Here is a 72,089-nt window from a genome sequence, read left to right on the forward strand (position 1 = left end):
GCCTCTGCTCAACTTTTTCCCAATTTTTCTCCCTCTGTTCTTTTCTCTCTCCAATTTCAGCTGTTCTGTCTTTGGTGTCACTTATTCTTTCTTCTATCCTTTCAAGTTTCCTTGAAATTGTTGTATACCTTTAACGTGTTTTTTATTTCACCTACTGTGTCTTTCTTCCCCATGATCTCTGTTGCTTTTCTATTCCACATTTCAAATTCTCTTTGTGCTTGCTCAGCATCTTCTTTATGTCATTCATCTCTTTAGCCATATTGTCTTTCATCTCACGAATTTAATTTACCCATCTTGTTAATTAGTTCTCTCAAATCTTGCATCTCTTCTGGGGCTTAGAGATATTCCTTTTGCTGGGCTATGTCTTCCATTTTCTTAGTCTGGCTTGTAAATTTTTGGCGATGTCTAGGCATTTGATGAGTATGTAGTTTACTCAGATGCTCAATTTCTTTGTGTTTTGTTTGGGATTTAGTGGCAAGAGGCTGTGTGTTATTGTTGCTCTTTGATTCTTGATTCAACCTGGATCATTAGGGTTGTCCCTGTTAGTTGCTCAAAGTGTGCTCTGCACCCAGTAATGAGTTGCAGACCTACTTCCTAGAGGTGTGGGAGGAAAGCTATAAAGGTCAGAAAAAGACTCATTTATTTTTAATTTTCTCATATGTACTTCCTAGTTCTGCCAGCAGATGGCACTATTTGGCAGTCCTCTCAGATCAATGCCTGTTTAGAGTGTTTTTGCTGTAACACAGCCTGGATCAATGTGAGTGGGTCCTGCCTGGGGCCTAAGAGCCTTGTAATTTGAACTTTCTTATAAAAAATTCTCTAGCCTTCTCTGGCAGTCCCCTCCCATTTCCTGGATAGGAAATAATTCCACTCCCTTCTGCATCCTCCACAGTCAGTTCCAGTTTATAGAGGAGACTGAGAGGGTCAGATTTCTTTACTCCCTTGTAGCCTCCCAAGGCAAACAATGGCAAGGCCTCCCTGGCCTGGAAGGCCCTTGGGACATGACAGACCAAATGTGTGGGTCCAAAGCTGAGTCAGCCTTAGATTGTGTCCCTCTCTCTCCTGTTTCCTGGGAAGGTGCATCCTCAGCAATCAGTCCCACCTATAAGAGAGGGAGATTGAGAGTGTTGGATTTCTCCAGTCCTGCTTAGTGTCCCAAGGTAGACAACAGTGTGGTTCCACTCAGCCTGGAAAGGCTGGTGGGACTCAGCAGACCAGAACTGTGGCTGAGAAGCTGTCAGCCTTAGGCTGTCCCTCTTGCTCCCCTTTCTGGGATGGCAGATCCCTGGATATGCCTTTGTAATCAGATCAGAGGCCTTTGTATCCTTTTTAAAATTATTTTTAAAAGATACTTAGATTACATAAAATGTTACATAAAAAAGTAGATTTTCATAAGCCCCACAACCCACACCTCCTACTGGTTCCCAACATTAACTTCTTTCATTTTGTGCTACATCCATTACAACTGATGAACAGATTTTGGAGCATTGCAACTAAGCATGGTTTTTAGTTTACATTGTAGTTTATACTCTCTCGCACTCAATTCTCTAGGTTATGGCAGAATATATAAAGGTCTGTGTATTGGTCAGCCAAAGGGGTACTGATGCAAAATACCAGAAATTGGTTGGTTTTTTATAAAGGGTGTTTGTTTGCGGTAGGAGCTTACAGATACTAGACCATAAAGCATAAGTTACTTCCCTCATCAAAGTCTATTTTCACATTTGGAGCAAGATGTCTGCTGATTCTGCGAGGTTCAGGCTTCCTGGGTTTCCTCCCTTCCAGGATCTTGCTTCTCTATGGGTTCAGAGTTCCTTGCTTCCCAGGGCTCCAGCTTCAGCATCAAACTCCAACATCAAAACTCCAACATTAAGAACGCTTAACTCTGTCCTTTGCCATGCCTTTTATCTGTGTGTCCCTGCCCACCAAAGGGTGGGGGCTCAATGCCCTTCCGGCACAAGTGGTTAACATAATTACCTAATCAAGTAAATCTAGAATTCAGTATAATCTAATATGCCCAGAGGAAAAGATAAGTTTACAAATATGATCTAATATTTCTTTCTGGAATTCATCAGTAATATCAAACTCCTACAGCCTGTATCTGTCATTGCAATGTCATTCAGGTCTATTCCAAGTCCTGAAAATACCCCCATATTATACTTCTTTTTCCCTCTCCCTGACTTCATCACTTCCAGTGGCTGTTGTGTCCACGTCAATGACAGTTTTTCCATTGATAGAACCATAGTAAATCTATAGTAGAACACCAGTAAATCCACATTGTCTATATTTCATTCCCCAATCCTGAGCATTCTGGAATGATGACGCCTACTCTATTGGAGAGGGGACTTTGATCCTATTTGGCTGATAGATTGGACTTTCTTGCTTGCAGTTGTAGACTTTCTTAGTTCCTTGGTGTGGTGGTTGTCCATTCTGACTTCCTTGTTAGTTGTCCTGGATGAGTAGTTTTGCCATTCATCACTGTAATATGTATTGTCCTATATGTACAGTTGCATTTTCTTCCATTACTTCCCTAATATTTTACTTTTTTCATTTTGTCTTCCAAGAAATTTTAGGTCACAGTAGAGTCACATAGAGAATAAAGGGGACTCCCATATACGCAACATCCTTCCCTTTTCCCCCTTACCCTGTTAATAACCTTCTTACGTGTGGATGGTACAATTGTTAGAACTGATGTACAAATATTACAACATAGGTGCAAATTATGGTCAGTGGTTTATATTATGGCTTACATTTTAGACCATATACTTTTTTTTTTTTTTAAAGATTTATTTTTATTTATTTAATTCCCCTCCCCTCCCCCGGTTGTCTGTTTTCTGTGTCTTTTTGCTGCGTCTTGTTTCTTTGTCCGCTTCTGTTGTCGTCAGCGGCACGGGAAGTGTGGGCAGCGCCATTCCTCGGCAGGCTGCTCCCTTCTTCGCGCTGGGCGGCTCTCCTTACGGGGCGCACTCCTTGCGCGTGGGGCTCCCCTACCCGGGGGACACCCCTGCGTGGCAGGGCACTCCTTGCGCGCATCAGCACTGCGCATGGGCCAGCTCCACACGGGTCAAGGAGGCCCGGGGTTTGAACCGCGGACCTCCCATGTGGTAGACGGACGCCCTAACCACTGGGCCAAAGTCCGTTTCCCAAGACCATATACTTTTATAAATTTTTGATGAAATTTAACATGGCCTATATCCATCATTGCAAGATCATGCAGAACACTTCCTTTGCCCCCTAAATATCCACTCTTGCGTTGATCCCATTCCTTCCTCTCCCTCCCCTCAGGACCCATCATGACCACCAGGCTTCACTCCTTGAAGGGCAAGATTTGTAGATACTTAGAACAATGCTGAAGGCTTGACACACTAGTCTGTCCTCCCCTGTTAGGAACCACCTATACTCTCCGGAGACACCCTCCTCTCTGTTTGAGAACATATCAGGCCTCCCCTGTATGGGAGTTCAACTCCTTTCCACTCATTATGTGGGTCTCCCTCTACTGATACAACACACTATGACAAAACGATCACTTGTACCTTCTCTAGAAGACTGCCCCAGGTATGCCCTGTCCCAAATGTACCCCAGTCCAACACCCTAAACCAGTAGCCCTTCCTTGTCATATTGCCAAAACAATTTTCTCAACTTTGTAGTTTCAACCACATGCCTATCAATCCCCAGTGTTCAGCCGCTACCTCCCCCAACCCTTCCCCTATTTCCATGGACCATGCAGCCCATCCTCCCTACCTTAGGCCCTGTCAAGCTTGCACCACCCAACCCAATAGTATCCCTCCACCCCTGTCATATTCCTTCATTGCACAACTTCTCACACCTAATCATAGATTTCACGCCTATGGGCATTGGCTCACAACCTTCTTCTCCCTTTCTATTTCCCGGAGACCTATCTTCCAGACTCTAGCCCCCTGAGTTGGCTCAATTAGCTTAATTCTTATCAGAGAGGTCATGTAATATTTGTCCTTCAATGCCTGGCTTGCGTCATTCAACATAAGGCCCTTCAGATTCATTGATGTTATCCCATGTGTTGTACTGTATTCCTTCTTACAGTTGAGTAATATTCCATTTTATGTATATACTACATTTTGATTATCCATTCATCTGTTAATGGGCGTTTGGGTTGATTCCAAATTTGGCAATAGTGAATAATGCTGCTATGAACACTGTTGTGCTTAATCAGTTCATGTCCTTGTTTTCAGTTCTTCTGGGTATATACCCAGAAGTGAAATTGATGGGTCATATGACAGAACTATAATTAGTTTTGTGAGGAAATGCCAAACTGTCGTCCACAATGGCTGGGCCTTTCTTCATTCCCACCAGCCATGGATGAGGGTGTCCATTACTGCACATCCTCTCCAACACCTTAGTCCTCTGATTTTTTAATGTCCACCAGTCTAATGGAAGTAAGATGGTATCTTGTTGTACTTTTGATTTGCATTTCCCTAATAGCTAGTGATGGTGAGCATCTTTTCATATCTTCTTTGGAGAAGTGTTTGTTCAAATCACTTGTTCATTTTTTAGATGGGTTGTCTTTTTATTTTTGAGATATAGGATTTCTTTATATATGCTGGGTATTAGGCTCCTGTCAGATATTTGGTTACCAAATATTTTCTACCATTGGTTAGACTGTCTTTTCACTCTCTTCACAAACTCCTTTCAGGTGCAAAAGGTTTTAATTTTGAGGAGGTCCCATTTATCTATTTTTTTTCTTTTGTTTCTCATGCTTTGGGTTTGAAGTTCATGAAGACATTTCCTGTTACAAGGTCCTATAGAAGCTTCTCTACTTATCTTCCAAGGTCTTTATGGTCTTGGCTCTTATAATTAGACCTTTGTTCCATCTTTAGTTAGTTTTTGTATAAGGTGTGAGATGGTATTCCTCTCTAATTCTTTTGGATATTTATATCCAGTCTCTAAGCACCATTCATTGAAGAGGCCATTCTCACCCAGCTGAGTGGGCTTGGTGGCCTTGTTGAATATCAAATGAATGTATATGTGATGATGTTTATCAGAACTCTCAATTCAGTTCCATTGGTTAGTATGTCTGTTCCTGTGACAATACCATGCAGTTTGACCACTGTAGCTTTGTAGTATGCTTTAAGCCAGGTAGTGTGATTGCTCCCATTTCATTTTACTTTTTCAATATGTCTTTGAATATTCAGGGACTCTTGCCCTTCCAAATAAATTTCTTAGTCTTTCCAATTCATTAATAAATGCTGTGTTGAATTTTATTGGGATTGCATTAAATCTGTAAATAGTTTGGGTAGGATAGACATCTTAATGCTATTTAGTCTTTCTGTCCATGAGCAGGGATTATTCTTCCATTTTTCTAAGTCTTAGATTTCCTTTAACAGTGCTTTGTAGTTGTCTGCGTATAAGTCATTTAGTTCTTTAGTTAAATTTTTCCTAGTTATTTGATTTTTTAGTTTCTATTGTAAATGGTATTTTTTTTTTTGCTTGATTTCCTCATCAGATTGCTCATTATTGGTGTCAGGAATGGTACTGATTTTTTGCATTGTTCTTATAACCTGTAACTTAACTGAACTCATTTCTAAGTCCTAGAAGCTTTGTTTGTCAGGGCTATTTATGTATAGGATCATGTTGTCTATAAATAGTGAAACTTTTACTTCTTCCTTTCCACTTTTGATGCCTTTTACATTTTTTTCTGGCCTCAGTGCTCTGCAAGTACTTCTAACATAATGTTAAATAGGAGTGGTGACAGTGGACATCCTTGTCTTGGGTCCGGTCTTAGAGGGAAAGCTTTTAGGATTTCCCTATTGTATATGATTTGGCTGTGGGTTTTTCATATATATCTTGTATTATGTTGAGGAAGTTTCCTACTATTCATATCTTTTGGAATGTTTTTATCAGGAAAATTGCTGTATTTTGTCAGATGCTTTTTCTGCATCTGTAGAGACAATCATGTGTGTTTTTTCCTTTGATTTCATTATATGGTATATTATATTGATTGATTTTCTTATGTTTAACGTTCCTTGCATACCCAGGATGAAACCCGCTTAGTCATGGTGTGTAATTTGCTTGATGTGTTGTTGAATATGATTAGCAAGTATTTTGTTGAGGATTTTAGCATCTAGGTTCATTAGAGCGATTGGTCTCTGTAATTTTCCTTTCTTGTAGCATCTTTGTTTGGGTTTGGTATTGGGGTAATGTTGGCATCATAGAATGAGTAAGGCAGTATTCCTCCTACTTCTATTTTTTCACAGAGTTTAAGCAGGATTGGTATTAGTTCTTTCTGGAATGTTTGGTAGAATTCACATGTGAAGCTGTCTGGTCCGGGGTTCTTCTTAGTTGGGAGGTTTTTGATGACTGATTCTACCTCTTAATTTGTGATTGGTCTGTTGAGTTCATCTTTTTCTTTCATCATTGTGGGCTGCTTGTGTGTTTCTAGGAATTTGCCCATTTTCTCTAAAATATTCTTGTTGGCTTATACTTTTTCAATGGATCCTCTTTTGATACACTTGATTTCTGTGGGGACAGTGGTGATATCCCTTTCCTCATTTCTTATTTTATGCATTTGCTTCTTCTTTCTTTTTTCTTTGTTAGTGTAGCTAAGGGTTTGTCAATTTTATTGATCTCCAAGAACCAACATTTGGTTTTATTTTTTCTAGTCCTATTTTCAATTTCAATTAGTTCTGCACTAATCTCTATTATTTCCTTCTTTCTACTTCCTTTGGGGTTAGTTTGTTGTTCTTTTTCTAGATCCCCCAGGTGTGTGGTTAGGTCTTTGATTTTTAATATCAGCATTTGAGGCTGTGAATTTTCCTCTCAGTTCAGCTTTTGCTGCATCCCATAGGTTATGCTATATTGTGTTGTTTTTTTCATTCATTTCAACGTAGTTACTGATTTCTTTGCAATTTTATCCTTGACCCACTGGTTGTCTAAGCATGTATTGTTTAACTTCCATATCTTTGTGCCTGATCTGCTTCTCTGCCCCTTGCTGATTTCCATCATCAGTCCATTATAGTCAGATAAATTACTTTGTGTAATTCAGTCTTTTTGAATTCATTTGAGGGCTGCTCTGTGGTCTAGCATATGGTCTGTCCTGAAGAATGATCATGTGCTCTCAGGAAGAATGTATATACTGCAGTATTTGAGTGTAATGTTATGTATATGTCTATTAGGTCTTGATCCTCTAATGTATTATTCAGGGTCTTTGCTTTTTTATTGGTTCTTGTTGAGATGTTCTGCCTATTGGTGATAATGATGTATTAAAGTCCCCCAGAGTGATTGTAGAAATATGTTTTTCCCCACTTAGTTTTTTCCCTTGTTTGCCTCATGTATTTTGAGGTGCGCTGGTTTGGTGCATAAATGTTTATGATTGTTCTTTGTTCTTGATAAATTTCTCTTTTTTAAAAATATATAGTGTCATTTTTTGTCTCTTACATTAGATTTGCATTTGAAGTCTGTTGTCTGATTTAGTATAGCACTCTCATCCTCTTCTGATTATTGTTTGCATGTAAAATTGTTTTCTAACCATTCACTTCCATTCCCCTTGAATCCCTGGATCCTCCATGAGTTAATTGTAGGCAGCATATGGATGGGTCATATTTCCTTATCCATTCTGCCAATCTGTGTCTCTTGATTGAAGAGTTTAAGCCTTTAACATTCAATGTTATTACTGTCAGGGAATTACTTATATTAGCCATATATATATATATATTTTAGGCTTATATATGCCATCTGTTGTTTTTATTTCTCTTTTTATCTTTTTATTCTTGCACTATCCTCCACTGCTTTCATCCTGCAGAACTCCTTTTAGTATTTCTTGAAGGGCAGGTTTCTTAGTGACAAACTCTCTTAATTTCTCTTTATCTGTTAATATATTGAATTCTTCATTTTTTAAAATCCAGGTTTGCTGGATGGAGAATTATTGGTTAGAAATTTTTTCTTTTAGCACCTTAACTCTGTCATACCAGTCAGTGCCTTCTTACCTGCATGGTTTCAGATGAGAAGACAGCAGTTAATCTTTTTGAACTTCTCTTGTGTGTGTGATGGATCTCTTTTCTCTTGCTACTTTCAGTATTCTCTGTTTGTCATGAGTATTGGACAATTTGTCAAGTATATGTCAGCTCTCCGAGTATACGGCGCCACTCCTGAGCAGGCTGCAGTTTTTTCTCGCAGGGCTGCTCTCCTTGCAGGCACACACCTGTGTGTGGGGCACCCCTATGCTGGGGCACCTCTGTGTGGCATGGCACTTCTTGTGCATGGCAGCACTGTGCATGGGCCAGCTTACCAGGTAGGTCAGGAGGACTTGGGGATCGAACCCTGGACCCTCTGTATGGTAGATGGACACTCTAACAGTTGAGCCACGTCCGCTTCCCCCAGTGTCTTTTTACTATCCTTAATCTCTTCCTTCTCTTCATTAAGTTGATTCATGCTATTTGGACATCTTTGATTAGTTCCAAGTTCTGTACCTCCTTTTTTTCGATTTGTTCATTAGATTGGGCCATGTCTTCCTGTTTCTTAGTATGGCTTGTAATTTTTTGTTGGTGTTTAGGCATCTGTTTATCTTGATGGGTTTATTCAGTTGGTTAGCTTCTCTTTCTGCTCCAGTGTTTTATTTTATTATTGTTTTTATGTATTGTAAGTTTTCACTTTGACACTTCATTCCTCTTATTCTATTTCCTTGTAGTCTCTTGTTTTGAAAAAAATATGACCAGAGATAAGAGATAAAGAATAATAATAGCAATAATAATAATAAAAGGTAGGAGAGGAGTCATACAAGACCTAGGAAAATAGTCTACATGAGTAAAAAATCTTAAGGACAGAGGAATAGTGGAATTGAAAAAATGAAATGAGAAAAAATAGAGAAAAATAATGAATTAAAAGCCTGAAATGATGAGGAGAGAGATAAAGAGAAAAGAAAAGAAAGAAAAGAAAAAGAAAATGTAAAAAAAAAAGAAAACAGAGAAAAACAGAATGTGAAAAAGAAAGAAAAATGTTTTAAAAATTGAAGACCAAACAAAAATAGGCAGGAGGAATGAGAAACAACAGAAAACAGAAGATAGAAAATGAAGGAAAGAAAAGAAATTATGTAGGCAGAATAAAAGGTAAAACTATAAAAAAGGGGAACAAAGAAAGGGGAAACACAACAAAAAGAAAGAAAACAGTAGCAGTAACAACAAGAAAACAACTTAGGAAACACAGCTTTCCCTTTAGGCTCCTAAGGAGCTTCTCAGCCTGCTGGAGTTCACCAATCACCCTGCAGCCTTCCTTCTGCAGGCAGGTGATATATCCAGTTTTAGTGATTAAAATTTAAAAAGTTAAAAAAAGGGGCCTTTTTTTTAAAGCAAGGAAATAACAGGTCCAAGAACACCTAAATCCAAAAGAATGCCTGTACGTTCCTTGTCATAAAGTACAGGCTGATGCCTGATAACGCGTTGGGTCACACCTTTGACCAGGAGCCTCCTATTGGCAAGGTAGGACTCCCTCCACTGAGCTAAATTGTCTCCTTAGGTTAATGGGTCTTTAGAGAGCTAGGTGCCCCCTTCTCCAGGTGTTTGTAGACTTCTGTAGCCTGCTACAGTCCTGATGATGAGGTGGTTGTGCCCAGCCCCTCTCTAGTCTAATGACTTTCTCTCCTCAGGAGGGCATCTGGGTGTGACCGCCTGCTAAGGGGATCCCTCCTCTCCTCTCCAAGGCAGGTCTGGGTCTCTTCCAAGATTCAAAGGGGCCTGAGCTGGTCAAACTCACCAGTGCCCTCTTTCTCCCAGGGACCACCCCTTCCCAGTCCCTTGGCAGCAGCAAGCCAGGGGCCATGTGGCTACTTCCCAGGATTGTGGGGTATATGTACGATTTCCAGCCACAGGAGCGAGGAACTCCTGGTTTTCTTCTTTATCTTTCCAGTACCTTCCAGATGACTCAGAGCACCTTCCTGTTCTATAAGTATCCAGAACCCCTCTTTTAGATAGGTCCCTGACTTCTCTGTCCTTTTTTTTGTGAGTGTGTCAGTCTTTACCTACCTTCTTCATCACATTTCCTGAAAGTCCTCAAAGTTGTTTTTGATATTTATTTCCTCTAGTATATCCTTGCAGTTGACTCTGTTCCCTTGATAAAAATATTAGGACCAGAGGAAAGGAAAGAGATAAGAGAAGAATAATAGCAATAATAATGCAAAAAAAAAGTAGCAGGGGAACTGTGTAAGAGCTTGGAAATTAAGGAATGTAAGTAAAAAAAATCATTAAAAAATACAAAGGGATAAGAATAAAAAGAGTTGGAATAGAAAAAATTTAACAAGAATGAAAACAGAAAAGAAGTAGAATGAATTAAAATGCTAAAGAGATCAGAAGAAAATAGAAGGAAAGAAAAAGGAGAGAGAGAAAAAGAAAAAATGAAAACCAAACAAGAACTGGTGGAATGAAAGAAAAGCAATAGAAGTCAGAAGACAAAACTGAAGGAAGAGAAATAAAATAGGTTGAAAAATAAGTAAAAAGTTAAAAAATTAAAAAAGGAACAATGAAAGGGAAAAGAACAAACAAGAAAACAAAATAGTAACAAAGAAACTACCCCGGAAGAGTAGCCTTCCCTCTTAGGCCCCTAGAGACCTCATAGGCTGCTGGTGCTCATCAAGCACCCTGTAGTCTACCTTCCACAGGTCAATCCAGTTTTACCAAGTAAAATAAAGGAAAAATAAAGAAAAATCCAAAAAACCATTAAAAAAACAATAGAAACTCAGCCTATACATCCCTATCATGGGGTGCTCATTGTGTGCCTACTCTCTCTCAATCCCTTCACTCAGGAAGTACCAGGGCTCAAATCAGGCACCTACATGCAAGGCAGGAGCTCCCTCTTGTGATACAGCAGCTCTATGAGTTAAATAGGCTTTTGGAAACCAGTCTGGCTCTTCCTGGCCCTGTTTCCCTTAAGGAGTTGAACTTGTAATAGCTCTCAGGGGCTGGGCTAGTTGGGTGCCTGTCCCTGTCCCTCCTTGACCAAATTCCTCCCTCCCAGGGTGGCTGGGTGTGACAGCCTGCCTGAGCAGACTCCTGCTCCGCTCTCCCCATGGCCACCTCAGTGCTGGCTGGTGTCCTCCCTGAGATTCAAAGGGGGCTGAGGTTTCCAAACCCATAGAAAGGAAACCAATCTCCACCCTTCACCAGACCCCCTTCCTCCAGGGAATGCTCCCTCCCCCTCAGCTGGCCCTTGAGAGCCATGGGGTCCATGGAGGCTATTTTCCTTGAGGGTGGGGCTTGCCCACCACATTTTCCAGCCCCAGGGGTGAGTAGCTCATGGTTTTCCCTTGGGCTCTCTATCTCTTTGTCCAGCTCCCTCCTGAATGATGCCTGCATGCCTTGCAGCCTCCTGCTCTGTGGATTCCCAGAACAGCTTACTCCAGTTAGGGCCCTGCCTCCTCTCTGCCATTTGCTTACAGAAGAGATGAGCAGTGCCCACCTACATCAACACCATTTTCCCAAATTAGTGTATCTACAACACCAATTTTTTAATTCATTTTTTTAATATTACATTAAAAAAATATGAGGTCCCCATATACCCCCCATCCCCCTCACCCCACTACTCCCCCCATAGCAACATTCTCCTCCATCATCACGACACATTCATTGCATTTGGTGAATACATCTCTGATGTATGGTCAATGGTCAATGGTCCACATCATAGCCCACACTCTCCCAAGTTCCATCCAGTGGGCCATGGGAGGACCTATAATGTCTGGTAATTGTCCCTGCAGCACCACCCAGGACAACTCCAAGTCCCAAAAATGCTTCCACATCTGTGGGAGTGCGAGCCACCGTTGCTAAGTCGGCGCGGCAGCAGGCATGTGCACAGCCTGAAGCCGCGGTTTAGGGTGGCTGGAACGGGCGACCATGCCCTCAGCCTGGTACGGGTGAAGCGCCCTCAGCCTACCCGGGCAAGATATATCAATAACGGTCGCCTCCCGCTATCTCCCGCCTAGCCTAACATCTGGTCGGCTCTCAGTTCCCCTTTCCCTTCCCCTATTCCAAACCTCTCAGCTAGCCCTCTGCCTAGCAACCGCTTACGATCACCTATCAGAAAGCAGTACCCGCCTGTACCTATCAAATCTCTCCACGCAGTCCCTAACCCTATAAAACCGTATCCCCTTCCGCAGTAAACCAGACTTGTGCCATCAGCCTGTCTCCGCGGTTTCTTCCTGAATCTCGCGCGCCCTCCATACCTCGGAGCCACCGAGAAGTCGCAGAGGCCTCCAGCGGCTCCTCTCCACCCGCCGGCACACATCTCATCTCTTCCTCCCATTCCCCACACCCAGCAGCCACCATGGCCACTTTCTCCACACCAATGCCATATTTTCTTTGATTACTAATCACAATAGTTCATGAATAGAATATCAGTAAGTCCACTCTAATCCATATTCTATTCCTCCATCCTGTGGACCTTGGATTGGTTGTGTCCATTCCACATCTATGTCAAGAGGGGGCTTAGATTCCACATGGATGCTGGGTGCACTCCTCCTGCTTTCAGTTGTAGGCACTCTTGGCTCCATGGTGTGGTGGTTGACATTCTTCAACTCCATGTTAGCTGAGTGGGGTAAGTCCAATAAACCAGAGTGTAGGAGCTGAAGTCTGTTGAGGCTCAGTGCTTGGCTATCAAATGGTCAGTCCAGAGATTCAGATCCCCTGGGTATATCTTAAACCCCATCACCAACTACAATTCTGGTAAAGTAACAGGAAAGGCTTGTGAAAAGAGATCACATCTGAGTCCAGCTCCATCACACAGAAACACCAACTCCAAAGAAGGGCCAACTGACATGGCACTGAACTCCATCTGCCATGACCATAGAACCTGTCGGTCTCTGTAGCCCTCACAAGAACCAATACCTGGGGTTGTATCTATTTTATCTGTCTCTGGGACTCTGCTCAGGTGTGCATAAGGGCAACCCCTCTGATAACCTCCCAGCTCTTTTTTAGAGACTCATAGCCATATAAACTCATTTGTCCTTTCCATTTCTCCCTTGATTTAGGTCAAAAAGCATTTTTAACTGCTGTTATTATATATAGACAGAGATATTCTGCTGGTCCAAGTTGAACCTTTTTTTTTTTTTTTTTTAAAGATTTATTTATTTATTTAATTCCCCTCCCCTCCCCTGGTTATCTGTTCTCTGTGTCTATTTGCTGCGTCTTGTTTCTTTGTCGCTTCTGTTGTCGTCAGCAGCATGGGAAGTGTGGGCGGTGCCATTCCTGGGCAGGCTGCTCTTTCTTTTCATGCTGGGCGGCTCTCCTTACAGGGCGCACTCCTTGCACGTGGGGCTCCCCTACGCGGGGGACACCCCTGTGTGGCAGGGCACTCCTTGCGCGCATCAGCACTGCGCATGGCCAGCTCCACACGGGTCAAGGAGGCCCGGGGTTTGAACCGCGGACCTCCCATATGGTAGACGGACGCCCTAACCACTGGGCCAAAGTCCGTTTCCCTTTTATTCAAGGTCATTTTCTAGTTACATCATCAGCTGGTACTTGGTAGTGATCCCTCGGCACCAGGGAGGCTCATCCCCGGGAGTCATGTCCCACGCTGGGGGGAAGGCAATGAATTTACATGCTGAGTTTGGCTTCGAGACTGGCCACATTTGAGCAACACGGAGGCTGTCAGGAGGGAACTCTTAGGCACACTGTTGCTCTAGGCCTTGTTCTTATTTCAGGTGCACAGGCTCACAAGCATAGTCCTTAGTATCAGGGGCTCATTGTTGGACCTTCATTCCTTTTTGGTCTTTGCCATTGCACTTGGGGGATTGTTACAACACCAATTTTTAATGTGCTCAATGAGCAAAAGGAAAACAAGATAATGATGTCTCCCCAAATCAAGAACATCAGTAAAGGGCTAGAAAGTATAAAATTAGTGGAAATAGAAGTTCTGGAGTTGAAAAGTACAATGACATGAGAACTTCTCTTGAGGTGGTCAACAACAGGTGTTTCCCTGTCTAAAGTTCTAAACAACTCTCAGCAGCCTGGAGTGTGCACCTTCCTATTTCAGTCCTTCCTCACCCAGATCATGTCCACTCCAAAGGATGTAGCAGTGAGTCCTTCCAGTTTTCTTATTAATTTTACAGGTCACTAGTGATGTTGAATGAATTTTCCTACCCTCGCTCATCCTTAACTCACTGCAGATCCTGTGATTTAGGGTACAAAGAAAAGGGGACTTGGTCAGTTATTGTTTTTTCAGAGACCTCTACTTTTGAGAACCAAAGACTGCACCCAGCCTGAGTGAAAATCCACCAATGGAGAAACAGCACTGTACTCAGAGATTCCACATCCTTGCCTCTGGGTCCCCATGAGATTTACAGGAAAATATTGCCCTCCATTAACAGGGAGAATTACAATTCAAATTTCTGTGAACCCCAATATCCCTCAGAGAACCCCCAATATTCCTACCAAAGTCAACCAGATCTCAGTGACAGCCCTCCTCATGTTATCTAAATTAATCTATCCTAGTCTCACAAGGGAGAAAGGTGATTATTTTCTCTATTAATAACACTTACTGAAGCCATTTAAATTTGAGAATCAGTTTTTCCATTTCTGTAAACAAAAATGGCCGCTGGGATTTTTTAAACTATTATATTGCATCTGTAGTTCCCTGTGGGTAGTATTAATATTAGAACAATATAGTCTTATCAACCTTGAACAATGGATGTCTTGCCATATGTTTAGGTCTTCTTCAGTTTCATTCAGTTATGTTGCTAGTGTTCATGTGTTTCATCCTTTCATTAAATTCATTCTTAGCTATTTTATTTGTTAGTGGCTAATTTAATGGACTTATTTTTTTGCTGTGCTATATGAACAAAACTGAGTTTTGTGCATTTATCTCATACAATGCAAGTTTGTTTAATATCTTTATTGTTGCATTAGTATTGTTGTGGCTTCTTTGGAATTATGTATTTAAAGGATTCTATCATCTGTGCATAGGGATAGCTTTCCTTCTTCCATTCCAATATGGATGACTTTATTTTTCTTACTCAGTTGCTCTGGCTAGAACTTCTAGTACAATGTTGCAAAGCAGTGATGAAAGTGAATTAACTTATCTTGTTCATGAACTCTTGGGAAAGATTTTCAGTATTTCACTATTGAGTGTAATGTTAGCCATGGGTTTTTTAGATGCAGCTATGAACAGAGTAGAATGACTTCCACAAATGACCATCCACACAGTGAGCAGCAGAAGGTCCCCAGATTATAGGCATCCTGTGAGTGCATTTCTGATAACGTGGAAAGTGAGTTAATTATAGGATACCTACATTTTTTGTGGTTTTGATGAATTTAAATCTTGCCAGTGTCCATATGTTTAAAGTTTAATAAGATCATGATAGACTATGCGTGAAATATTTTGTTGTGTTGTTAAATTTTAAAAATGCAGTAAACCCTATTAAATGCATTTTTCTTTCTAGAGGTTATTTTTAAAATAGTACTTTAGCTGGAGTAAAAACAAGTATTAACCAGAATCCTTGAGGACCATGTGTGTGCCTGATGATAGGTATAAAGCCATATGGTGATAATATTGTAGTCCAGATACAAATGACCCTGAACATATTTGATTATGAATGTAAAACAATAGAAATTTTTCAAAATTTGCTGAATATGAACTGTGATTGCTAACACCAGATATGTATGAATAGATTGATTTAAAACTAAATAGAGAATTAAGAACTGTAGTCATAAAGTAAATATAAGATGGTAAAATCGAATGATTGTAGGAATAGAATACATTAAATATACAAAAACAAAATAGTTCAGAAATGAAATACAGTGTAACTTATTGAAATAACTTGTAGATATTGCTTTTGTATATATATAGACTTTTGTAGATCACTGATTTTGAAAATCTATAGACATGTATAGAGAGTGACTAGATTTTGAAACATGGTAATGTTTCTCAAGACAGGAGTACATGTAAAAGGAACATTCGGTAGTCGGATGGAGAAAGAAAATAGTAACAAAAGGTGCAATAGAGGTAATGAACTGAGTGAAGACCCTTTTTTGAAGAGTGGTAGAAGTATAGAGTCTGGAAATCTCAGGAAGAAAGCTTCTATACTTTAAAATGTTTCATAAAACATGTAGAAGGAGAAACAGATCTATGTTGCTGGAAAGCTATTTTCAGTCTCACTTCTGTCTATAAATTTTTTTTAATCATAAGAAAACCAACAGAAAGAAAATTCATGTTATTTTCAAGTATCAAAGTAATAGAGGGAGAAAAGGAGTAAGTACAGAGTAATCCACACCAAATGAATGAAAGCTCTTCATCATGATCTATATTATGAACTGAAATATACTTTCTGAAGTAGATAACAGGCATTAAGAAAATGAAATAATACATGATAAGATATCATAAATTTAAAAAACTCAAAAAGTGAATGAGAAGAAATAAAAATGGAAATATAGTTCAAAATTGAAATGTAATCTCTAAGAAATAGGGTGACAAAGTAGAAAGAGAAGGTGAAAAGCTGAAAGGGTTGAAAAATTAAATGGAGAATGTTAAAGATTAAAGAAAAACACTCAGAAGTTGAGGAATGGTTCGGATGATCCACTCGCTGAACCCTGGGTGCCTGAAGCAGGAAGTGGGTGGGGCCATCCCTAGTCCTGATGCCTGGGCTGGGCCCTGAGGTCTGGGTGGGGACTTCAGTGGGCAGTGCTGGAAGCTGCCCCACCCCTCCCTCCCATGATGCTCAGCTCCAGGCTGCAGGCCTTGGCAGGTGGTGTCCAGGCTCCTTCAGCCCCACCTTTGGCGATGGCTGTGGCTGCTCAGGTGCTAGGCGGCCTTGAGCTCTGTACCCTGGGGATGTTTGCAGGAGGTGTTAGTCCTGTGCACTGGGGAGGGTGCAGACCTGTGCTGAGTCTCATCCTTTAATACTGGACCTCCTGCTGCTGGAGTGGGAGGTGGTGCATTTGTCTTCGTGGACCTGGGGGACTCCAGATCACTGATTTGTCAGTTAAAGTAAGTCCATGAACTGGGTTTCCACAGAGCTGATAAACAGAAGGATGAGCTCCAGGATGACTGTGCTCCCCTTTGTCTAGGGCAGTCCTGGTTTATGTCCATTGTTCTGCCTTTTCATGTCACCCCCTCTCACTAAGAGTATCCCAGTGGGACTTTACGTTACATGGTCAGGCTATTAGGTCTATTGTGGACATTTCTTTAAGAAAGGGTGACTTAATGACTGAATAACTTAAAAAATACTTGCAAATATAGGCTGTACACTGAGACACAGGCATATATCCTTGTGCCCACATAGCCTATCCAGCAAGGAGATGTGTGAAATTGGTAAGTGGGTGTCTGGGCGGAGGTAGAACTGAGGGAACAGAGGCTGGATGAGAGGGAGGCTTACCTTTCATTTTGTAGCTTTTTCAACATTTGATTTTTATTAAAATGAGTGTTTTTATTACAAAATACACAAAAATAAGATTCTGGGAAGGGATCATTACAGGCATTTGAAATATGTCCTGTTATGTGAATTTTCCTTCCAGGAGACCCCTAGTCAGCTGGACAGTCCCAGACAATGGGACAAAATTTTGGTTTTATGTTCATGAGAAATATTGGTATGTGGTTGTCCATTCTTTTAATATCTTTTTCTGGTTTTGCCATTAGGGTAATGTTGGCCTCATTGAGTGAGTTAGGAAATTTTCCTTCTGCTTTGTTTTCTGAAAGAGATTGTGGAGAATTGGTTTCATTTTTTCTTAAGTGTTTGGTAGAATTTGCCACGAACTATCTGAACCAGGTCCTTTCTTTTTTGGAATGCTATTAATCATTGATTTCAAATTTTTAATAGCTTTGGGCTATTCTGATGATATATTTGTTCTTGTGTGAGTTTTGATAATTTGCATCTCTCAAGAACTTTTCAGTTATTACATCTTAAGTTATCAAATTATTGGACATAGGGATGTTCATAATCTTGTTTGATTATCCTTTTAATGTCTGTGGAACCAAAAGTGAGGACACCTTTTCCATTCCTGGTATTGGTAATTTTTATCTTCTCTATTTTATGTTTGGTTAGCCTAGCTAGAGGTTTATCAGTTTGATTAAATCTTTTCAAACAACAAACTAATACTTTAGTTTGGGTATATGTTTTCATTTCTATGTGATTACTGTGCAAGAGTGCACTTGCTGGGCTGTATGATAAGTATATATTTAGTTTTATAAGAAACTGCTAACTAGTTTTCAGAGTGACTGAACCATTTTACATTCCCTTATGCAGTGTATGAGAGATTCAGTTTTTCTGCATTCTCACCAGCATTTGGTATTGTCACCTTATGTTTTAGTTGTTTTAATAGTGTGTAGTTATATACCGTAATGGTGTAGTTTACATTTCCCTAATGGCTAATGATGTCCAGCATCTCTTCCTGTACTTATTTCCCATCCATTTATCTACTATGGTAAAATGCTTGTTCATATATATTGCCCATTCTCTAATATGATTGTTTTTCCATGGTTGAATTTTCAGAATTTTGGAAATTCTTTTTATTTTTTTCTAGATATCTGTGTGGTTTTTTTATGTGTGGTTTTTTTTTTTTTTTGGTATTAGGGCCAGGGCTTGAACCCAGGACCTCATAAGTGCTCTACCACTAAGCCACACTGCCTCCCTGAAATTTCTTTGTTAGCTTGCTTTTTGTTTTTGTTTATTTTAGCAAATACCTGTAACTGAATCCAGAACCTCCTGTGTGGGAAGCAGGTGCTCAACTGCTTGAGCCGTATCCACTCCCAATATTCTAGATACCTGTTCCAGATATCAGCTCCAGATAGTCTAGGTATCTGTTCTTTTTTTGGTCATAGTTAAATTTAGTTATATTTTTCCCTTTATAGTTTGTCTTTTTTAGATCTGTAGTTTTAAAATTTGATGAAGAGCAATGTATCATTTTTACTTTTTATGGATCTCTTTCAGTGTACCCTCTCTTCAGAATCTGTTTCTATGTTTTCAAATATCAAATAGTTTTGATGATACCCCAGTCTTTCTCTTGCCTAGTATTACAACTCCATTGATACTTCTGCTTCAGTGTCACAATTTTAACAAAAATTTGTTTTATTTATTTTTAAAGGAGGTTTATATGCCATAGATGTTCCATCAAAAATATAGGGGATTTCCATATACCCTCCTTCCTCCCCCTAACACACTTTCCCCCACAAACAACATCTTTCATTAGTGTGGTCCATTTGTTTCATGTGATTAACACTTATTGAAGCATTGCCGCTAAGCATTGTCTGTAGCTTGCATTATGTTTCACACTTTGCACAGCTCATTTTTATGTTTTGAGAAAATGTATAATGACTTGTATCTGTTATTGCAGTATTATGCAAAATTATTCCAGTGTTTCAAAAATACCCCATGGTAAACCTATTCTTCCCTCTCCCTCCCCTCAGAACCTCCTGTATCCACTGCCTTTATATCAGTGTTTCAAGTTCTTCCATTATTAGAATAATAATAGTCTACTTTAGTTCGTAGTTGTATTCCTCCTGTTCATTCCTCTATCTTTTGGAGTTGGGATTGTGTCACTTTCTTACCCCACAGCAATCCAGCACCAGCTACTTCAAATATGTGCAAAACCTGACCACTTGGTTTCCCTAACTGCTGCTGCTTTGTCTAATCCACCATATCACTTGCCTGGACTACCGAGATAGCTTCCTAACTGATCTGCCTTTTTTTATATTTTTTATTTTATTTAAAAAAAAATTTTCCCCTTCCCTGCACTGCCCTTTGTCTTCTCTGTGTGTCCATTTGCTGTGTGTTTTTCTGCGTCTGCTTGTATTCTTAGCAGCACCCGGAATCTGTCTCATTTTGTTGCGTCATCTTGCTGTGTCAGCTCTCCATGTGTGCGGCACCATTCCTGGGCATACTGTGCTTTTTGGTGCTGGGTGGCTCTCCTTACAGGGTGCACACCTTGTGCAGGGGGTTCCTCTATTCAGGGGACACCCCTGTGTGGCACGGCACTCCTTGCGTGCATCAGCACTGCACTTGGCCAGCTCACCACATGGGTTAGGAGCCCCTGGGTTTGAACCCAGGACCTCATGTGTTGTAGGCTGATGCTCTATCCATTGAGCCAAGTCTGCTTCCCTCATCTTGCTTTTGATGTGCCTTTCCCTAATGGCTAATGGACTTGAGCATCTTTTCATATGCTTATTTTCCATTTGTATGCCTTCTTTGTAGGAATGTCTATTTAAATACTTTGCCCATTCCACCCCCACTTGTGGCTTTGTGTGTGTGTGCTATCTGCTCTCTGTGTCCATTTGCTGTGTGTTCTTCTGTGTCTGTATTTATCTTTATTCCCTACTCCCTTACTCTCTGTGTCCATTCGCTGCATACTCCTCTGTGTTCTTGCTTGTCTCCCTCTTTTTGTTGCATCACCTTGCTAAGTCGACTCTCTGGGGTGCTTGCAGGCTGGGCAGCACTCCACAGCATGCAGGTGAGCCAGCCTTCACAAGGAGGCCTTGGGACGCCAACCCAGGGCCTCCCATATGGTAGATGGGTGCCCAACTGATTGAGCCTCAGCTGCTTCCCTACTTTGCCCATTGTTAATGGGTTTGTTTGCCATGCCCACCTCCCTTGGAGGTTATCCAGTGAGTCAAGCTCTGTCCTCTTACTCCACTTGTCACTGGCTATTTCCTTGATGTGGAAATAGCCCCTCACCACTTGGCTGCTTCTTCCTCCTCCTTTGATCCCCAGCTCCAGTCTTGTCTTCTCTGACTTAGGTAACCTTTTTCTTTTGAGGTGCCAGGCATTAAACCTGGGACCTTGTATAGGGGAAGCAGGCACTGAACCACTGAGCCACATAGGCTCTCTTGAGTTGATTTATTCATTTGCTTGCTTGCTTGTTTTTAGGAGGCACCAGGAACCAAACCTGGGGTGTCCTATGTGGGCAGCAGGTGCTCAACTGCTTGAACCTCATCCACTCCCAGGATATTTCTTACCTGCTCTGTTATCCTCCCAGTGACCCCTCAAGGTGTATTTGATGATTCTTTATCTCTTGCCCACTGGATTGTAAATCATTCCCATAGGTTTTCTTCATCTTTCCCTGCCCTATGCCTAGCACCTGTTTAATGGAGTATAAAGAGTGGAGATGGTGACTCTTTCCACCATCTCTATGATGACTCTTCTGGCTGGGGAAATGGTTTCAGACCATCATATTTGCATCCCTTGGGTGTAGTTGAGGCTCACCTTGGACTTTGAGGGAAGCCCAACTTGGGTGGAATTGTGACGTCACATCCACAGTGGTTTAGCATAAAGTCAGACTTCCCTGTACTTAGATCCTGACATGTGCTTGGTGGGTTACTTCAGGGAAAGTACTTTGAGATCTTTGTGCCCATTCCTCATCTGTAAATGGTGATTTAAAGAATCCCTAATTTTTAGACTTTGGTTTATAATTGAAATCCAATTTCAGCTTGTCTGACTCCCCAAATAGATTCCTTCCATTCCTATTCCTCAGAAAGGAGAGTGATGGACTCAGTGGGTCCCAAGCTGTCTTAAAATTTTTTTTAATTTATTAAAGTATATCATACATAAACATACATAAACAATAAGTGCATAATAATAGTTGTAAATTTACAAAATAAACATATATAGCATCATACAGGACTCATACCTCACCCTTCCACCAATACCTTGAATTGTTGTTAAACATTTTTAACTAATGATTAAAGAACATTGTTAAAATATTACTACAAGCAAAATATTTTTCCACCAACCCACTGTTTTATTATCTTTATATCATTTATATATGATCTTTCATAAACAATAAGTATGGTAAAAATTGTGGACTTACAAAGCAAACATGTATAACATCATACAGGGGTCCCATACATCAACCCTCCACCAACACATTGCATTTTAGTGAGATGTTTCTTACAAATTATGAAAGATTGTTGTCAGAATCTTATAATCCTTACCTTACATTTGGTGTATTTTTCCCGCAACCCACTCTATGATTATTTTTTAAGTATATTTTTATGGCAGAAGTTGTTACCTTATAAAACAATCATGCCATGTGCAGAATTCCCAAACAACACCCCTCTATCTGGACATTCATTACAGACAAGATAATATCATCTGATTGTTACCATGTCCATAGTGTACATTTGGCACACATTTTCCATACTACCCTATTATCAACACAGTACATCTTTGTCATAGATGTAAGAATAGTGCATCATTACTGCTAACCACAGTCCAGAGGTCACTACAGTTGTATTTTCCCCATGTATCTCCACATTCCCACCACCTTGCTGTAGTGATGTATATTTGCTTTAGCTAACAAAGGACACTCTTGCATCTGTACCATCAACCACAATTCTCATCCACCACTTGGTTTACTGTGCTATTCAGTTCCTAGGATATTCTCTAGCATTCTGTCCATTGGCATTTCATACCTAGACTACCATTTTCAGCCACATCCCCATTTATAAACTAACTTTTACTCACTGTAGGTTACCATCCACTGTATGTGTTTCCACACTTTTACAGCAAAGCTAATTAAAACTTCTATGTACATTAACCATCAGTAGTCCATCTCAGTCCTCCTCTTATCTCCTTTAAGATTCCACTACCTACCATCAAGTCTTGAAGATACTTTCCCACAATTTTTGTAGAAGCTTAGGGTTTTTGCCTTTATTTTTAGGTTTTTGATCCATTTTGAGTTAATTTTTAGATAAGCTGTGAGATAGGGGTCCTCTTTCCCATTTTTGGCTATGGATATCCAGTTCTTTCAGCACCATTATTGAATGGACTGTTCTGCTTGAGCTGTGTGGGTTTGACAGGCTAGTCAAAAATCCTTGACCATACATGTGAGGGTCTGTTTCTAAACCATCAAAATGATTCCATTGGTCTATGTGTCTGTCATTATGTCAGTACAATGCTTTTTTTAACCACTTTAGCTAAGAAATATGAATTAAAGTCTGGAGATGAGAGTTCTCTTTTCCTTTTTAAGTTGTTTCTGGCTATTCAGGACTCCTTACCATTCCAAATAAATTTGATAATTGTGTTTTCAATTAAGAAAAAATGCTGGTGGAATTTTTATCAGGATTGCATTGAATCTATATTTCAATTTGTGTAGAATTGACATCTTAATGATATTTAGTTTTCCAATGCATGTGCATGGAATGTTCTTCCAGTTATTTAGACCTTTAAAAAAATTTTTTGAACATTGAGTTGCAGTTTTGTGAATACAAGTGCTTTATGTTGTTGGTTAAGTTTATTCTTGACTATTTGAGTTTTATCTGCCATATTTTATTTTCACCATTTTCCACTTTTGGTTACTTTTATTGATATAATCTTCATTTCTAGACTCTCTTCCAGGCCCCTTTCTCCTGTCTTTTCATGGACTAGCACACCCTTTAGTATGTCCTGATAATGTCTCTTGCTTAGAACTTCTCTCAGTTTCTGTTTATCTGTGAATATTCTAATCTTACCATCATTTTTGAAAGACAGTCTTGATGGATATAAGATGCTTGGCTGAAAGTTTTTCTCTCGTATCTTAAATATATCAGACTACTGTCTTATTGCCTCCCTGGCTTCTGGTGAGAAATCAGCACATAATCTTATTGGGTATCCCATATGTTATGCATTGCTTTTCTCTTGCTGTTCTCAGTATCCTCTTTTTCTTTGGCATCTGGCATTCTGATTGGTATGTGTCTCAGAGTTGGATTTTTTGGATGGGAGTACATTGTGCTTCTTGGACATGGATATCTATATCCTTCAATAGGGTTGGGAAATTTTCTACCATTATTTCTTCAAATATTCCTTCTGCTCCTTTTCCCTTCTCTTTTCTGGGTCACCCATGGCATGTATATTTGCACATCTTTTGCTGTCTTTTAGTTCCCTGATTCCTTGTTCAATTTTTTCCATTCTTCATCTGTTCTTTTGTATGTTCACTTTTAGAGGCCATTTCTTCAAGTTCACCAATCCTTTCTTCTCCCTCCTCAAATCTGCTATTATATGATTCCAGTGTTTTTTAATTTCATTTTTTGTGCCTTTCATTTCCATAAGACCTGCTATTTTTCTATGTATGCTTTCAAATTCTTCTTTGTGCTCATCCAATGTCATCTTAATATCCTTAATTTCTTTAGCCATCTCATTGAATTTATTAAGGAGATTTGTTTGAACTTCTATGATTAGTTGTCTCAATGCCTTTCTGTTATCTTATTCCTTTAACTGGGCCATATCTTCCTGTTTCTTGGTGTAGATTATACTTTTTTGTTGGTGTCTTGGTATCTGGCATAGTACAGTATTTATTCTGGGTGCAGTTTTTCTCTTTAATTTATGGCTTCCTACCCTTTCTCCTTTGCTGGGTGTGCAGTAGGAGCCAAGGATGTAGTTGGAGCTCTAAGCTGTGAAGGCTTAAGCTGCCCTTATTACCCAGGGATGATGAAGCTTCTCTCAACTCTCTCCTTTGCCAGGCGTAGGAACAGAATCACAGCTGTGTGGAATAATTCAAATCATGCAAGCCTAGACTAGTTGCCCAGAGAGAATGATGAAGCTTCCCACCCCTTTCTCTCCTGCCTGGGGTGGGGATGGAGAGCTGCAGATGTGGGCAGCAATCTATGCAATGCAGGTCCAAGATGATACAGTTGTCCTGATAGACTTCTGACTTTTCAATCTGTGTCAGTGAGAGGTACCTGCAGTTACCTGGATAGGCTGGTGCAGGGCCTGCCAGTTTCCTCCCTGCCAGTGGTGGTGCTGAAGCCTAGGCTAGGGCTGCAGGCTGATCTGGGTGAAAGAAACTGGTCCCTGTGGTCACTGTGATTTTCGGTCAGCCTGGCTTGCCCTCCTGCTGGGGGTAGAGTTCAAATTGTGGCCACCAGCCTTTTTCTGACTTGGGCAGGTTCATACTTTAGCTGTTCTTAGGGTTAGACTTTAGCAAGCTGAATTTACTAATCAGTAGCTGAAATCAGTGGCCAACCATCTCTTCATCCCCTATTTTTGGAAAATGGAGTTTCCAATTCCAGCCACAGAATTGCTCTTGGGGTGGCTTGTGCTGCCATAGTAGGATATTCACTGGCCTCTGCAGCTTGGCCATTGATTTCACAAAAAGGCTAATTCAGGTTACCCAGTTTTATCCCTGCTGGAGGTAGGGCTGGGGCCTACACTAGAGCTGCCATCTGATGTGGATGGAAAGATGCCAGTTCCTACCAGCACTGGGATTTTTAGTCTGTCCTGCTTCCCCTTGTGCCAGGCATGGAGTTAAGATGGTGGCTATCAGCCTCTTTCTGACTTGGACAGGTTCAAACTTTAGCTCTTCTTAGGATTATGCTTTAGCCCACCTTATTTACTCATCAGTAACTGAAGTTGATGCCCAACCATCTCTTCCTCCCCCATTTTTGGGAAGTGGAGCTTTCAATTCCAGTCATGGAACAGCTCCTGAGGTGGCTTGTGCCTCCAGTGGAGGATGGGCACCAGCCTCCAGGGCGTGAGGTGCTCTACTTAGGAATTTTCTCTGGACATGGCAGTCTTCTCCTTCCATTCCTTCAGGGATGTTGCAGGTTGCTCTTCTGGTCTCCTGGAGCCCCCAAACAGGTGCTTCAGCTAGCTCCAGATAGCTCTGGGTGTTTACTAACTGCCCTGTAGCAGGAGCCGACTCTAAGAGCTCCTTACTGTGCCACCATATAGCTGGTTGTCTGGTCCTATGCTTTTTAAAAGACAAATTGTCCAGGAATATTTCATATCTTAGACACATGGATTTCACTGTTTACAGAGCAGAGGGGAGTTTTCATCCCTTGTTCACTCTAGTCCTAGTACCTTGATGCCAGGCTCACACTCTCTAGGTGAGCTGTGATTTGTCTAAACCTTAATTAAAAGCAAAAAAATTGCCAGCTTCAAAACACTGAGCATATCACTTGTGTTTTATTGTATGTACTAGTGATGATGCAGCCAATTCCACAGAGTCCCCTTCCCTGGACCCACTGTCTTGGGCCTCCACCTGTCTCTCCCCCTCTTCAGGGGAGGAGAAGGGCCCTCTTCACCCTAGGCTTCCCATCTACCAGTCCCTTCCCCAGTTCACTTTTACCCTGGGCACCCCATCTATCCTTTTCTTGGATCCACTTTATATTGGACTCCCAGACGTTAAAGTCCAAGCACATTTTTAATATTTATGTGTCAGGCTTCATACTCAGCTTTCATTTATTTTGCTGCTTTCCCCACCTCATTAGCTGGGACATCAGGAACTTTAAAGTGTTAAGCCTGGCTTTATCTGTCTATAATTGTACCAGTCAGTGGCTTTTCTATACTTGATTCACAGAGCAGAGATATAGTATGGAAAAGAAAAATAATCAGGTTTTATTTATAAAACATCTGGAAGCTTGACAAGGCAGTGGGAAGGGCAGGATGCACCTGTGGGCAGCAGTGGACTCAGCCAGCTCCAGGTCTGGAGGAGACAGGCTGAGGCCTCCTCTCCTGTCTGAGTAATCTTGCTGCTGGGATCCTACCAGATGACAGCCCAAACCCCCAACTTCAGGAAGAAAGCTGCAGGGAATGCAGAGGAAATGGAAACCTTTATCTCTGGGGCTCCAGCTGGCTCTAGGAGTGAAGAGAACAGGGGTTGATTTGTATAACACATTTAAACTGGGCAACCCCCAATCCAGCCTGCAGGAAAGTGGACAAGGCTTCTTTTTTTTAAAATTTATTTTATCCCCTCCCCCCCCATCTGCTCTCTGTGTCCTTCTGTGTCTGCTTGTATTCTCATTAGCAGCTCTGGGAACCAATTATGGGACCTTCCAGAGTGTGAGAGAGGAGGTCATTTGCTTGTGCTACCTCAGCTCCCTGATTTGCTATGTCTCTTATTGTCTCTCCTCTCTGTCTCTGTTGCCTCATCTTGCACCAGCTCTCCACATGGACCAGTACTCCTACATGGTGCAGCTCTCCTGCATGGGGCAGCACTCCACATGGGCCAACTTGCCACATGGGCCAGTTTGTCTTCACCAGGGGCCCTGGGCATCAAACCCTGGACCTTCTATATGGTAGATGGGAGCCCAACTGCTTGACCCCCATCTGCTTCCCAAGGCTCCTTTTTGAGGTTCCACTTCCTCAGGCTAGCATTCTTCTCTTAGACCCTGAGATGGTGGAGCCCCATATGGAGAGAAGTGAATGGGCTGAGGGCCCACAGTTCTGTCTTATGCAAAGCACTGCCTCAGGATGACAGAACCCTGCTCCTGGTGGGTTGGTGGGAATAAAAGTCAGGATGGAGTTGCATGTAAATCCAGTATGACTCAAAGAGTGCTGGGCCCTCTACCAGAAGTAAGGTGGCCCTGCCAGAGCAGGCCCCTGGGGTGTCAAGCAGCTTGTAGGGGCATTAGTGCCTCCGAACACAGGGTTCCTCTCAGGGGTGCTGGCTGCCACAATGACTATAGGGGTGCTCTGGCTCCAGGGCCCCAGGGCTTCAGGCCCAAGCTTACCCCATAGCAGTTTGTGGTGTGGGGCCCCACTCTTCTGCGCTTACACCGAGTGCTTGAATGTTGCAGCACAGATCTGTGACCTCCACTTGGCTCCCAGAGTTCTAAGTGCTGCTGAAACCCCCAACCTGGAGCTGGCTGGGGGATGCTACCAAATGTTGAGCATCACTACTTCATGTTGGGATTGAAATTGGTCACAGCACAGGGCCTGTTGGTGGCAGCTACAAAGCCAGAGGCATTGGCTGTGCCAGAGGACAATACAGGGGGGTGGACCCACAGGTCAGCTGGAGCCTGGCATGGGTGCCCAAGGTGGAACTTGTGGGTATCAATCCCCTGAAGCTAACTGGTACTTTCCCAGGGGTGGCTGGCCTTGAATAGAGGTTGAGGTGGGAGTTGCCAGGTTTGCAAAGTGGAAAGAATGGTCAGTGTTGATGGCTCCATGAGGCTGCCCACCAGGAACTCCAAATAGGGACTGGGGGGTGGCTGTAGGGTTAAAGAGGTCTTTACACTTTGGGGTGGGGTTGTAGGGCTCTAGTGTGGGCTGACTGGGGGTGCCTGTGGCTGAGGCAGTGCTGCCTCTAGTGTTGTCTGAAGGGCCTGGTCAGATGGGAAGAAGGTGGCCCTGGTGCCAGTGGGAGGCCCACAGAGCAGTAACAGGGGAAGGGAATTCATCAGGGTGACCCCAAGGTTGGAAGACAGTGGGAAACCAAGCCTGCAGATAGGCAGGTTGAGTGGTTGTGGATTATTTTTCATTTATTGAAGTATATCACTTACACACAAAATATATAAAAAATAAGTATATAGTAATAGTTGTGAACTTGCAAAACAAACGTATATAACATCATACAGGGCTCGTATACTTCACTTTACCATCAGTGCCTTACATTGTGAAACATTTATAACTAATTGATTAAAGAGCGTCCTCAGAATATCACTCCTGGGAAGCGGACTTGGCCCAATGTTCTGTGACCGCCTCTATCCATATCAGCGGCACCCAGAATCTGTGTTTCTTTTTGTTGCATCATCTTGTTGTTGTGTCAGCTCTCCATGTTTACGGCACCATTCTTGGGCAGGCTGCACTTTCTTTCATGCTGGGTGGCTCTCCTTACAGGGCACACTCCTTGTGCGTGGGGCTCCCCTACAGAGGGGATACCCTGGCATGGCAGGGCACTCCTTGCACGCGTCAGCACTGTGCATGGGCCAGCTGCACACGGGTCATGGAGGCCCGGGGTTTGAACTGTGGACCTCCCAAGTGATAGGCAGACACCCTATCCATTGGGCCAAGTCCGCTTCCCCCAGTATCTTAATATCCTTAATCTCTTTAGCCATCTTATTGAATTTGTTAAGGCAGTTTGTTTGAACATCTATAATTAGTTGTCTCAACTCCTTTATGTCATCTGGAGGCTTTTCTTATTCCTTCAAGTGGGCCATGTCTTACTGTTTCTTGGTGTGGATTGCAGTTTTTTGTTAGTGTTTCTGCATCTGGATTGCCAGAAGTATTTATTCTGGGTGCAGTTTTTCTCTTTAGTTTAGGGCTCCCTGCCTTTTCTCCCTTGTTGATTGTGCAGTAGAGCCAAGGATGTAGTTGATATTGTAAGCTGTGAAGTCTCAAGTTGCCCTCATTTCCCCAGGGACTGATGAAGCTTCTCCCAACTTTCTCCTTTTCAAGGTGTAGGGACAGAGCCACAGCTGTATGTAATAATCCAAGTTTTGCAGGCCTTGATTGTAGCCACCCAAAGAGACTGAGGAAGCCTCAAGTCCTTTTCTCTCCTGCCTGTGGGGGGATGGAGCTGCACGTGTGGTCAATAATCTATGCCAGACATGTCCAAAATGACCATAGTTGCCCCAGTAGAGTTCCCACTATTCAGTCTCCCCACTGAATGTACCTGCAGTTACCTGGAGAGGATGGTGCAGGGCCCCCCTGCTTCCTCCCTGCTAGAGGTGGGGCTGAAGCCTAGGCTTGTCCTGCAAGCTGATTTGAGTGAAAGAAGCTGGTCCCTACCAGCAGTGTGATTTTCAGGTAGCCCAGCTTCATCTTATGCTGGGGCAAAGTCAAAATGGTGTCTACTGGCCTCTTTCTGACTTGGATAAGTTAAAACTTAAGCTGTTCTTAGGGTTGTACTTAACCAGCCGAATTTACTAATTAGTAGATAAAATCAGTGGCCAGCCATCTCTTCCTTCCCTGTTTTTGGGAAATAGAGCTTCCAGTTCCAGCCACAGAAGAGCTCCTGAGATGGCTTGCACCACTAGTGTTGGATGATTACTGGCATCCTCGGTGTGGCCTGTATTTTTCCAGAGAGGCTGGCAAAGGTCCCCCCAACTTTCTCCCTGTTGGAGGTGGGGCTGGGGCTTGTGCTAGAGCTGTAATATGATCTGGCTGGAAAGAAGTTGGCCCCTAGCAGCCCTGGGATTTTCAGTCCATCTGCCTCCTTCATACCTGGGGCAGAGTTAAATGGTGGATACCAACCTCTTCTGACCTGGACAGGTTCGCATTTTAGCCATTCTAAGGTTTATGCTTTAGCCCACCAAATTTACTAATCAGTAGCTGAAGCTAGTGCCCAGTCGTATCTTCCTACCCTTTCTTGGGAAGTGGAGCTTCCAATGCCAGCTGCGGAATAGCCCCCAAGGTGGCTTGTGCCTCCAGTGGAGGATGGGCACTGTCCTCCAGGGCATGAGGTGCTCCACTTTTGAATCTTCTCTGCATATGGGCAGTGTCCTTCCTTCCATTCTTTCAAGGATGTTGCAGGATGCTTTTCTGGCCTCCTGGAGCCCCCAAACAGGTGCTTTAGATAGCTCTGTGTGATTACTAACTGCCATGTAGCAAGAGCTGACTCTAGGAGCTCCTTACTCTGCCACCATCTTGCTAATTGTCCTTGAATTTTGGATATTTTATATATAGGTCTAACATTTCCTTTTACATCTTTTTGTTGTTTATGTTTCTTTGTGGAGAACTATCTTTTCTTTCATTCTGGGATTTACCTTTCTCATTGAGCACAGACTGCTTTGTCAGATAATTCCTTCTGTGTTTCATTTGGGACTGTATTTGCTGATTGTTTTTTCCCCTGGAGAACAGATGAGTTTTTTCTAGTTCTTTTTATGTTATGTTGTATAATTTAAGATGATAACCTGGTTATGTGTGCTTATTATATACTTAGAAACTTCTGAAAGATTGTTTTGGCTAGTTGGTGCCTTGCTATTCCATATGAATTTGAGGATCAACTTTAGGTCATCTTTAATTTCTTTCAGTAGTGCTTTGCAGTTTTCAGTGTATGGGTTATTCATCTCTTTATTTAAATTTATTGTCAGGTATTTTATTCTTTTAGATGCTATAGTGAATGTAGTTTAAAAAAATTTTTTTAAAAGTCCATCCTCATCCATATTTTATTCCCCAATCCTGAGAATTCTGGGATGTCGATACCCACTTACCTCTAATTGAGAGGAGGCTTCAATCTCATATGCCTGATGGATGGGACTCTCTTGTTTGCAGTTATAGACTCTCTCAGTTCCTCGGTATGGTGGTTGTCCATCCTACCCTCCTTGTTAGTATCCTGGGTGAGGCCATTGAACTGATGAGTAGGTATTGCAACTAATGGAATTGATTTTTAACCCCATTTCATATTGTTCTTTTCTTGTATGGAAAAACAAAAGTGATTTTTTTAGTGTTTATCATATACCATTCAACTTTTCTGAATTTATTTCCTCTAGTAGTTTTCTTGTGGATTCTTTGGGATTTTCAGTATAAAGGATCATATCATCTGAGAATAATGTTAGTTTTACTTTTTCATTTCTGATTTGAATGCTTTTCTCTCTTTTTGCCTAATTACCCTGGCTACAACTTCCAGTATAATTTTGAATAGAAGTGGTAAAAGTGAGCATCCTTGTCTTGTTCCTGACCTCAGGTTTCATTCTTCCATTGCAAGCTTTCATTGTTTCTCACATTGACTACAGTGTTAGCTGTGAGGTTTTTGTATTTGTCATGTTGTGATTGTTACCTTTTATTCCTATTTTTCTGAGTGATTTTTATTATGAAATCATGGTAGATTTCATCAGAAGCCTTCCCTGTGCTGTTGAAGTTATCATGGGTTTCCCCCTCCATTCTTTTAATGTGGTGTTACTATATTGACTGATTTTTTCGTGTTGAACCACCACTGCATTCAGGGAATAATTCTCCCTTGGCCATGGGGTATAATCCTTATAATATATGTAGTTTGATTTGATTTGCCAGTGTTTTGTTGAGGTTTTTTCTTCTATTTTGATATGAGAAGTTGTTCTGTTGTTTTCTTTTGATGTTTCTATCTGGTTTGGGTATCAGAACAATACTAGCCACACAGAATGCTTTAGAAAGAATTCCCACCTCTTCCATTTTTTGAAGAGTTTGGGAGGGATTGGTGTTAATTCTTGTTTGACTGTTTGGTACAATTCTCCCTGAAGCAATGTGGACTTTGACCTTTCCTTGTTGGCAAATTTTTGATTATTTATTCAATCTCTTTGCTTTTATAGGTCTGTTAAGATCTTTTATTTCTTCTTGAGTCAGATCAGGTTATGTTTATGTTTCTAGGAATTTGTTCATTTCCTCTACATTATCTAGTTTGTTGACATATCAATGTTCATAGTATTCTCTTATAACCCTTTTAATTTCTGCCAGACCAGTGGTAATATTCCCACTTTCATTCTTTAATTAGTTATTTGGATCTTCTCTCATTTCTCTTTGTTTGGCTGGATAAATGTCTGTCAATTTTATTAATCTTTTCAAAGAGCCAAATTTTGATTTCATGATCCAGCTGTTTTTCTATTCTCCTTTATTTTCTTTTAAATGTTACATTAAAAAAAATATGAGGTCTCCATATATCCCCCATGCCACACACCCCCCCCCATCAACAACCTCTTCCATAATTGCGGCACATCCACTGCAGCTGGCAAATACATTCTGGAGCACCACTGCACCACATGGACAGTGGCCCATATTGTAGTCCACACTCTCCCCCAGTTCACCCAGTGGGCCACGGCAGGACACACAACATCAGTCATCTGTCCCTGCAGCATCACCCAGGATAACTCCAAATCCTGAAAATGTCCCCACACCATGTCTCTTCTTCAGTCTCCCTACCATCAGCAGCTACTGTGGCCACCCTCTCCACATCGCTACTACAATTTCTTCCCTTACTAATCACAATAGTTCCCCAGCAGAACACCAGCAGGTCCACTCTAATCCATACTCTATTCCTCCACCCTGTGGACCCTGGGATGGTTATGTCCAGTCCCCCTCTACAGTCATCTTTGTTGGTCTTTGCTATTGCACTTGGGGGATTGTTGCTGTTCTATTGAGGAATGTGATAGAGCTCCGCTGGCCAGGAACTCAGCACTCTCCTAGCTGTCATTTCCATCTGAAACAACTATGAAAATATCCAAACCTTCCTATGTACCCTGTATGCATGCCCTGGAGAACTCCCTCCCAACCATGTGCCTCCCAACAATAACACCCCACATGAGTGCTCCTCCCCCACCATAGTTGAACCTCTCTCTGGTCCAAAACTACCTTAAAAAAGAAGCCCAATATATTGCCAAGTTCCATTAAGAATAAAATGGAATATAGTGATGACTTTAAAGGTTAGATATAGAATACATAGTAATTTAGAAAAATTAAAGGAAAAATTGGGGTATCAAAAAATGAAAAAATGAAAAAGCTTTGTTTTTGTCATTTTGCTGTTCATCTCTGCTGTAGGTGTTACCCTGTATATACAGTGGCAAGGCAGTTTCTTCCATTTCTTCCTCAGTGTCTACATCCTTTTTTTTTCCTAATTATTAAGTTTGTCTTCACATAAGTTTTAGATCACAGTAGTTCATATATACAATATATGGTACTCCCACATATCCAACATCATTGCCCCTTCTCCAACAATGATCTTTTTACATGTTCATATTATATTTGCTGCAGCTGATGTACAGATATTGGAACAATAGCTTTCAAACATGGTTCCATTTGGGTTTACATTATGGTTTATATTTTAGACTATACAATTTCCTAAATTTTTAGTTACCTTATGTTTTACATTATGGTTTACACTTTAGCGTATAGACTTTTATACATTTTGGGTGTAATTTAACATGTCCTATATCCATCATTGCATGATCTTGTGGAACACTTCCATTGCCCCACAGTTACACTGATTCCATGTATTCAACACCTCTTTCCCCCTCCCCTCAGGGCCCACCATGACAATCAATCTTCATTACTTGAAGGACCATATTCAGAGATACTTGCAACAATATTGAGGGCTTGACATACTCGACTGCCCCTAATTCTCTCGAGAGATTCAATTCCCTCTGTTTGAGAACATCAGTCTTTCCCAGAATGTTGGTATACTTTCACTCTCATTGTATGGGTCACCACTCAGTGATATAACCCACTATGACAAAAGGAGCACTCACACACTCCCTAGAAGCTTGCCTTGTGTTAGATGTCCCCCTACCTTAAGCATCTTAAACCGGTGACCTTCCTTATTATATTTTCTAAAGAGTTTTCTCTACATTATAATTTCAACCACATACCTGACAATCTCCTATGTTCAAATGTTCCCTCCAACCTCCCCCCAATTTCTTAGGCCAAATGGCCCATCCTCCCATCCCTAGCCCCCCAGAAGCCCACAAAGCCCCACCCAAAGATACCCCTATGCCCCCATTTTATCCCTTCCCTGTACAAATACTTACCTCCAGCTTATTGTAGTTTTCACCCATATAGGTGTCAGCTCACAATCTTCCTCTACCCCCCAGTTTCCTTTAAGTTTATCATCCAGTCTCTGACTCTGAGACAGCTTGGTTTACATATTTCATGTCAGTGAGGTCATATAGTATTTGTCCTTCAGTGCCTGGGTTACTTCACTCAGCATAAGGTTCGCAAGATTCGTCCATTTTATCACGTGTTTGTACTATATTCTTATAGCTGAGTAGTATTCCGCTGTATGTATATACCACATTTTATTTATCCATTCATCTGTTTTGGGCATTTGGGTTGATTCCAACCTTTGGCAATAGTGCACAGTGCTGCTATGAACATTGGTGTGCATATATCAGTTCATGTCCTTGTTTTCAGTTCTATTGGGTATATACCCAGCAGTGGAATTCCTGGGTCATGTGGCAAATCTATAGCCAGTTTTTTGAAAAACTGCCAAACTGTCCTCCAGAATGTCTGGATCCTTTTGCATTCCCACCAGCAGTGGATGAGTATTCCCATTCCTCCACATCCTCTCCAACAATTATAGTGTTCTGATTTTTTGACAGCTGCCAGTCTTATGGGAGTAAGATGGTATCTCATCATTGTTTTGATTTGCAGTTCCTCAATAGCTAGTGATTTTGAGCATCTTTCCATGTGTTTTTTTAACCATTTGTATATCTTCATTGGAGACGTGTCTGTTCATATCTTTTTCCATTTTTAAAATGGGTTGTTTGTATTTTTATATGCAAGATATAAGTCTCCTATCAGATATATGGTTACCAAATATTTTCTCCCATTGTGTAGGCTCTCTTTTCACTTTCTTGACAAACTCTTTTGAGGTGCAGAAGGCTTTAATTTTGAGGAAGTCCCATTTATCATTTGTTCTTTTGCTGCTCGTACTTTTGGTGTGAAGTTCATGTAGCCATTTCCTATTAAAAGATCCTGTACATGCTTCTCTCCATTGCTTTCCAAGGTCTTTACAGTCTTGGCTCTTATATTTATGTCTTTGATCCATCTTGGGTTGATTTTTGTTGAAGTTGTGAGTTAGTGATCCTCTTTCATTCTTTTACATATGGATATCCTGTTCTCCAGGGACCATTTGTTCAAGAGGCCATTCTCTCCCAGTTGAGACGGTTTGGTGGCCTTGTCAAATACCATGTGGCTGTATATTTGAGGATCTATATTTGAACTCTCAATTCTGTTCCATTGGCCAATGTGTCTATCCTTGTGCCAATCCCATGCCGTTTTCACTACTGTAGCTTTTGTAGTGTGTTTTGAAGTCAGGTAGTGTGATTCCTCCAATTTCATGTTCCTTTTTCAATATGTCTTTGGCTATTCGGGGCCTCTTTCCTTTCCAAATAAATTTCATAGTTTCTCTAGTTCATTAAACTATGCTGTGTTGAATTTTTTTTGGGATTCATTAAATGTGTACATCAGTTTTTGTAGCATAGAAATCATAATAATATTTAGTCTTCCTATCTCATGAACAGGCAATATTGTTCCATTTATTTAGGTCTTCTTTGATTTCCTTGAACAGTGTTGTGTAGTTTTCTGTGTATAAGTCTTCAACATCTTTAGTTAAATTTATTCCTAGGTATTTGATTTTTTTACTTACTATTTTGAATGATATTTGATTCCTGGTTTCCTCCTCAGATTGCTTATTATTGGTATACAGAAATGTTGCTGATTTTTGCACATTGATCTTGTAACCTGTCACTTTACTGAACTCATAGGTTCTAGAAGCTTTGTTGTAGACTTCTCCAGGTTTTCTATGTATAGGATCATGGCATCAGCAAATAGTGAAATTTTGACTTCTTCCTTTCCAGTTTGGATGCCTTTTATGTCTGGTTCTTGCCTCAGTGCTCGAGCAAGTACTTTGAAGACTATGTTAAATAGGAGGGGTGATAGTGGGCATCCTTGTCTTGTTCTTGATCTTAGATGGAAAGATTTTAGGATTTCACCATCGTAAATGATGTTAGCTGTGGGTTTTTTCATATCTCTTTGAAAAGATTTTGAGAAATTTTCCTTCTACTCCTAACTTTTGCAATATTTTTATCAAGAGAGGGTACCATAATTTGTCAAATGCTTTTCCTGCATCTATAGATATGATCATGTGATTTTTGTCCTTCATCTGTTTATATGGTGTATTACATTAATTGATTTTCTTACGTTGATCCATACTTGCATGCCAGGAATGAATCCCACTTGGTCATGGTGTATAATTTGTTTAATGTGTTGTTGAATACGATTAGCAAGTATTTTGTTGAGGATTTTTTGTGGCTAGGTTCACTAGAGAGATTGGTCTGTAATTTTCCTTTCTTGTGGTGTCTTTGTTTGGGTTTGGTACTAGAGTAATAATGGCATCATAGAATGAGTTAGGCAATGCTCCTTCTGTTTCAAGTTTTTGGAAGAGTTTATGCAAGATTGGTGTTAGTTCTTTCTGGAATGTTTGGTAGAATTCACCTGTGAAGCCATCTTGCCCAGGGCTCTTCTTAGTTGGGAGGTTTTTAATGACTGATTCTATCTCTTTACTTGTGATTGGTTTGCTGAGATGGTCAATTTGTTCTTTTGTCAATATAGGCTGCTTATGTGTTTCTAGGTATTTGTCCAATTCCTCTAAATTGTCTTTTTTTTTTGCATATAATTTTTCAAAGTATCCTCTTATGAGAGTCTTTATTTCTGTGGGGTCATTGGTGATATCCCCTTTTTAGTCTAGTTAAGGTTTTGTCAATTTTTTTTGATCTTCCCAAAGAACCAGCTCTTGCTTTTGTTTATCTTTTCAAGTGCTTTCTTATTTTCTATTTCATTTAGTTCTGCAAATATCTTTATTTCCTTTTTTCTTCTTCCTTTGGGTGTAGTTTGTTGTTTTTTTTACTAATTCCTACAAGTGTGCAGTTCTTCAATTTTAACTCTTCTCTTTTGATGTATGAATTTATGGCTATAAATTTCCCTCTCAGTACTAATTTTGCTGCATCCCATAGGATTGGATATGTTGTGTTGTCATTTTCATTAGTTTCAAGGTAGTCAATTTCTTTTGAGATTTCCTTCTTGACCCACTGTTTTTCTTAGAGTGTGTTGTTTAACTTCCATATCTTGTTGCCAAATCTGGATCTCTGGCCCTTGCAGATTTCCAACTTCTTTCCACTGTGGTCAGAGAAATTATTTCATATGATTTCAATCTTTCTGAATTCATTGAGACTTTTTCTGTGGCCTAGCATGTGGTCCATCTTGGAGAATGATCCATGTGCACTTGAAAAGAATGTATATCCTGCTGTGTTTGGGTGTAATGTTCTGTATATGTCTATTAGGTCCAGCTCCTCTAATATATTGTTGAAAGTCTTGGTTTCTTTATTGATTCTCTTTTGAGATGTTCTGTCCAAAGTCGATAGTGGTGTATTAAAGTCCCTCACTATAATCGTAGAGGCATCTATTTCTTCACTTAGTTTTTCCAGTGTTTGCCTCATGTATTTGGAGGCACCCTTATTAGGAGCAGAAATGTTTATGGTTGTTCTTTCTTCTTGAAAGAGTATCCCTTTCACTAATATGTAGTGTCCATCTTTGCCTCTCACAACTGTTTTTTATTTAAAGTCTATTTTGTCTGATGTTAATGTAGCTCCTCCTGCCCTTTTTTGTGGTTGTTTGCTTGTGAGATTGTTTTCCAGCCATTTACTTTAAACCTCCTTGAATCCCTGGGTCTAAGGTGTTTCTTGTAGACAGCATATAGATGGGTCATATTTCCTTATCCAGTCTTCCAGTCTGAGTCTCTTGACAGGGAAGTTTAATCTGTTGACATTCAGTGTTACTACTTTCAAGGAATTAGTTATATTAGCCATATTTTCTTTGGATTTGTGTTTGTCATATTTTGTTTGATTTTCTTTTTCTGTTTTTGTCTTTTTAGTTGCTCTTACACTCTCCTCCAATTCTGTCTCTCTTGGTTTTTTTTTCTTTCTTCCTGCAGAACTCCCTTTCGTATTTCTTGAAGGGCAGGATTCTTGTTGACACGCTCTCTTAGTTTCTGTTTATCTGTGAATATTTTGAACTCTCCATCATTTTTGAACGCTAACTTGGCTGGATATAGTATTCTTGATAGGAATTTTTTTTCTTTTAGTACCTTGACTATGTCATACCACTGCCTTCTTGCCTCAGATTAGATGGTTTCAGATGAGAAATCAGCACTTAACCTTTTGGAGCCTCCTTTGTATGTGATGGTTCTCTTTTCTCTTGCTGCTTTTTGTATTTTCTCTTGTCTTGATCATTGCATAATTTGACAACTATATGTCTTGGGGTGGGCCTGGTGGGATTTATGCTGTTTGGGTTGCGTCATGCTTCCTGGACATGTACATCCATCTCCCTCAGTACATTTTGGAAGTTTTCAGCCATTATTTCCTCCAACACCCCTTCTGTCCTTTCCTTTCTCTTCTCCTTCTGGGATGCCTATAATGTGTATGTTTGTGTGTTTTGCATTGTCATTCAGGTCCCTAAGTCCGTGCTGGATTTTTTCTATCTTTTTATCGGTCAGTTCTACTATCTGTTTGATTTCAGATGTCCTGTCTTCCACATCACTAATTCCATCCTCTGCTGCTTGGAGTCTGCTGTTATTTGCTGAGAATGTATTTTTATTTCTTGAATTTTTTGCTGTTCATCACCATTATACCTGTTATCTTTTTGTGTATGATTGTGATTTCTTCTGTATTCTTTCCAAGTGTTTTCTTCATATTCTTAATCTCTTCCTTCACTTCATCAAATTGGTCCCTAATATTTTGAGAGCTTTAATTACTTGTTTGATGTTCTGCTCCTCTTCCTGGTTTTTACTTTTTTCATTGGATTGGGCATATTTTCCTGATTATTGGTTTGGTTTTTAGTTTTTTGTTGCTGTCTGGTAATCATTTTATCTGGACAGTTTTAATCAGCTCCTTACCTTCTTTATCTAGTTTGGGGTTTCATTGGTTGTTGTTTTTGCATGCATGTTAAGTCTTCTTTTTGTAATTTTGTTCTTTTTATTTTATTTCCCTGTCGTGGTTAGTTACCTTGAAGGAAAATATTAGGGCCAGAGAAAGCAAAAGGAGTAAGAAAAGAAAATAATAATAATATGGATAGTAAATATTACAGAGGAACCATGTGAGTTCTAGGAGAATGAATATTAGAGTCATGTAAGGTATGTAGAGTAATAGCAGTAAGAAAATAGAGTATAAATAGAGTATGTGTGATGAGACAGTGAACTGAATATGGGGAGGAATACAGTGTGAATTAAAAGGCCAGTGTGCTCAGGAGAGAGGGAAAGAGAAAAGAAAGTACAGTAGTATAAAGAGTGAATATAAGAATACAGAACAAAGGTATTAGAAATAAAAAGTCAGAAAAATAGGCAGGCAAACAAAGAGAGGTGTAATGTAAGAGAAACAAGAAATGATGGGGGATAGAAAGATGTAGAGGAGAGGGGATAGTGTTGGTGGCCAAAATCAATAGACAGAAAAGAGGAAATGGAGGATGAGGAAATACAGCAAATGTGAAGTGCCCCTTGCAGTACCTAAAGTAAAAAGAATAAAAAAGAAGAGAAAGGAAGGAAGGGAGGGAGGGAGGAAGGAAGGAAGGAAGGAAGGAAGGAAGGAAGGAAGGAAGGAAGGAAGGAAGGAAGGAAGGAAGGAAGGAGAGAAAAAGAAAAAAAGGAAGAAGGGCCTTGGGGGAATAAAGAGAAAAGAAAATCAAGAAGATAAACCAACAAAATACCAGACAAAGTTTCAAGCAAGGAATCCTCTTTGCAATTAAATAAAATGCTTAGGGATCTGACATTCTCCCTTTCTCCCTCACTTCTCTCTCCCAGGGCAGCAGGAAAGCTGCATGAGCAGTCCAGTAGGAGATTCAAGTGGGTCCTTGTTGAACCAGCTCTTCACAGAAAACAATGACTCTTAATTTCCAGAGAGAGAGCACCCACACCTCACTGGGAACCCCAAGTATGCTATTGAAAGCTTGGAAAGCACCTCATACAGTCCCTCTCCTTTAGGTGTGCTACTAGAGGGCTAGTTGATTTTCTGACTACACCTTCTCCCAGACCAAGTTTCCTCTCCCAGGGTATTTAGGTGAATTGGGCTTTTCAACAGATTTGCCACTCCTCTCTTACCAAGCCAGCTGGTATGCTCCTCCAAGCACAAAAAAAAAAAAAAGTGGGGGGAGACAAGAAAATTGAACTTGTACTCACCTAGCCCCACTGCTGTACCTCACACAGAATTCCTCCCACTCACAGAGTCAGTCCAAAACCAGAGGGCTAGGGCAATCCCAGACTTCTGGGAGTGCTGACCTCGGGAAAGGGAAGTCTGGGACACTGCAGACTCAGGGTATGTATGTCTGTGGAATATTGGCTACAGGGGCTTAGGACACACGGACCTGGGGACTACACACCTGAGGATCACCAGGCCCAGAAGCTCCGTGACACAACCGACAGTTCTCAGGCAACACTGCAGCAGCCAGCCCTAAGGTGAGGGGTCCCGCCTCCCCACAGCCTCCAACCTCCGTACTTGCAACCCGCATTCTACCTTTAGCAATCACTACCTCTGTCACTGTCTCTCCACATTGATGTCCACACGCCTCCTGCTTTATAAGCCCCCAAAACAGCCCTCTCTGGCAATACCCCAAACCCACTCGGCTGCCTCTTTGCACGAGAGACTGTGAAGTGCATTCACTCAGATGCCATCTTGCCCCACCTATAAATCTTTTTTATTCTTCATATTTTGAACCAGTGAAATTTACATGAAAGATGCAGTTTCAGTACAGGGACTTCATTTAGCCAAACTCATTTGAGAGTAAGTTGTCGATGTCTATTTTTTACAAATCAGGACATTCTTACACATGGCCACAGTAGTCAACATCTGGAAATGAGCATTGTCAATAACCTGCAATACTCTGATATCATTCAAATTTCACTAATTGTTCCAATAATGTCCTTTTTATCAAAAGGATGTAGTAGAGCATTATCTGTTGTATTTAGTTGTCATGTCTTACTGTCTTTCAAGCTGCTCTTGTTCCACAATATTTCTAGAATTCCATGACCTTGGTACTTTGGAGAATACAATCCAGCTATTTGTAGAATACCCGCCAGTTTGAGATTCTATTTCTTTCTTCTATTAGATCAAGTTATGCATCTTTGACAGGAAAATCACAAAGTGATGCTGTGTTCTTATCGCATCCTGTCAGGGAGCACCTGGGTTCAATTTGCCCCATTAGTGGTAATGTTTGCTTCCATTCTATTGCATTGGTGTCTGCCAGGTTCCCCCATTGTAGAATTATTCTTCTCCTTTTTGTAATTAACAAGAATTTTGTGGGTAGTTACTTTGAGAATATAGCAGTTTGATATTATTGATGAATTCCAGAAAGAAATATTGGGTTATGTTTGTAAACTGATCTTTTCCTCTGAGCATATTAGATTATATTGGATTCATAGGTTTCCTTGATTAAGTAATCATGTAAACCTCTTGTGCCAGTAGGCATGGCAAAGACAGAGTTGAGGGCTTTGTTGGAGTTTTGATGTTGGAGTTTGATGCTGAAGCTGGAGCCCCAGGGAGAGAGGCAAAGCCTAGAGAGCCTCATAGTCTGCAGTTGACTTTGTGGAGAAAACAGAGGAGCTGAGCCCAGAGGAACCCAGGAAGTCTGAATCCTCAGACTTCGGCAGCCATCTTGCTCCAAGAAGTGAAAAACAGACTTTGGTGAGGGAAGAGGAACTTATGCTTTATGACCTGGTATCTGTAAGCTCCTACCCCAAATAAATACCCATTATAAAAACCAACCAGCTTCTGGTATTTTGCATCAGCACCCTTTTGACTGACTAATAGAAAGACTGTGCAAATATCATGTTCTTCATCAAACTTTCAAATTACCCATTCATTTATTTCTTTTGGTATGGGTTCCTGAATTCCTATTATATTCAATGGGTTATCATTATTTATTTTGATTCTCAAAATGTTTCAGATTTGGTCAGTGGGATCCTCTTCAAACTGTCTTCTATGTCCTCTTGACAGAACTCCATCATTAATTTATGGCAAAACCAAGTTTTTGAGACTCAAAAAGTACTCTCCCTGCCCTAGCCTGGAACCAGGTATTTTTCTAAAAGGGCTGTGTGCTTTTAGTGGAGATTGGTATTTAGATACTAAGATCTAGGTGATAGGGAGCTCACTGCTATTTGGTTGTCTCTATTTACAGTTCTCAGTAGACAGAGCTAAAGAATATATGAATATTTATACTGTATATGTGTATGTCTATATGTATATATGTAAATGGGTAAGTAAAGAAGGTAACATCTCTATTTCTATCCCTATATATATTGAAAACCACAAATTCGCCCCAAGACCAACTACTAAATTGGCAGGTCCCAGTACAAAATGATAGCAGGACCCTTGTTCTAAAAGGAGAAAACAGTGACATTAAAGATTTTAAAATATAAAGCTTTTTCTTTCTCCCCCAATATCTCTACTTTTCATGGTATGTTTTACTTACTACTTAATACCATTCTAAGTAAAGAAAATTTTAAAATTTAAAGTATTACCATGAATTCTACTGTTGCTCTTTATATTGTGCAATATCACTTATAAATACAAATACAAGAGCATTTATCTTGTATGTGGAATCATGAAAGTTACACAATTCTTGGTTCAAAACTCTATTTCAACGTGCAGGTATTTAGTTCTTACCAGAATAGTGGAAACCTTAAACAAAACTTTTTTATTTTATTTTTCCCCACCCTCTTGTTTGCACTTGCTGTGTCTGTTTATTTTGTTCTCATCTTCCTTTTAGGAGGCATGGGAACTGAACCCAGGATATCCCATGTGGGAGGGATGTGCCTAATCACTTGAGTCACCTCTCCTCCCATCTTTGTTATATCTCTCATTATGTTTTCCCTCATTATGTCTCTTGTTGCATCATCTTGTTGCATCAACTCACTAAGCCAGCCCATCACATTGGCTCACTGTCTTGGTTGCCTTCTTTAGGAACCGATCCCAGGACCTCCCATGTAGTAAATGAGAATTCAATTGCTTGAGCCACATCTGCTTCCCTCAACTCTTATTTTACTTTTTAAAATATGTATATTTTTTATTAGAGAAGTTGCGAGTTTGCAAAACAATTATGCATGAATGTGCAGGATTCCTATACATCACACCTCGATCAACAACTTACATTGTTGTGGAATATTTATTACAGATTATGAAAGAACATCATCAGATTTTTACCACTATGATCCATAGTGTACATTTGGTATATTTTTTCTATATACCGCATATCATTAGCACAAACTATTAGTATTGTACATTTGTTATAGTTCATGAGAGAACCATCACATATTTGTACTGCTAACCACAGTCCAACTTCCACTACATGGTTCACTGTGTAATACAATCCCATGTCTTGAACAGTCTATCCAAAATGTATACTCAGTGGCTCTCACTGTCATCACATAGTTGTGCGTTCATCACCTCAGTAAATTTTTGAGCATTTTCCCTAGTTCAAAAGAATATTCCCATACCACCCCTGTTATGGAACCAGATATTATATCTGCTTTCACAATGATGCAAGATTACAATATTGCTGCTAACTATAGTCCATAATTTACATTAACTGTATTTTTCCATGCATCACCATATTCTTACCACTTTATAATTGTGATGAACCTTTGTTCTAGTTCATAGGAGAACATTCTTGTATTTGTACAATTAACTACAATCCTCATCTACCTCTGGGTTCACTATAATTTTAGACTCTAGAGTATTCTCTGCATTACTTCCAATGGACATTTATATCCCTAGACTACCCCCTTTAGCCACAATCCCGTTTATAAACTGGCTGAGTTATTCTCTCTATAATGTGTTACCACTGACTCTATCAATTTCCATACTTTTACAGTCAAGCTAATTAAAAATTCTACATACATTAAGCATCAATACACCTCATCCCCCATCCTATCTGCTAATAATGTATACTCTAGTTTTTAACTCCCTGTGTTTATTTTTCATATTTAGTTCATATTGGTAATACCATATAGTTCATATTGGTAATACCATACAATATGTATCCTCCTGTGTCTGGCCGATTTCACTCAGTATAATGTCCTCAAGTTTCATCCATATTGTCATATGTTTCCCACGTTCACTTCTTCTTACAGCAGCATAGTATTCCATCATATGACCTTCTGTTTATCCATTCTTCAGTTGATGGCCACTTGGGTTGTTTCCATCTCTTGGCAATTGTGAATAATGCTACTATGAACATCAGTGGGCAGTTATCTGTGTGCATCACAGTTTTCAGTTCTTCTGGGTATATTCTTAGTAGAGGAATTGCTGGATCATATGGCAGTTCCATACTTAGCTTCCTGAGAAACTGCCAAACTGTCTTCCACAGAGGCTGCACCATTTTACAATCCCAACAGTGAAGGCATGCTCCTATTTCTCCACATCCTCTCCAGCACTTATTGGTTTCTCTCTCTTTTAGTAATGGCCATTCTATGAGGTTTGAGATTATATCTCATTGTAGTTTTTTTTTTTTAAGATTCTTTTTTTTTTTATTTCTCTCCCCTTCCCTCCCCTTCCTGTTGTCTCCTTTCTGTGTCAACTCACTCTGTGTTCTACTGTGCCTGCTTGCACCCTCAGTGGCACTAGGAAACTGCAGTCTCTTTTTAGTTACATCATCTTGCTACCCCAGCTCTCCCTGTGTGCTGCACCACTCCTGGGTGCGCTGAGCTTTTTTCACGTGGGGTGACTCTCCATGCAGGGTGCATTCCTTGCATGTGTGGCCTGGCACTCCCTGTGTGCGGCAGCTGTGTGCATGGGTCTGCTCACTACACAGTCAGGAGGGTCTGGGGATCAAAACCTGGACCCAGGGAGACTTCTTCACGGAGAGTCACCGTGGTTTCCTGCTTTAACAGTGCTTGAACGGAACCCAGCGCTTGCCCGTCGGCCAGCCACCCCCAGCTGCATGCCACCATCCAGTGTCGTGCAGCTGCCGCTTCTCAACCGCCCACCATGATGACCACATCCCCGTCGCAGGTGCACCAGAACTACAACCAGGACTCGGAGGCCGCCATCAACCGCCAGATCAACCTGGAGCTCCATGCCTCTTACGTCTACCTGTCCATACGAGGCGGCCGAATCTTCCTTCAGAATATCAAGAAACCAGAACGAGATGACTGGGAGAGCGGATTGAATGCAATGAAGTGTACATTACACTTGGAAAAAAGGGTGAATCAGTCACTACTGGAACTGCACAAACTGGCTACTGACAAAAATGACCCCCATTTATGTGACTTCATTGAGACCCATTACCTGAATGAGCAGGTGAAGTCCATCAAAGAACTGGGTGACTATATAACCAGCCTGCGCAAGATGGGGGCCCCAGATTCTGGCTTGGCAGAGCATCTCTCTGACAAGCACACTCGGGGAAGCAGTGATGAGAGCTAAACCTTATGTTGGCTTCCTCAGAGCCACAGGGTAGTGGTGCATGTGTGTTGGGTTTACCTTTTCTATAAGTTGTATCAACGTCTACCAAGTTCTTTCATTGGTACCATTCCTTTGAATAAAGTTATTTGGTACCCCCCCCAAAAAAAACACAACAAAACCTGGACCCTCCCATATGGCAGGCAGACACTCCATCATCTGAGCCACATCTTCTTCTCTCTCATTGTAGTTTTGATTTGCAGGTCCCTAATAGCTAGTGTTATGGAACATTTTTTCATGTGCTTTTTTGCATTTGCATTTCCTCTTGAGAAATGGCCATTTAAGTCTTTTCTCCATTTTTAAATTGGATTCTTTTTTTATTTTTTGAGTTGTAGGGTCTTTTTATATAGCATGGAAATCAAACCCTTAATGGATATTTGTTTCCAAATATGTTCTCCCATTGAGTGGGCTGCTTTTCACCTTCTTGTCAAAGTCTTTGGAAGCAGAAATTGTTTTACTTTTTGATATGCACACATTTGACAAACACTCCCCCTTTGCTTAATCAGGAAGGGCTAGAGGGAAAGGAACTATTAATGGCCCTATCTTTCCCTGTCCTTTTCTCATCATTTTCGCTGTAAGAGGTTGACTTACAGGAGGAAGAAAGGATCTGATAGGAATCCTGGTTGTATTGTATTTCTTAGAAGGCTATTTTTTACCTCCTACTTTGGAAGTAGCTCTAGTTTGAAAGGAAAGTGTGACCTTTTGGAGTAGTCAGCCTCTGCTCAAGTGATTGAGGTTAACATGGTTACCCTTGTATTCATGTTGAGACTTCCTGAACTTCCACCCATCATAGAGTCATTGTAATTTTGTGCTCCTGGAATGTTGTGAATGTGACATGCTAATGGGGTGGCAAAGAATGGCAGACTTGCATAATGTGTGCATCTCCTCAGCTCCACTACATTGTTGTACTTCACAGATAAAACACAGTGCATGCCTAATGAATTTGGACACATGAATAGAAAACCCTGCTTAATAAACAGTTGCAGTTGTCATCAGATCAAACTATTGTTATCAAATAAGGATGTTGAATTTAAGCCCCCTATATCCACAAAACAATCACCTGAAAAATATACACAGAAAGAATTGAGAAGGGACTAAAAATGGTTCACTTCATAAATCAAATCAGTATGAAAGTAGGCAATAATGAAAGAATTGAGGTGTAAAAAAGATTGAAGACTTGCAAAACAAAATGGCATAGCTATATTATATTTCAAAGGAGTTTTTAACAATCATGTAGGATTGACCATTCCCTCCCATGAGGTGTCAGTGCCATGTCCACCTCCCAGACACCACCACCCTGCTGAGTAAGAGGGACACAGAGCACAGATTGTTGACTTGGAGAAGGAAGGGAAGAAGACTTACTTTCTTCATGCACAGCTTCACTCTCTACTTGTAAGGACAGGAAAAAGGACCTTCCAGTGAGTTCTCTGACTTGTGGAAGGGAGACAGCTACAACAAAGTACTGGGCAAAACTGAAAGTAAGGAATGAAAATAGGATGAAAACAATCTTTCCCTCAGCATTATAGATGCCAATAATGTACCTTATTATGCTTTAAGCAACAGAACATTTTCAGAGAGAACCACGCTATCACTTTAGTTGTGGATCACTGTGAGTCAGAGCATGTAGAGTTATAGAAAAAGGAATTGGATATTTCCAATGTAGATATACTGAGCTCTTTCACATTCATATATCATTAAGGTTTCCAAACTAGAAATGTAGAAGCCACTGTGGCATTCTAGGTTACAATTTCTGATAAGGAACTAGAGAGAGCTGTAAGCCACATCAGCCTGTAGTTCTGTGGGATCCTCAGTAATTTTGTGAAAAGTGTAGAGGGTTTCTGAGACCAGAATACGAGGAGAAACCCCTGAGGGTGACCACAGCCTGGATTGGTCCATTTCTTGTGATGACCTCACAAGGAGCCATTGTGCTGGAACTCTGCACCCCTTTATAAGGCCCTGCACCTGAGCTCAGGGTCCACTTACCCAGGAAGCTGTTTTTGTTGACCTGTGGGTCTAGGACTGCTCTTAGGTGGTTTATTTCTCATTTGTGGATTCTTCTGTTTATTTTGTTTCTTATTTTTTCTTTTTCTCCAAATTCTTTTTTCCAGGTTTTGTTTTCTTTATTCTTTCCTTTTTAAAAAAATTATTTTGCTTTTTTTTTTTGGCTGTTTTTTAAAAATCTTTTCCTTTTTCTTTTACTCCTGTTTATTTTTTATTTTCTTATTTATTTTGTTATTTTGTTTATTTTTTTCTAGCATTTGATTTCTTTTTTGTTGTTGTTGTTAGATCAGTTATTCAGGTAGACTTTGGAAGAGTTTGTGGTTTTGGTGATTTTGACCATCTTGTCACCACCTCTTCCCCTTGGAAGGTCTGCCTAGAGTCAGCAGTCCTCCAGCCCAGCATAAACTCCAGCATGCTGCAGGCTCTCGCAGCCACAAATGCTGAGGAGCCCACCTCAAGAACTATCGGTTCCTGAGAACCATAGGAAAGGGGGCCTTTTCTATGATGAAATTAGCACGGCACACCCTCACCGGCCATTAGGTGGCTGTGAAAACCATACAGAAAGATGAAGACCCCAGCAGGCTCCACATGCTCTCCAGAGAGGTGAGCACAGTGAAGACGTCGAGCCATCCCAACATCATCCAGCTGTTTGAAATTATTGAGAACAACAAGTAACTCTACCTCATGATGGAGTATGCCAGTGGAGGTGATCACTTTAACTACCTGGTGGCCCAGGACCCTCTATTAGCACAGGAAGCCCAAGGGAAATTTCACCAAGTCATGTCTGCCATCAGTACTGTCACCAGAAATTTATTTCCCACAGGGACTAGAAAGACAACTTGCTTTCAGATGCTGCTGAGAATGTCAGAGTTGCTGATTTGAGCTTGAGTTATATACTTAACATCGACCAGAAGCTGACAGCCCTGTGGGGCACTCCCTATTATACTGCCCCTGAGATATTTAAGGGGCACACATACGATGGGCCTGCTGTCGACATCTAGAGGCTGGGGGTGATTCTGTACACCATGGCCAGCGGGGATCTCCCATTTGCTGCCAGAGCTTCCAGGCCCTGCAGGAGCAGGTGCTCAACAGGGAGCTCCCCATTCCAGACCACCTGACTGTGGATTGTAGGAATCTCCTCAGAAAGTTCCTGACAGTGGGTCCCTGTAAAAGAACAAGCCGCCAGAATGTGGTGAGTGACCTGTGGGTAAATACAGGCTGTGAGCACAAAGAATTGAAGCCATATGTGGAGCCCCTCCCAGATTGCCAGGACCCCCACCAGACAGCAATGATAGTTACCATGGGCTACAAAATGGAAGAGATACAGGAGTCCTTGAGAGATGTGAAACATGACAAGATCATGGCCGTCTATCTCTTGCTGGGCCACAGCAGATGGGAGCAGGAGACCTCCACCAGTGCCCCGCAGACCCAGCCCTCACCTGGCCAGAGACGCAGCCGCCCTCCTTCCTCACACCACATGGAGCAGCACAGCATGTCTGCCCCCAGGCAGCAAAGAGGCAGTGAACCTGCCATTCTCCCTCCTGATTGCTTGTCTACAGCCTTTCAGTACAGGGAGAAGGACCAGAATTCAGGGAGGGAGGCTTGGAGCCTGAGCAACACATAAGCCAGCCCCCTGCCAGGCCAGGAGTGGGAGAAGCCCACCTCTCTACCCTCCTACCAGAGCCTGCCCCCTGCCCCAGTCCACCCTGCTGCTCTCCTCTCCTGCAGAGGACCAGCCTCAGCCAGGCCTTCATGGACGAGGGCCAGGAGAGCCAGCGCATGCCAGAGACAGGGGCCTCCAAGACATCGGCTTCACCCACAGGGCTCCTGGCCCTGCCTCATGTGCACCAGTAGCCCCAGATGGCCTGGGTGAAGCCCAGCCAGGCCGCCAGGCCCTGCCCCAGGGAGCATCATCAGGAGGGTCCCCTGCTTGGCCCTGTGGTCACCGCCTTCTCCCACATCAGCTGCAGTGGGGATGGAGGACTTGAAGGAAGCACTTCTGCCCACTGTTTGCAAGGGTAAAGCCATCCCCAGGGGAACACCCCAAGTCAGGGATGAGCAGCAGAACTTGCCCTGCAGGGGGAGGCCCACCTCCCCTTCTGCCAAAAGCCAGGGCCAGCCGAGCACCTGGAGGTGATTCTGGACTTTCCTGAAGCATCACCTGTGCCTAGGGTGCGCCTGCAAGCAGCAGCACCAGTGGGGAAGGAACAACCAAGTGGGCCCTCAGGGGGCCCTGCCATGGTCACAGGACCCAGAGTGGAGGATGAAGGTCATGAGCTCCCTGGAGCCCCACGAGATGGTGCGGGAGATCTGCTGGGTGCATGACGCACTTGGCTGCGAGTGGGACCTGACGGGGCACCACGGGTTGCTGTGCATGTGCAGCATGCCAGGCCAGGCATACTTCCTCCAGTGGAGGATGGAGGTGTGCAGGCTGCCACGGCGGGGGCTCCATGGGGTGCAGGTCAAAAGGGTGTCTGAAGTAGAAACATTATAAATGTCTTTTCTGTGTTACTACAAATGCAGGGAAAGTGGTTCCTCATGGCCAATGGAAGGACTGGGTGATGGGAAAGTGGTATGGTCAGATACTTTTGGGAGTGGCACCCTGAGAGGGAGCCTGGGGGATTGCCAGGCTGGGGTCCTGGAGCCCTTCTGTACTGGCCTTGGACCCTGAGCGTGGAGACCGCTGTGCACCCTCTCTCATGTCTCCATGTACTCGCCCTTGCTGTCAGTGTGGTGCCCCAGCTCCTTGCATGGCGACATGGTGTAGATGACTCTTGTCCAGCACCTCAGCAATTTCCTGGGTGGAGCTCTGCAAAGACAGTGCCCAGGTGCCAGGCCTGGAGGCCTCAGGTCCTTCCCTGGCCCTCACCACAGGGGGTGATCCGACATGGTATTCATCTCCCCATATTTGACACACAACCCCACCTCCAGAGGTTCCAGCCCATGAGGAAAGGAGGTGACAGCTGCTGATTAACATCTGGGCAGATGATGGCCACTCCAGCACTCCCCTCCCTGCCAACCATGGTCTGGGTCTGAACATAGAGGCCCACCAGGACTCCATCCCACCAAGAGCCTGCTCCTGCCCAGGGCCTGACCACCTGATACCCCTCCCCTCTACACACACACAGTCTGGGAAGGAGAACTGCTGTGAGGCTGCCCAGACAGGATCGCCTCTAATTGCACTGCTTCAGTGAGGCCTGACACAGGTCGCTTTGCCACCCTCCTGCTTGGCCTTATGTAAGTGGAGACTCAGAGGAAGAGACACAAAGAAAAAGGACACTCCAATTTTGCTACTCCCATGTGAGAGAAAGGAGAAAGAGAGAGGAGGACTCCAGGTTCTTCTACAACTGCAGATGCACAGAGAAGGCCTGAGAGGCTGGGAGAGGTTTCAGAGACAGGAATCAGCAGAACACGGAAGTACAGAACAAGGTCCCTGGGGGGACGGGCCCATGGAGCAGCTCCAGTCTGAGGAGAGGAGCCCTGCCAGATGCCTGATTTCCATGTGGCAGCATGCCAGGATCACCAGTAGCTGCATTTGTGAGAAAGTCTCTCTGATAGTGCCTGGATCTGGACATTTCATGGCCATGGAATTGTAAGCTTTTACCCCAAATAAAATTCTCATTATATGCCAACCCATTTCTGGTACCTTGCACCCACAGCACTTTGGCAAAGTAAGAAAGGTGTAGTCTGTTTTGTAGCACAATTGCCTTCTGTCTGTGGACCTGTGAATCCCACAAAGTTTTTCTCTGCATCCTTTTCATGTAGCTCTCCATCCACCAATTCATGTTTTGTGCATTCCAAATCCAGTGCGGATATCAGCACACTGTGCTGAAGTATTTCTGACCTATGACTCCATACATAACACCCACTTCTGTGCCATGTCTCTTTTCCTCTCACACACATACATGCCCACAGTGAAAATAAAGTGCCTCCTCTTTTATTTTTCCTCTCTATTCCATAAAACATTTAGTTCGAGCACCATCCTTGAGCCTCCTATAAATGTTTGACATCAGTTAGTCAAGCAATTCAGAGCACTGCTCTAAGTTTGTAATTTGAAAGCATTAAGCCTGTATCTCTACACCCACCTACCCACCTGTGTTTTTACATCGCACCAGTCCTCTGCTCCCAGCAGTGATGAGTAGCTCTGAGGGTGCACAGTATAGGAAGAGCTCAGAATTAAGCTCCAAAGACAGGGTGATAACTTCTTGGACTTCTCTCTTCTAGGAGGAGAAAAAGTACACCTATATCAGTAAAGAATCTTGCTTTGGGCAAAGAGCTCAAAAATAGTCTCGGAAGCCTGCAAAGCATCTTACAAGTATCATTATTGTGGTGTCCCTTTTATCTGCAGAACCTCAGAAACTGTAAGTTCCTGGGAGCCTGCTTGGGCCTTAGTGAGTTTCCTGCAGCACATAAAATGCTTAGGCAAAACTTCATGTGACCGCTCACATCATGAGGTGCAGCAAAAAGATGTCTCCTCATATCCTTATCACCCATCACCACTGCCTCATTGGACATCCTGTCAGCACGCACATTTATAAGTGGGTGAAGTGACCTACTCTGCACATGACAATGTCTTCAAGGGAGGAACAGAGAGAAGAGTGTGAAGTGCATTTCAGGCTTGAGTCTGAAAATATTTGGGAGACAGGAGGCAGGGGCCTGGGAATGAAGAAGGAAATGAACTCCATGGGAGGAGGAAGCCAGGAAGTCAGTGAGCAGAAGCTTTAAAAACTATGGGGGGTAAGGGGGTGAATCAATAAGAGGCAGGAAAATGGAAAATGCATATATGTATGGAGATTAGCTAACAAGTTTAAATAATCAGTGTGAAGAAGAAATTTTGAGAGAAATCAATAAATATCACAAGACAAATGACAATGAGAATACAACATCAAAACCTATGGGATGCAGTGAAGGCAGTGCTGAGAGAGAAACTTATAGCCCTCAAAGCTTACGTTAAAAAAGAAAAAGGAGATAAAAGCAATGACCTAACTACACAACTGGAGGAACTAGAAAAAGAACAGCAAATACCAAAGCAAATAGAAGGAATGAAATAACAAAGATCAGAGCAGAAATAAATGATTTGACATAAAAAATAATAGAATTAATAAAAACCAAAGATTGGTTCTTTGATAAGAGTAACAAAATTGAGAAACCCTTAGCTAGCCTGACAAAAAAAAAAAAAAAGATGCAAATAAATGAAATAATGAAAATGGCAACATTACTACTGACCCCATAGAAATAAAAGAGATCATAAGAGGATACTTTGAACAATTGTGTGCCAAAAAGCTGGACAATGTAGATGAAGTGGAAAAATTCCTAGGAACATCTAGGATCCTACACTGATCCTAGAAGAAATAGAAAATCTCAACAAACCAGTCACAAGCAAAGAGATGGAAACAGTCATCAAACAACTTCCCCAAATGAAAAGCCCAGGACCACATGGATTCACAGGTGAGTTCTACCAAGCATTCAAAGAAAATTTAATACCAGTCTTACTCAAGCTCTGCCAAAAAATTGAACAAGAAGGAACACTCCCAAACTCAGTCTATGAAGCCAATAGCACCCTAATACCAAAGCCAGATAAAGATATTATTAAAAGAAAATTACAGACCCATTTCTCTAATGAACATGGATACAGAAATCCTCAATAAAATACTTGCTAATTGAATTCATTAACACATTAGAAGAATTATCATGATCAAGTAGGTTTTGTATCAGGCATGGAAGGGTGGTGTAACACAAGATAATCAGGCGGCGGACTTGGCCCTGTGGTTAGGGCATCCAGGTACCACATGGGAGGTCCGTGGTTCAAACCCCGGGCCTCCTTGACCCGTGTGCAGCCGGCCCATGCGCAGTGCTGATGCATGCAAGGAGTTCCGTGCCACATAGGGGTGTCCCCCATGTAGGGGAGCCTCATGCACAAGGAGTGTGCCCCGTAAGGAGAGCCACCCAGTGTGAAAGAAAGTGCAGCCTGCCCAGGAATGGCGCCGCACAAATGGAGAGCTGACATAACAAGATGATGCAACAAAAAGAAACACAGATTCCCGTGCCGCTGACAACAAGCAGACAAAGAAGACACAGCAAATAGACACAGAACATACAACTGTGGGGGGGGGGGGGGAGAGAAATAAATAAATCTTAAAAAAAAAAGAATCAGCATAACACACCACATAAGTAAATCAAAGAAGAAAAATCACATGATCTTATTGATTGATGCAGAAAAGGCATTTGACAAGATACAGCATCCGTTCTTGATAAAAATACTACAAAAGATGGTAATTGAAGGAAATGTTCTCAACTTGATAAAGGCCATATATGAAAAACCATCAGCTAACATTGAACTCAATGGTAAAATACTGAAAGCATTCCCACTGAGATCAGGGACAATACAAGGATGCCCACTGTCACCACTGTTGTTCAGTATAGTGCTAGAGGTTCTAGCTAGAGCAATCAGGCAAGAGAAAGAAATAAAAAGCATCCAAATCAGAAAGGAAGAAGTCAAATTTTCACTATTTGCAGATGATATGATCCTATACCTAGAAAATCCTGAAAAATCTACAACATTGCTAGAGCTAATAAAGGATTTCATCATAGTGTCAGGATACAAGATTGCTATGCAAAAATCAGTGGTGTTTCTATACAATTGTAATGCACAATATGAGGAGGAAGTCAGGGAAAAAAATTCCATGTATAATAGCAACTAAAAGAATCAAATATTTAGTAATAAACTTAATTGAGGATGTAAAGCACTTGTTTTCAGAAAACTACAATGCATTGCTAAAAGAAATTTAACAAGCCCTCGATAATTATAAGAACATTCACACTCATAGATTGGAAGTCTATCTGTCATTAAGATGTCAGTTCTACCCAAATTGATATACAGATTGAATGAAATCCCCCCCCAAATTACACCATCATTTTATAAACTAATGGATAACACAATTATCAAATTTATTTGGAAAACTAAGAGGCCTTGAGTAGCCAGAAACATCTTAAAATGGAAAAGCAAAGTTGGAGGACTCTTACTTCTGGACTTTAAATCATATTACCTAGCTACACTGGGAAAAAAAAGAAAAGAAAAAAAAAAAAACCCAGCAGCATGGTATTGGTATAAAGATAGAAACATAGATGAATGGAACTGAACTGATGCTTTAAAAACAGACCCGCTCATCTATGGCCCAGTGATTTTTAACAAGCCTGTCAAACCCACCTAACTGGGGCAGAACAGTCTATTCACCAAATGGTGCTGGGAGAACTGGATATCTAGCCACAAGAAAGAAAGAGGACCCCTATCTTGCACCTTATACAAAAAGTAACTCAAAATGTTCAAAGACCTAAATATTAAAGGAAGAACCATAAAGCTCCTAGAAGAAAATGTAGGGAAACATCTCCAAGACCTTGTGTTGGTGGTGGATTTTAAACCATACACTGAAAGCATGAGCAATGAAAGAAAACATGGAAAGATGGACCTCCTCAAACTTAAACACTTCTGTGATTCAAAGGACTTCTTCAAGAAGGTGAAAAGGCAGCCCACTCAATGGGAAAAAATATTTGGAAACCAAATATCCAATAAGCGTTTGATTTCCATTGTATGTAAAGAGATCATACAACTCAACAATAAAAGGACAAGTAACTGAATTTAAAAATGAGGAAAAGATTTAAATAGGCATTTCTTCAAGGAAGAAATTCAAATGGCCACAAAGCGCATGAAAAAAGTTCCATAATCATAGCTATTAGGGAAATACAAATCAAAACAGCAATGAGGATCATCTCACACCGCATAGAATGGCCCTTATTTAAAAGACAGACAACAGTAAGTGCTGGGGAGGATGTGAAGTAGGAACACTCCTTCACTGTTGGTGGGATTGTAAAATGGTGCAAACTCTGTGGAAGACAGTTTAGTGGTTCCTCAGAAAGCAAACTATAGAACTGTCATATGATCCAGCAATTCCTCTACTAGGAATATATCCAAAAGAACTAAAACATTTATGACACGAACAGGCATCTGCACACCAATGTTTATAGTGGTGTTAGTTTTTTAAAATAGATTTTTAAAAAATTTTTTTCAAAGATACATAGAGCATACAAAATGTTACATTAAATATAAGAAGATCCCATATACCCCCACTCACCACCCCCCCATTCCTCCCACATCACCAAATTCTTTCATCAGTGTGGCACATTCATTGCATTTGATGAATACATTTGGAGCACTACTACACAGCATGGATTATCGTTTACACTGTAGTTTTCATTCTCTCCCAGGCATTCAGTGGGTTATGGCAGAATATATGATGTCCTGCATCTGTTCCTGCAATATCATTCAGGGCAACTCCAAGTCCTGAAAATGCCCCCATATCACACCTCTTCCCTCTCCCTACCCTCAGCAACTTTCATTGCCACTGTCTCCACATCAATGATAGTTTCTTCCATTGCTAGAGTCACAGTGATTCTATAATAGAATACCAGTACATCCACCATAATCCATGTTTTATTCCTGAATCCTGAGGACCCTGGGATGGCGATGCCCACCCCACCTCTAACCCAAGAGATCCCACATAGCTGATGAATGGAATTTTCCTGCTTGCAGTTGTACTCTCTTGGTTCCCTGGTGTGGTGGTTGACCATCCCCACCTCCTTGTTAGCCAACATGGGCAAGTCCAATGAGAGAGTAGGTGCTACAACTCTGGTGAGGCTCAGGGCACAGCTGGCACATGACCAGTCCAGAGAGTCAAGTCTCTTGAGCATACTCCAACCCCAGTGCCAACCACTTCAGTAAAAGTGACAGGAGGCATGTGCAGAGAGGACACACCTGAGTCCAACTCTGTCACACTCAGGAGCACAAATTCAAAGTAGGACCCACTGGCAAGGCACTGAAATCCAGAGACATTTATCATGACCATGGGACCTGGGTGTCTCCATAGCCCTCAGGAACACCACTACTTGGGAATGTATCTTCTTTGGCTGTCTCTGAGTTCCTGCTGAGATGTGTGTAAGTGCACCCCTTCTGATGACCTCCTGACTCACTTTGAAGTCTCTTAGCCATATAAACTCATTTATCTCTACCATTTCCCCCTTTTATTCAATGTCTTTTTCTAGTTGCATCACCACATAGTGGTGTTATTAACAGTTGCCAAAAGATGGGAACAACCCAAATGTCCATCAACCAATGAATGGATAAAGAAAATATATAGACATTTGATGGAATACTATGCTGCAGTAAGAAGAAATGAAATTGGGAGACATATGATAACATGGATAATTCTTGAAGATATTATGCTAAATGAAGTAAGCCAGACACAAAAGGACAAATATTGCATGGTCTCATTAGTATGAACTAAATATAAATGATAAATGCATTCAGTTAAAACCTGGAGTATAGGTTATTATGAGATAAGAGGAGGGCTGAGAACAACTTCTGATGCTTAATTCCTATAGAAGTTTCAATTAACTTGACTGTGAAAGTGTGGAAATTGATAGAGTTGAGGGTAACACTTAGTGAGTAGCAGCTGGTCTACAAATGTGATTGTGACTGAAAAGGACAGTCTGGGGAAGTAAATGCCAATTGAAAGAAAGCCAGAGAATAATCTTGGGATTGAATAATACAGTGAATTCAGAGGTAATTGAGAATTGTGGTTGATTGTACAGATACAAGAGTGTCCTATGAGCTAGAGTGAATGTCATCACTATTGCAGGGTGTTTGGATGTGGAGAAGCATGGGAAAAATACAGTTGATGTGACCCATGGACTGTGGTTAACAGCAATACTGTAATATTCTTCATCAATGTCAAAGATATACTGTGTTGATAATGGGGGGGATGGAAAAAATGTGAAAATGTATGCTATGGACCATGGTTGGTGGTAATAATCTGATGATATTATTTCATAATCTAACAAATATTCCACCATGGTGTGGTGTGTTGGTGAAGGGGTATTTTATGGGAATTTTACTCATGTGCCTGACTGTTTTGTAAGTTCACAACATCTGTTATAAAAATATATTTTAAAAAATGAGGTGGGTTGGGGGAAGAATGCGTTGGTGTAGGATATAGACAGTAGTGATGGTATTTGGCGATGCTCTTCCATGGTTTGTAACAAATGTATCACAACAATGCAAGATATTGGGATGATGTTACATGACCCTTGTATGATGTTATGCATGTTTATTTTGTAAGTTCACAACTTTTACAATACATTATTGTTTATGCTCATGTATGAATTATATACTTCAATAAAAATGTCAAAGAAATAAGAAGTAGGGAGTGACAGATATCTCCAGGTTAGGAGACCTGGACTGGTTTGGCCCTGAACTTGACAGCATGTAGATTTTTGGAAATTTCCAAGGAAAAAAGTGGGGATACAGGTCATGGTAGGGTCATAGACTGAGATCATAAGACAGTGAGCTGTGGACTGGAAAGCAGGAGGCATAGGACATTCAGCTGGGAAGGGGCAATTGTCAGTCAAACTGCTGCATGCTGATGAGGCTTTGTGTGCTCGAAAACTCTAAGGAGGAGGAGGCATCCAGTGCAGTCACATGAGCCTGAACTGCCAAGAAGTGAGGAAGAGGATGTCAGCGAGATGGGAAGCATGAAAAGGACTCCAGATGCCACTGCTGCCCTGAAGATGGAGGGAGATGTGAAGAGCAAGAGAAAGAAATGCCCAGTTTGCCAAGCTCCTGAATGATGGAAGAAGTGAACTCCCCCTAGAATCTCAGGTAAAAACAGCCCTGGGGACCACTTGATTTCTACCTGGTAAGACCCTGAGCAGATAACCCAGCTAACCTAGCAGACTCCTGACCCACAGAAACTCCTGGATTGGTGGTAACTTGCTATCTGGCATAAGAGGGCTGCCCAGCATGAAAGAAAGTGCAGCCTGCCCAAGAATGGCATGGCACACACGGAGAGCTGACACAACAAGATGATGCAACAAAAAGAAACACAGATTCCTGGTGCCACTGATAAGGATAGAAGTGGTCACAGAAGAACACACAGCAAATGGACACAGAGAGCAGACAACCGGGGAGGGAGGGTAAGGGGAGAGAAATTTAAAAAAATAAAACTTAAAAAAAAAAAAAACCTTAGACAAGCTTCTTGATGGACTTCTGCTGAGTGAAACTTCAAAATCTAGACAGGAAATATCTTCCTATGTGTGATCCTACTCTCTATTCATATATATTTTAAATAGAGAAACATTTGGTTTCCAAAACAATCATGCGTGAAATAGAACATTCCCATATGCCACCCTGTTGTTGACACCTAGCATTGGTATGGTGCATTTGTTAAAATTGATGGCACTTTTATAAAATTGAACTATAGATTATATTTCATGGTTTAACTCAGGGTTCACTCTTTTTAAAAATTTATTTTTCTTTTTTTTTGTCTTTATTTTTTTACTGTTATATTAAAAATATATGAGGTCCCCATATACCCCCCACCACCCTCACCCCACTCCTTTGCCCATAGCAACAACCTCCTCCATCATCATGAGACATTCATTGCATTTGGTGAATACATCTCTGAGGGTTCACTCTTTGGGTCATGCAGTGCCATGGATTTTTAAAAAATTTTATTCTATTATTCTCTATACAAGGTAACATTTCCCTTTGTAACCAAAGTTGGATCTATATTTTAGAGATGTTACTTAAATCCACAATGTAGTGCTACCATCACCACCACCTACTACCAAAATTTTACAATCAACCCAAAGAGGAACGTTTTGTGCAGTTTAAGCCTTATCTTCCTATTCCCTATCCCCACCCCATCCCCTGATAACCAGTATTCTAGCTTCTGACTTTGAGTTTGCTTATTCTAATTATTTCATATCAGTGAGATCATACAGTATTTGTGCTTTTGTGTCTGGCTTACTTCACATAACTTGTCTTCAGGGCTCATCCATGTTGTCTACATGTATCAGAACTTTATTCCTTTTTAAGGCCCTATCATATTTCCATCCTAGCTGGACAGATTCTATACATTCATTTGATTTATTATTCTATAACAGATAAACAGGCCAAAAGATATATTCCCCCTACATCCATCTGACAATGACCACTAGGAAGAGCTGCTTTATATAAAGTCTAACAGAAAATTTTCTGCTAAGATGTGTCCATTTTAGCATCATCACATCCCCAAAGGCAGATGCTGATTGGGTTTTTGGCATTGGCATTGTGTCGAGTGATCAAGACATAGTCCCCAATCCCACAGATGCAGATGCTAACCAGCAGGTTTGGTGGAAAGAATTAGGCCATGAGTGGTTGTCTAATGCCCCCCTCTGTTTAGGAAACAATGAGCTTCTATAACAATGATGTTTTTGACAATCAGGTGTTTAAGACCGCCTCCATTCTAAACCTCACGCAGCGGTCTAGGCTGATGGGCTGGGACAATAAGAACAGCCCACTGAATGCTGAGGAGATGCCAACTATGCCCATGTTGGTCCAGGGCCTAAGCGGCCTCCAGAGGGACCTGAGCAGTTCCCACACACAGTGTTCGGGCCTCTCCTCTTTTGAGCCTGCTTTTCCTCCCTGAATTCTGTTCCTGTCTCTCTCTTGTGCCTCTCAGCTCCCACATGTCTTGGCCATCTGGCCCCCCTGTCAACAGCATAAACTTCTGCAGTCCTGGTGCAGGCCCAGCCGGGCACCTTGGTCCAGAGAGTAGCAGGAGGAGAGGAAGGAGCTGCTCTGTGTAGGGAGGGGCGATGAGAGCAGCTTCCTCTACCCAATGGGCTCAGCAGCAAGGGCTCTCTGCGCGGCACTGGGGAAGGTGGCAGGTAGGGTCAAGAGAGGACATGGTCTACAGGTGGAAGGGAGGGAAAAAGGAGGAGGTGTGTGTGTGTGTATCCATGTGTGTGCATGCATCATGCATAGCTGGGTTTCTGTGTGTCCAGGTGTCTCCAGCTTGTGTTGTTTGTGTGCATACATGTGCATGTCTATCTGTCCAGAGAGATTTTTTTTCCCCTTTATTAGGGATTTTATGGGTTTTCAGAACAATCATGCATGAAATATAGGATTCCCATTACCACCACACCACCAACTCCTTGATGTAATATGAGACATTTGTTACAATTGAGGAAAGGGCCTTTTTATGATTGTAGTATTTTTTCTTTTTTTTTGTTACATTAAAAAATATGAGGTCCCCATATACCCCCACCCCCCTCACCCCACTTCTCCCACAATTAACAACCCTTTCATCATCGTGGCACATTCATTGCATTTTTAAATACATTTTGGAGCACTGCTGTACCACATGGATAGTGGTTTACATTGTAGTTTACACTCTCCCCCAGTCCACCCAGTGGGCTATGGCAGCACATACAATGCCCAGCATCTCTCCCTGCAGTACCACCCAGGACAACTCCAAGTCCTGAAAGTGCCCCCACATCATATCTCTTCTTCCCTCTCCCTACCCTGATCAGCTACCGTGGTCACTTTCTCTGCATCAATGATACAGTTTTTTCCATTACTAATTACAATAGTTCCATAGTAAAATATCAGTAAGTCCACTCTAATGCATAAAGTGTTCCTCCATCCTGTGGACCCTGGGATGGTTTTGTCCAGTCCCCCTCTATATGAAGAGGGGGCTTAGATTCCACATGTCAGTTGGCTCTACTTTGCAGTTTGTGTTCCTGAGTGTGGTGGAGTTGGACTCAGATATGACCTTTCTACACATGCCTCTTCTGTTACTTCTACTAGACCTGTGGTTGGCACTGGAGTTGGTGTATACTCAGGAGACCTGTATCTCTGGACTATCCATGTGACAGCCAGGCCCTGAGCCTCAGCAGACTTGCAACTCCTACCCTCTGGTTTATTGGACTTACCCTGGCCAGCTAAGAGGCAGGTGAAGACGGTCAACCATCACACCAAGGAGCCAAGAGTGCCTACAACTGCAAGCAGAATTGCATCCATCATCCATGAGTGTACTATTAAAGTTCATGAATTTAACTTAAGGTTCACTATTTATGTAGTGTACTATTATGGACTTTTAAAAAATTTCATTAAAAAAATTTATTGTTACCATATATACAATCTGACATTTCCCCCCTTTATTCATATTCAGATGTTATTTCCGTGTTCTTACTTTCCTTTTATTTTAAATTGTATTAAATGAATATAGATGAAAAGTTATAGAGATTAGATAGTAGGGATGGTATATTCCAAGACTGAGAACATGAAAAAATGTTTATAAAAATAGCTTTTTAATTATAAATGGAATGTGTACTCATTATATGCTGAGGAAAAACTATTAGTGCAATGTTTAAAGAGCTGACTAAACACCATGTTTGGGGAGATCCTTGTTACTTAATATTCTATGATTGCACATAGTTTCACCTTGGATACAGTTACTCTTTTTAAAAATGTGTGCTTAAAAGTGGATCATGACCTTTATAATGGGCCACTTTCTGCCTTTGTGATTTTGGAAGAAAAACAGCTGTGGACACTTTCGGTTGGTGTCTGTGCTGTGCTCCTGGATCCAGCTGTCATGGGAGAATATGTTTATTTAGCATCTGCCTGAGTCAGAAATGGGTCTAAACAACAAGCCCTAACTCCCAGAGCTCATGATCTACACCAAATACCATTAGGGGTCAATAAAAGGGAATTCAGATTCACAACTGCATGTATGTGCAGAGATGGACGTAGAAAATACATGATCATGTCCAATTTTTGCCATTAGCTCAAAGGTCAGTGTAAAGATAGAAGAGAAACGTAGATTTTTGTAAATAAGTGTAAATCAAATAAATGTTCCAGTTTTTGTTATGTGAAGGATTTTTTATTTTCTACTCATTATATCATCACATATTTTTAAAATTCTATCAAGGATGAATTTGTTTCCTAAGTAATTTCATTTAGAGAGTATAGCTATTTTCCAGATAAATAAAACAGTTCCAGTAAACATACAAACTTAATTATGATCAGATGAACTCATGTCGTCCTTTATTTGCTGTGGGGGTAAAATGCAAATACATAAAGTAGTCAAAGAAGTCATTTACTTTTTCCCTAGTCCCTGATTCTGATAGGAAGCCAAGCTAACTTGCACTGTACTACAATGCCTGTTTAATACTTAAATCTAATTGTCCCTGCTATTTTTAGCTGTGAATTGATTCTTCAATAATTAGAAAATGTTGTTATTCTCACAAATTTTAATGAATTAAAAATTAATCTATATTCACAAAATATACTACACTGTTTTTGTATGTATGTGAACTTTAGTTATGATTAAAACTTCCTTAGTTTTACTTCTCACTCTGTACTTGAAACCAATTTTCCCCAAATTAGTGAAATCAACCAGGAAAATTGGGCACAAATGGAAATGCCATCCTCACTTCAACTAAAAGCATTCTGGAAAGGTGATCCATATGTTAGTGGAAAATTGAGCATAGATGTAGGAAAAGCAGGAGAGAAGATGTGGAGGAAGTAGATTTCAGATAGACATCCAAGTTCTTTTTTCTAAGAGGAAGGCAACAGCCTGAGTTCACAAGTAAAACCCCTTCCTTAAAAGTGTGACAACATGTTAACAGCCTGGGGTAGGAGACTCTTTTGGTCTTTATCTTGAAAACAATTAGAAGGGATAAAGGGAATTGGGATGCAGGAAAAAGGAGAAACTGCTCATCATGATTGCTTGGTGAAAATTAAAGACTAAAATATATTTTATATTCCTGTAAAATAGAGGCAGTGTTTGCAAGCGTATAGAATAAAGAACATTTTTCTATACTGATGCTGGAAGTGTACATTGGTGCAGAAACAGTGCATTGAAGTTTGACCCAGCAATTCCACTGCTAGATATGCACCCTGGGGCATTGCACATGTGCCCAAGGATACATGGAATAGCCTGTTTAAAAGACTTTTAAAAAATTACTCTTGTATCACACAAAAAAAAAAAAATTGAAAAATGACCAAGATGTTCATAAAAGAGTGGAGAAAGGAATTGTGGTAAAAGAAATTCTTTGAATACTGTGCAACAATGACTGCTACAAAAATTATAACCACTCACACCAACATGGAAGAATTTTGCCAATCTAATCTTGAATGATAAGAAAAGGCATATAAGAAGACAAGAATAATGAACAAATTTATAAGTATTGTAGGAAGCCTACAAAATAGTATGTATTTTTAGGATTTAAAAATGTGCTTAATCTCTGAAAAATAGCCAGCAATTGATAATCACAAAATTAAAGATACTAATTATGACAAATTTAAAGTTCCTTTTTCAAGAGAAGAGAAAAGATGTTGAAAAGTGGTAGGTTCCTGTGCAACCCAAATTTACATTGGAAAGAGGGTAGTAACAAATGATGGTGAACATATAATTTGAAAGCCTAGAGGAGATTGCTTCTTTTCTCCTTTCTTTCCCTCCCTCCCTCCCTTCTTCTCTTCCTTTCCTTTTTCACTCCCTCCTTCATTCTACCTGGGACCAAGAAGACAGAAATTACATTTTTCTATTGCCTCCATTTAGGGCATTATTTGAGACTGTTTTGTTTACTATTTATTTTCCATTGATCTAAGAATAATTTTTTAAAAAGATTTATTTATTTATTTATTTCTCTCCCCTCCCCCCCACCCCAGTTGTCTGTTCTCTGTGTCTGTTTGCTGTGTGCTCTTCTTTGTCCGCTTCTATTGTTGTCAGCGGCACAGGAATCTGTGTTTCTTTTTGTTGTGTCATCTTGTGTCAGCTCTCCATGTGTGTGGCGCCATTCCTGGGCAGGCTGCACTTTCTTTCACACTGGGCGGCTCTCCTTATGGGGCACACTCCTTGCACCTGGGGCTCCCCTATGCCAGGGACACCCCATCGTGGGGCAGGGCACTCCTTGCGCGCATCAGCACTGCGCATGGGCCAGCTCCATTTGGGTCAAGGAGGCCCGGGGTTTGAACGGTGGACCTCCCATGTGGTAGATGGATGCCCTAACCACTGGGTCAAGTCTGCTTCCCTAATTTGGTATTTTGGATAAACATTCATGAAATCAGTTTTAGGTTTGCATTAAATTGGTAGTTTGGTAACAAAATGAATGATAGTCTTGTGAATTGTAACCCTTTCTATCTGTTCCTTAGAAATTATCTTCAGGAACAACTGTATTTTTCTGCTGAGACTCAAATTTTATGAAGGCTTACCAGAGTACCTCCATGATGAAATTGAGATAAGATATGTAAGACTTTATAAGGGTGATAAATAATAATGGAGGAAGAAAAAGAACTCTTATTTGTGACCCCTAATTTAGAGATCTAAGTTTCTCTTAGTTGAATTGTATTTAGAAAAACGTACCTGTTTATAATATTTGTTCATTAATTCATTGAATAACATTTATTAGATATTTACTGTTTGCAAGGCTTAGTAGATGCTGAGGGTATAGTTATGAACAAGATATACTGTCCCTACCCTTATGAAGATTATAGTTTATCAAGGGAAACACAGAAAGCAACACATTGCACAGTGGATGATCAAATTCCCTAGTAAGGGACCATGACATTATATTGGGCTTCAAATTTCGGGGAGTTCTGGATCACAGAGTGTTTCAACAATGGCAATGGAGGGATACTGGTATGGGATACCAATGACAGGTGATATATGGCTGACAGGGAGCTGTACAGGACATATGTCCAGGGTGCATGGTAATGTTTGGATATACTCATAGTGGCAACAATTAAAAACCACAGCAGGGGGGTACTGGGTTCCTGGCCAGTGGTGCTCTGTCGTGGTCCCTAGGGGAGCAGCGACAGTCTCCCAGGTACAGCGGCGGGGACCGGGAGGGAGTGAGGGTTCAACAGTGAGCCCCTGATGCTAATGACTATGCTTGTGAGCTGATAAGCCTAAAATAAGAACAAGGCCTAGAGCAACATTGTGCCTGGGAATTTCCTCCTGTCAGCCTTCATGTTACTCAAATGTGGCCAGTCTCGAAGCCAAACTCAGCATGTAAATGCAATGCCTTCCCCCCAGCGTGGGACATGACACCCGAGGATGAGCCTCCCTGGCACCGAAGGACCACTATCAACTACCAACTGATGATGCAACTGGAAAATGACCTTATACAGAAGGTTCAATGCGGATCAGCAGAATATCCCTGTCTACATAAAATAACATGACTTTAACATGCTGTTTGACCTAATGTAAGGGGGAAATGGAAAGGAGAAATGAGTTTATATGGCTACGAGTTTCTAAAAAAGAGTCTGGAGGCTGTCAGAAGGATTGCCCTCATGCACAACTGAGCAGAGTCAGAGAGACAGATAAAGCAGATACAACCCCCAGATATTGGTTCCTTTGAGGGCTAAAGAGACCCATGGGAGTTATGGTCATGGCCGATGGGGTTAACTACCAGGTCAGATGGCCCCTCTTTGGAAATGGTGTTTATGTGTGATGAATCTGGACTCAGATGGGATCTTCCTTCATAAGACTTTCATGCTAATGTGCTGGAGGTGCAGTTAATGTTGGGGTTTAAGATATATTTAGGGGATTTGAATCTCTGGACTGACAATGTGATAGCCAGGTCCTGAGCCTCAACAGACTCCAGCACATACAATCTGATTTATTGGACTTACCACACTCAGCTAAGATGGAGTTGAAGAAGGACAACCACCACACCATGGAGCCTAGAGTGATTACAACTGGAAGTGGGAGGATTGCATCCAGCATCCATGTGGAATCTGAGCCTCCTCTTGACATAGAGGTGCAATGGACACAACAATCCAATGTCCACATAGAAGAGGTGGCATTGGATTGGGAAAAGTGGACATGGTGGCTGATGGGTATGGGGAAAGGCAGGAAGAGATGAGAGGTGGAGGCGTCTTTGGGACATGGAGCTGCCCTGGATGGTGCTTCAGAGGCAATCACCGGACATTGTAAATCCTCACAGGGCCCACTGGATGGAATGGAGGAGAGTATGGGCCATGATGTGGACCATTGACTATGAGGTGCAGAGGTGCCCAAAGATGTACTTACCAAATCCAATGGATGTGTCATGATGATGGGAACGAGTGTTGCTGGGGGGGGGGGGGGGGAGAGGTGGGGTGGGGGGGTGGGGTTGAATGGGACCTCACATATATATTTTTAATGTAATATTATTACAAAGTCAATAAAAAAAACAAAACACTATTTTGTAGTGAGTCCAAAACAAATAGGGAATGTTGTGAAAATACATAATTTGACCCTGTCTGGGAATCTGGGATAGCTCTCTTGAGGAAGTGACATTTGAGTTCCATTATTTATTATCACAAATGGACTGAAGAATTCAGATTAAATCAATGCTTAGGGAAATACCTAAGCAAAAACTATGAAAGCTTTAATAACAGTCATGGTAACCTAAATTTATATTCTTTCAATTCTTAGCCATCCACTTGCTAAATTCATTTGAAACTCTTGGCTTCTTTTATTTTAATAGTAGTTTCCACAATTCCTACATGTACCTGTGTATAGAGTATAAGACTTCATAAACTCATTTCAGTCTTTACAGTGTCAACTACTAAAAGCTTCCAAGTTATAAGAGTTTTGAAAAAAAAATTGTTAAAATGCATTAAACTTAGTTTATATGTCATCTTATTCTTCCTTCAGTAAACAAAGCCAAGCAGTTCTATTATCTATCTTTCCAGGTAGATGGTGAGCTTCTCAATGACAGAGGCCATGACCCCAGAACTTTGCCTGCAAAAGAGACATATCCTAAATAAATAAATAAATATTGAGTAATTCCAATTATGAATAATCTATTTAATGATGTAGAAAGCAACTAGATGACCAAACTTTGGGTTTTTTGGTAAGAAACTTTTTAAGCAGAGTGAGTAGTTACAAACAGGGCCTTTGAAATCACAAAGCCTGGTTTTGAATCCAAGTACCTTAATGTAATACTTGTGCATCTTTAGGAAAGTCACTACATTTCTCTAAATTCCATTTTCCTTGTCTCTAGAATAACTGAGATTCCATGTGTCAAGTACTTAGCATAGTATCTAACACTTAGGAACTGCTGCATAAGTGGTGGCAAATGTTATTAAAAAGACTGTACCAAATTTTTAAAACCCATTTGTGTTTTATCTGTGTAGATTTAAGTAGGTAAATATTGTGACATAAAATACTGGTATGCTTGAGAGAAGATAGATAATTGGCCCTTCCCACAATTATCCCAAGTCAGAAAGTAAAGTGCTTTTAACTAATACCTTAATTATTTATTGAAACTAAACTTCATGAATTACTGCTAATCGTTGGTAATTAAATGGATAATTGTGGCCTTACCAGTTCAGAGACTATACTTCCTTCCTTTTCCTGTCAGTTTTTTAATAAATCAAGTAGTCTTTATGAATGATTTTTTGTGGATTTTAAAAATCCAAATAATCTCCTGATGTATCTTTCACAGAGATTAGAGATTTGATGTATGAGGTTTACTTGAATTGGTGTGTATGGAAATATTGCCTTTGGGGATTGAAAGAATAGAAGATCTAGTCTATATTTCTATGTATCAGCTACTGTAAATAAATTTAGTCATTTTAAATTCTTCTCAGTTATTCTCTTTTCCTATATTGTGTAAGATACTTTCACTCTTCTCTTCCTGTTTTCATTATATTGATTAATACTGGCATTTCCTGAAGACCTTTATGGAAGTAAAGGATGTAAGGAAACTCCTTGATTAAATAAACTAATATTTTAAGGCTTAAAAATGTCTTTTAATTTATGTTATTTCTAAAGTTTGCTTTACTGGGAAAAGTAAAATATTATAAATGCACCCTACAACAAAGCAAAAAAATTCACTCAATAAAAATAACCTTTAAGGCCTTTTTATTCTACATTTTAAAAATGTCCTTCAAGTTTCTCTAGAAACAAAGTATTGACAATGTTTTTTCTCTAGTAAACCCTAAATCTTGGATGTAGTTAAAAGATTTATGGAAAATGATTTTGGAATATGTTTCTAAGAATATAAGATGTTGATTTAAAATATGGGAATATATGGTGACCTGAAAATTATTTCTGTACATAAAAGGTTTTGATCTATTTGGTAGATTTTCTTGCTTCAGAAGTTATATTTAAAAGTAACAAAAAGGGGGAGTGTATGTAGCACAATTGTTTGAGCATCTGCTTCCCATGTATGAGGTCCTGGGTTCAATTTCCAGAAACACCTTTAAAAAAAGTAAATTCAGCTTGAAGTTAGTGGGGGTTCCTAGGAGTCCATTTAGAGGATTTTGCTTAAAAGATTAATAACAGCTGACAGTTTTATGTAAGGCAACCCAACAACCTATACTCATAAGAATATTAGTGAATGCAATTTATATCATAACAGTTTTAAATTTTAAATTTTGTATTGTTTTCTTTTTTTACCTTTATTTGTATTTCTCATTTACTCTTATAATGCCAGTGAGAAATAGGAAACAGACAATTACTATTTTGAATGTTGTGTCCTGCCCCAGGATACAATGCAAATCATTGATGATTGATAGTTGTCTATGGGTCTTCTGATTGTTTTTTCTCTTTCCATATGTTGGGCTATTTCATTCAATTATTTTACTGACTTCTTAATCCATAATGAGGATTTAGAAATCTTGGTCTGTAATTCTCAAGATGATTTGCAAAGTATACAATATTTACTGAAAGAATGAACTTGAAAATAAATGCCTACATAAAATTAAACTTTTCTCTGAATTTCCTAATGTGCATTTCTGGACTTTGGTTTTCCTTTATGTACCTTTTGCAATTCTACATTTTCTTTATTAGCAAAATTGATGATTAAGATCTGTCTTCCCTGTAATTTTGGTTTCTAACCTATTAGTGGCCATGTTTTTCCACTTCAAACAACTATACTAGGTGGTTCTAGAGAGAGCAGATATAAAAGCTTTTTATTTATTTATTTATGTATTTATTGAAGGACTTGTATGCAAGTTTATTATAGTAGAACTTGTCATATACCTAGCTGCCCATCATCTTTCAAAAAAATTATTGAAGTTTATCACTCATACATAAACATACATAAACAATAATTATTAAGTAATAGTTATGAATTATAAAACAAGCATATAACATCATATAATACTCTCTTACCTCTCCCTAACACCAATACCTTGCACTTTTGTTAAACATTTTTACGTAGAGAATAAAAAGCATTGTCAAAATATTACTACCAACCAAAGTATTTTCCTCAACCCACTCTACTATTAATATTATCTTTATATCATTTGTATATGAACATGCATAAACAAAAACTGTATAGTAAAAGTTGTGAACTTACAAAGCAAACATGCATAACATCATACAGGGTCCCATTCGTAAACCCTCCACCAATACTTGGCATTGTCATGAAATGTTTGTTACATATTATGAAAGACTATTGCCAAAATCTTACTAATTAAAGTCCTTATCTTATATTTGGGGTATTTTTCCCCCACCCACCCTATTACTATTATTTTTAAATATATTTTTTATGACCAAAGTTGTAAACTTATAAAACAATCATGCACATGTATAGAATTCCTAAACAACATCCCTCTATCAACACAGCACACTGTGGCAGAACATTTGTTACAAATAATATATTATCATCTGATTGCTACCACATACATAGTGTTCATTTGGCACACATTTTTCATACTTCTCCATTATCAAAACAATACATCTTTGACATAGGTGCAAGAATATTATATTATTACTACTAACCATAGTTCATAGATCACTCCAGTTGTATCTTTCCCATGCTTCTCTGCATTCCCACCCCCCTGCAGTAGTGATGTACATTTGCTCTAGCTAACAAAGGACACTCTTGCATCTGTACTATCAACCACAAATCTCATCCACCTCTTGGTTTACTGTGCTCTTCCCTTCCTAGATCATTCTTTAGCATTCTGTCAGTTGGCATTTAAATACCTAGACTACCATTTTCAGCCACATCTCCATTTATAAACTAGCTGTTACTATGTGTTACCATCCACTCTATACATTTCCACACTTTTACAGTAAAGCTATTTAAAACTTCTACATACATTAAAATAAGTAGTGCTTCTCAGTCCTCTTCATACCGCCTTTAAGAATCCACCACCTACCACCAGGTCTTGAAGCTATTTTCCCACAATTTCTTCTAGAAGCTTTATGGTTCTTGCTTTTATTTTTAGTTTTTTGAACCATTTTGAGTTAATTTTTGGATAAGGTGTGAGAGAGGGTCCCCTTTCCTTCTTTTGGCTATGAATATCCAGTTCCTTCAGCAATATTTGTTGAATGGACTGTTCTATCCAAGTTGTGTGGATTTGACAGACTAGTCAAAAATCACTTGAGCATATATGTGAGGGTCTGTTTCTGAACCATCAATATGGTTCCATTGATCTATGTGTCTTCACTATGCCAGTACCATGCTGTTTTTACCACTATAACTAGGTAATATAATTTAAAGTCTAGAAATAAGAGTTTGCTTTTCCTTTTTATGATGTTTCTGGCTATTCAGGACCCCTTACCCTTCCAAATAAATTTGATAATCATATTTTCAATTTTTAAAAAATGCTGGTTGAATTTTTATTGGGATTGCATTGAATCTGTATATCAATTTGAGTAGAATTTACATCTTAGTGATATTTAGTCTTCCAATCCATGAGAATGGAATATTCTTCCAATTATTAGGCCTTTCTTGAATTCTTTTAACATTGAGTTGCAGTTTTCTGAATACAAGTGCTTTCCATCATTGGTTAAGATTATTCCTGACTATTTGAGTTTTATCTGTCATATTATATTTTCACCATTTTTTAAAAAAAATTTAGTTACTTTTATTGATATAATCTTCATTTCTAGACTCTCTTCTAGACCACTCTCTACTGTCTTTTCTTTTCAGGCTCTAGCACACTCTTTAGAGTTTCCTGAAAATCTGGTCTCTTTGTTAGAATTTCTCTCAGTTTCCATTTATCTGTGAATATTCTAAACTCACCCTAATTTTTAAAAGACAGTCTTGCCAGATATAAGATTCTTGGCTGGAAGTTTTTCTCTTGTAATATCTGTCTTCTTGCCTCCATGGTTTCTGCTGAGAAATCACCACTTAATCAAATTGGGTTTCCCTTATTTGTTATACATTGCTTTTCTCTTACTGTTCTCAGAATTCTCTGTCTTTGGCATTTGACATTCTGATTAGTATGTGTATCAGAGTTGGTCTATTCAGAGTTTTTTGGATGGGAGTATGTTGTGCTTCTTGCACGTGGATATCTATGTCCTTCAATAGGCTTGGGAAATTTTCTACCATTATTTTTTCAAATATTCCTTCTGCCCCTTTTCCCTTCCTTCTCCTTCTGGGTCACACATGACATTTATGTTTGCATGTCTTTTGCTGTCATTTAGTTCCCTGAAACCTTGTTTAATTTTTTCCATTCTTTTCTTCACCTGTTCTTTTGTATGTTTGCTTACAGAGGCCATTTCTTCGAGCTCACCAATCCTTTCTTCTGCCTCCTCAAATCTATTACATAATTACAATGTTTTTAAAATTTCATTTATTGCACCTTTCATTCTCATAAGATCTGCTATTTTTCTGTGTATGCTCTCAAATTGTTCTCTGTGCTCATCCATTGTCTTCTTAATATCCTTAATCTCTTTAGCCATCTCATTGAATTTATTAAGGAAATTTGTTTGAAC

At 40.7% G+C, this 72,089-nt stretch overlaps 1 pseudogene; it reads left to right on the top strand.

Moving 5' to 3' along the window:
* Positions 1–45,069: 45,069 nt before the first annotated feature.
* LOC101429763 (ferritin heavy chain pseudogene) lies at positions 45,070–45,636 on the top strand (annotated as a pseudogene).
* The last annotated feature ends 26,453 nt before the right edge of the window (positions 45,637–72,089 follow it).

The sequence above is a fragment of the Dasypus novemcinctus genome, chromosome 4 (assembly GCF_030445035.2).
Source record: "Dasypus novemcinctus isolate mDasNov1 chromosome 4, mDasNov1.1.hap2, whole genome shotgun sequence".
Lineage (NCBI taxonomy): Eukaryota > Metazoa > Chordata > Mammalia > Cingulata > Dasypodidae > Dasypus > Dasypus novemcinctus.